The 72,089-nt window shown below is 39.2% G+C and overlaps 2 protein-coding genes across 2 annotated transcripts in view; both read left to right on the top strand.

The window, feature by feature from the left end:
- The window catches only part of LOC134845808 (CCR4-NOT transcription complex subunit 1-like), a 15,619-nt gene extending 5,861 nt beyond the window's left edge, over window positions 1-9,758 (top strand). Inside the window, exons 3-11 of the mRNA XM_063862888.1 lie at window positions 1,941-2,343; window positions 5,228-5,322; window positions 5,403-5,900; window positions 6,000-6,148; window positions 6,242-6,386; window positions 7,552-7,812; window positions 8,072-8,194; window positions 8,541-9,069; window positions 9,349-9,758. Of these exons, the coding sequence (XP_063718958.1) occupies window positions 1,941-2,343; window positions 5,228-5,322; window positions 5,403-5,900; window positions 6,000-6,148; window positions 6,242-6,386; window positions 7,552-7,812; window positions 8,072-8,194; window positions 8,541-9,069; window positions 9,349-9,758 (2,613 nt within the window). The remainder of the gene's footprint in view (window positions 1-1,940; window positions 2,344-5,227; window positions 5,323-5,402; window positions 5,901-5,999; window positions 6,149-6,241; window positions 6,387-7,551; window positions 7,813-8,071; window positions 8,195-8,540; window positions 9,070-9,348) is intronic.
- A 3,091-nt stretch (window positions 9,759-12,849) lies between these two features.
- LOC134846362 (CCR4-NOT transcription complex subunit 1-like) lies at window positions 12,850-66,045 on the top strand. Its single transcript, XM_063863681.1, has 20 exons — window positions 12,850-12,954; window positions 13,234-13,622; window positions 18,085-18,402; window positions 27,812-27,970; window positions 44,919-45,179; window positions 48,794-48,976; window positions 49,140-49,505; window positions 53,524-54,059; window positions 55,577-55,778; window positions 55,861-56,229; window positions 56,692-56,946; window positions 57,031-57,396; window positions 57,460-58,005; window positions 58,118-58,264; window positions 59,877-60,113; window positions 60,316-60,489; window positions 60,708-60,880; window positions 61,896-62,053; window positions 62,138-62,405; window positions 64,613-66,045. Exons 1-20 carry the CDS (start codon window positions 12,897-12,899, stop codon window positions 64,998-65,000), a joined length of 5,553 nt encoding a protein of 1,850 aa, XP_063719751.1. The 5' UTR covers window positions 12,850-12,896; the 3' UTR covers window positions 65,001-66,045.
- Window positions 66,046-72,089: the final 6,044 nt, after the last annotated feature.

Genomic DNA, 72,089 nt, shown 5'->3' with positions numbered 1-72,089 from the left:
TACAACAACTTGCAGGCAAGCAAAGCGTCAGGTACCTCAATTCCGTGCTTCTGCAACTTGCCTATCAGCAACTCAAACTGCGCAATATACTCGTCAATAGTTCTAGAAACTCTCTTGAAGGCCTCAAACATCTCTTACATTTCATATGTTTGATCAGCAGTCTCTTTGCCGAGGGCATCACACAATTTATTCAATAATCATGATTACTCTGTCTGATTTCAAATCCGCAATTGGTATAGAAAGCGCAACGTCGCGCTTAGGACCAAGCAAGAGACAGCAACACTGCCGGACCAAGTTTCCCTTTCTGCAGCTTCGTCACTGCTAACCAGAATTCTACTTGCAGTAGCCAAACCTCGTACGGCTTGTCAGTTTCCCCATGTCGGTGGGGTTTTGTTATTTTCATCCAGAGGCCATAATTGTGCTACCATTTGATACAATTGGTATTAGTAAATACGTTAATTACAACCCCACCTCTCTGAAATACAAAAACATTACAATTATATAAAATAAGTTCAAGATGAAACTGTAACAACAAATAATGATTGGACTGGGTTGAGTGATATGTCATTATAAAGCCATTTCAGTCGTGATCGAATAACATTAGAAAAGTTTGATTTTTTTTCACAGTGTCGAGAATAACCGGTTTGAATTTTTTTTATTTTTGGTCGAATTTCGAGTCAATGCGGCGACAGTATATGCTTTCTTAAATTTAATTTTAGCCGTGAAAACTTAGTTTTTTTTTCTAGTAAAGGTAGTTTCTGGAGTTTTATCGGAATTTTAGGACCCAAAAACATGAAAACTCAACAAAAAATTTGCAAAAACAATTGAAACATATAACATTTTTCTTTCAATTTTTCCAGTCATTTTTTCAAAAACTGTATTTCAATTGACCTATTTTACTATGACTATCAAACATGCCTAAATGTTTTTTTTTTAATTCAGATTTTTTTAACAGCATGCAGAAAAAAAAACAATTTTTCCCTTTATTTAAGACTGGTCGGAACATACTGTGCTGCGTAGTAGATGTTGGAGCTGAGGGGGGGGGGATGTTAAAATACGTTATAGGTTGAGGGTGTGCCATGCTATGTATTAACATTGAGTATAGAGTCTGCAATGTATTAAGATAGGAAATAGAATTGGTAAGGTTTCACAGTTTGTGTAATGGTAAGAGAATGGTAATAATTATTTTATATTTTTTGGTTCATGGTAAGTCAATTTAAGAACCTGAGCATACCAACCATAGGTGAAAACTGCCTCCTACTAAATTGACAATTATGTGAACAAAATTGGTTACGGGAAATGAAGTCTAGTACCCGGTTGCAACACCCTCAAGAGTAATTATTCGACAGTCATAGTTAAGTAGGCAAACCGGGAAACGGTTTATGTTGAAAAGTTACTTGAAAAAAAAAACTAAAACTCGATTCAAAAGTTTCAAAAATTATTAAATATCATTCGACACATCCCGATAATTCTTAATGGTAATTTTTTTTGGTTAAAAAACAAATAAACCTGCTCGTTTACCTTCGCTCAAAGTTAGACCAAAATTCAAGAATTTCAAATAGGGTTTTTCTCGACACTTACCAAAGTTTTCAGTAGCGGAGCAAGCGGTCGCAACTTTCCAATGCCGCCTTCAACTTGATTTCAGTTGCACAAAAAACGCTTTTGATTTAGATGCATAGAAACGATAGTTGCATAAAATAGAAATTAAAGAAGCGTAGCATTAAAATACGTTCTATGAAAATGGAGTGTTTGGAAAATAGAATTGAAGGCACCAAAAACTGTTCACATTAATTAAAGTTTAACTTAAGAGCAATCATTAATATTTTTGGTGTTTTTGAAAAATTAACGGCTTTTCTTGTAAATTCTTGTAACGGGGTCGTTTTGGGCTGCATAACACTTTTCCAGTTTTTCGTTGGCTAAATTTGGTGGTTTTTTGTCAGAACAAGGCGGCGTGTTCAACCCAGACGCTCCTGCTGATCTTCAAGACCCTGCATCTCACCCAACTGCAGGAGATAACTGTCAGCCTTGCCCTTCTAGACCACACCTCTTTCTCTTCCCTCTCTCCTCCCCATACTGCCCCTCCTTCTCAATCAGCACCAGCAGTGACCCAGGTGCAGTTGCGCAGCTGTGCCTTCGAGATCCTCAAGTTGAAGGTGGGCGACTTTGCACGTGCATACAGTGACAGCAGCAGCTACCAATCAGGGCAGCAGCTGCACGAGCACTCGGGGGGTTTCGCCGACACTCCAGTGCGCATTCTCTACCAGCTGTTGCGTCTGGTGGCAGAGGGAAGCATCGAACTGCCAGCAGAATTGCACAAGTCTCTCTTCGACTCACTCGAAAACGGTTAGCACCACCTCCAAAAACATACTTCCTTATCAAATACTTAATGGAGCTGCTCAATTTCAGAGATCATGGCACGGCATTTCAGTTTATGTGAGCAGGATTCATTAACCTGTTCTTTTGGTTGAATCCTTAATCCTAGATTTAAATTTTATTTGTAGAAAAGTGAACATGTTTTAGAAACACAGCCAAATTGTCATAAAATGCTTTTTTCGAAGGCCATAATTTTTACTACAAAGAATTAGGGCGTAGCTACCTATGTAAGATTAAGAGAACCTGGTCGGTTGATTGAACCCCAATCTCAGATTTTGGAGTGTAGTCTTCGAGAAAAGTCGTAAATTTTGTCAATAAAAAGTAGCCGCTTATACTTAGAAACTTATGCCTAGAAACAACCTCTTTTTTCAATCAAAGTTTTGAGCTCCAATTTGGCAGAGTAGTTTCCAAGAAAATGGAAAATTCAAAAATCTGGGTCAAAACTTTCCCATTAGAATGTGAAATAAAGTAAAAAGGCGGTAGAAAGTAAAGTAATTCAAAACAAGTAACTAGTTGAGTTTGCAGGCACGCAGATTTTCCTTGGAAGTTCTCGTGAAAAACCAATTTTTTGCGATAAGTGAAAGTTTTCCGAGATGTCTCAAAAAATCCAAGTCCCGATTATTTTTACTAGTGGCGCAGCTAAAGCCGAGGTACCTGTTTTTTTTCGAGAATATTACTGATGCGGAAGACTTCCCCAAGAAAAGTTGTGTACTGGCACCTGTCCTGTACGTCAAAGAGGGCAAACAGTCATAAAATCAAAAATTTCAGTTTTCCTCAATCAATATCATGATTGGCTCAAAACTCTTTGAAATTTTAAAAGTTGTCCCATATATCCTACCGTCATCGATAACCTTTCGTTGACAGATTTTTGAAGGCCATTCTGAAGTCAGCTGCAAGTTCTCGAATGTGACAAGGTTCGGGGTGTAACCCGTCCCAGCTTGTATGCTTCCCATAGTGAAAATACTTATAGCCGAAACAAGGTATTCTCAGTTCATGTGCTAGGTCACGGTAGTATCCATTCAAGTGGTTGATTTTGTCATACTTTTTCCTTGTGAGAAGCTTGAGGAGCAAAAATTTTTTATCTAAGTGTTTTGAAGATAACTTGAGTTTGTAAGTTGTTATAATAAAACCTTTTTTTCCGGCTCAACCTGTGTCTCCTCAAGAATTGTCGGCTTTTTACCGCTCTATAATTTTTGTTTTGATACTTATTTTATATTCATTTTTTTACTAGACTTATTTTTATGAATGGAGTTTTTCTTTTTTCTTTCGAATTTCTTCTACAGTTATCACCTCGGATATTTTTGTCGGATAATTTGTCCTGCTATGCATGGGTTTTTAGCATGCAGCGCGATCCTTCGCCTTGCCTCTGTCCGTAAAATTTTCAAAGGTGTTTTTTTTTCAGCTCCAGGATTTTAGATGATTTTATAATTTTTGAGAATATTTATTTGGAAGTTTGTTGTTTATTTGTCGGTTCTTCTCCATGTAGTGAGAGTCATTAAATTTTCTGTCACATGTGGTGCGAAGCTCTGCTTCGCCTCTGTTTATAAGCATGCGAGAATGTAATTTTTTTTTCGAAAACAATACTAAATGTAACGGTACGTTTTGTGTGCAAATCGTAAGTGGCTCTCAATTCAGACCATGTTGGTAGTTTGGCTTTGAACTGAGAAAGGATCTATGCTGGGGCTGATGAATATCGATATTAATTTTTTTTCCAATAATCCTTATTGATGAGCATTGGTGTGTAGTGCAATACATGTGTTGTGTGCTTCAGAGTTCCCCAAGAAAAGTTGTGTACTGGCACCTGCCCTGTACGTCAAAGAGGGCAAACAGTCATAAAATCAAAAATTTCAGTTTTCCTCAATCAATATCATGATTGGCTCAAAATTTTTTGAAATTTTAAAAGTTGTCCCATATATCCTACCTTCATCGATGACGTTTCTTTGACAGATTTTTGAAGGCCATTCTGAAGTCAGCTGCAAGCACTCGAATGTGACAAGGTTCGGGGTGTAACCCGTCCCAGCTTGTATGCTTCCCATAGTGAAAATACTTAAAGCCGAAACAAGGTATTCTCAGTTCATGTGCTAGGTCACGGTAGTATCCATTCAAGTGGTTGATCTTGTCATACTTTTTCCTTGTGAGAAGCTTGAGGAGCAAAAAATTTTTATCCAAGTGTTTTGAAGATAACTTGAGTTTGTAAGTTATAATAAAATCTTTTTTCCGGCTCAACCTGTGACTCCTCAAGAATTGTCAGCTATTTACCGCTCTATAATTTTTGTTTTGATAATTATTTAATATTCATTTTTCTACTAGACTTATTTTATGAATGGAGTTTTTCTTTTTTTTTCGAATTTTTTCTACAGTTATCACCTCGGATATTTTTGTCGGATAATTTATCCTGCTATGCATGGGTTTATAGCATGCAGCGCGATCCTTCGCCTTGCTTCTGTCCGTAAAATTTTCAAAGGTGCATTTTTTCAGCTCCAGGGTTTTATATGATTTTATAATTTTTGAGAATATTTATTTGGAAGTTTGTTGTTTATTTGTCGGTTCTTCTCCATGTAGTGAGATTCATTAAATTTTCTGTCACATGTGGTGCGAAGCTCTGCTTCGCCTCTGTTTAAAAGCATGCGAGAATGTGATTTCTAGTTTTATTTTTCGAAAACAATACTAAATGTAACGGTACGTTTTTATGCAAATCGTAAGTGGCTCTCAATTCAGACCATGTTGGTAGTTTGACTTTGAACTGAAAAAGGATCTGTGTTTGGGCTGATGAATATCGATATTAAATTCCTTTCCAATAATTCTTATCGATGAGCATCGGTGTGTAGTGCAATACATGTGTTGTGTGCTTCAGACTTCCCCAAGAAAAGTTGTGTACTGGCACCTGCCCTGTACGACAAAGAGGGCACTTCTCTGGACACTGTGTTGTCTGCCAACACAGCAACTATGGTAAGCTGGCCCCAATCGCGGGTTGCTCTATTGATGTGTGTATTGTCGTGCGTGTGTAAATCGTTGCGTCTCTCGTCTAGGCTGAGATGAGTTTGGCCAGTGTGATCGAGAACTTGGGCCCGACTTCTCTGCACAGTGGCGATGACGTCATCAAGGTGTTGCAGGAGTTCGGAGTGCACAGAGTGTCCGACTACCAGGTGGCTCTGGTCATCACACGCATGACCAACCTCTCCATGGCCATCAATGTGGCCAACGATGTCCAACTGCAGTCGCTGGCCAGCTCTGGCTGGTCCAACTCCAGTTTGGAACAGGGACTGGATGCGTCCAAGGCCACTTGTTCGGCTGCAGGCTGGAATCCACGTGTGTTTGTGGCGGCTGTGAAAGGCGTCGTGAAGACAGTGAACTGGGCTCAGGTGGTCAAACAACTGGATAACGATCAGTTCCTTGTGAGAGGGCCAGAGTCACTGGCTATTGTGATGGGCGCCATGGAGGCTATGAACATGGGCTCTGCGGCTGACAACTGGACTAACTTCCCCATCGACTTCTTGTTGTCTCAATGGTCAAATATTAGGGGACAGGTGAGTCGCAAGGAGAGATGTTCTGTTCTACTACCAGTTTAAAGGAAACATGTAGTGCTGTTAAATGCAGTAAATAATGCAGTCAATGTTCAATTCCAGCTGTCGTGGATCGAGGCCTTAATCCAGAGCTACGATCCCAGGGCCACGGACTCGTTCAGCTTCGGACTATTTCCAGCCAAACTGTTGAGCACCGCGGAGAGCAAGCTGTTCGATGAGAACCAGATTGCTAAGCCACCCATCGCCACCTGGTAATATTAATGCGTGGATTAATCCTGCCCAATTGGAACTGGTTGGTGTTGGTTAACAGGAGTGGCTGACTGAGTAAGTGCGTGTGTGTTTAGGAAGTGTGTGGATCTGCTGGCGTGTCTGTTGCGTGCTGGCTCCCCACTTGCGGCCTCAAACTCCAAACTGTTCGACTCTGTTCGCTCTCTCTTCAACTACCCTGTCAAGAACTGTCCAGACGTACTTTTCTTCACCCTCCTACATGTAAGCAGACGTCGTTCACGACTCATCTGTCCTTTCCCCGTTCACATGTCGCGCTTTTTCCACATTTATGCATGAGGATTGGTTGGAGGGCAATGGGAAATATGCGACACTTCGTAGCGTTAAGCGGTCAAATTCCTAAATGCGAGTTCCTCATCCAGAACAAGATCAGATTCTTTTTTTCCTATTCGTGGGTTAAACATTTTACAAGCAAAGTTTGTGTGATAGTATGACCTCTTTTTTCCAACCTAAGTCGCAAATATTGTTGCGACAAAATGTGTTCATTTTGAGAGGGTCGAATCCCCTCAGGGATTTGGCCCTCTGTCGACCCAAAGGGTCAACCCTTTGTTTTATTTTGAGATATCCATTTTTGGCGGACTGACCCTAAAAATTTTTTAAAGGCGCCTTTGGCACCAATATACATTAGTTTTGATGGGGGGCGTACCGAAAAAGTCGCGATTTTCCGAAAAGTGCCTAAAAAACGCCGTCAAATTAGGGTATTTATAGTGATTTGATCAATCAGAGCTCAAAAATAAATCAATTTGGTCAACCTAAAAAAAGGTCCACAAAAGTTTTTTCTTTTTGAAAATCCCCCCTTCGAGAATCTCCTAGATCCGCGCCTGACACAGACTATTATATTACAAGAAGCTGCAAATCATCGTGGATCTGTAGCGTAGAGCTAGGGAAGAAGACCCGCAACAAAATAAGAGGGTTTGAATGTGGGTAGGGTCGGATGTTTTTAATGAAATTTTTCGTATACTAGTTAAAATGTGTCTGATCTATAAATTGAGGCATGTTACTTGGTAAATTCCTTTTTTTTCAAATTGGTGCTGCTAATGCGTCATAATTGGCTTGCGTCAGTTAGCACTTATATAGACTCGTAATTGGCGTACGTCTCTTAAGAAATTTTGTAGACTCAAAGTCTTACTCATTCAGTTTTACCCAGCAGAGTTACCGGTCATATTTTTGCTTGTGTATGCGAAGTGCAACTTCGCCTCTGTGTTTAATAAATGTTAACTCAATTTGGAAGTCCCGAAAAGATTAACGTAAATTGTCTCATCTCGGTTAATTTGACATAGCGATCAAACATCTTGCATGTTGTCGCTTGCTGAGAATATTCGTCATAATTGAGTATCGGTAGTCGTTTCTTATGTCGAATGTTGATTAGGTTGACGATGCCAGTGTGGGAGTCTCGTCCTCCTCTGCTGGCTCTTCTCCGGTGAAAGACATTCTGTTTTCCACTCTGGTGACTATGTTCCTGGACAGCAGTCCCAGTGCTGGTGCTGTGCTGCACTGGGCATACCACTTCCAGGCACCGGCATTCCAGCAACCCATCCTCGCTCTCTTCTCCTCCTACTACATGGCCAGGCCTCTGGACGCCGCCCGCATCCACAAACTGCTCGAGGGCTTGCACAATCTGGGACACAAGGTAAACACAGGTGTCCAGTTATTGTGTGAGCAAAGATCACAAAATATACCCTTGTTTTTGGAGCCTAATTAAAAAAAGGCAAACGTTTCCATTTACTCGCTTTAGCTAATGAATATTTACTGAAGCCTAGATATTTTCTGGATTCTTCCAGCTTCAGTTCCCTCGGGAAGTATCCTTCGTTGAAATGATGTGCCTTTGATGTAGTTTGAGATATGAGTATTTGGTATCAAGTAACTGTGTATCTGGTCGCTTCTGTTAGGCTGTGCAGGCAGCTGCCAACACTGGTCCAGTGGCATTTGGCCTGGAAGTGGTGATGCACGGAGCTAACAGAGACTACTTCAACCTGGAGAAGTATCTGAGCGACCGCATTGCAACACACAAGGTCAGACCATACCCAAGTGAACCGCCTGTCTCACTAAACTTTTAACTTCATCGCAGATTTTAAACAACGCAGATTGTTCGCGTATTCCTATAGAGTTAGCCTCTTAAGTTACGCGTCTAATCATCTCCATTCTGCAATTGATTCTTATACTGTTCACTGAGACATTTAATTGTAATTGAACTGAAAACGGATGCTGGCGGCGATATAAACTCAGATAGACTTGCTTTGCAGTTTTCTGCCAAGTGTATTCTATGCCGCCTCAGGCACTAAAGGGTCTACTCGTCACTATCTTCCCACTCAGTTAAGCTCTCTGTGTGTGTATGTGTGTGAAAGTGTGTTTGTGCAGGAGCAGTTTGTGATGGAGTTGATTGCGTTCATTGACGAGAGAGTGTCTCTCTACGTGGCAGGGGCTGAACTGCCGAAAGCACACCTGCACAAACTCAAACACATCATCAACGCCACCCGCCTCCTGTTTGAGACTGTGTCCCACTACTCGGCACAGACGCAGAAGGCGGTGGAGGATCTGGCGAAGAGAGTGAAGCCACTGCAGCAGTGGTTCAGCACTGGCAGACTCATTGTCCCCCCTCCCCACCCTCCTCCGCATCCGCCCCTCCACCACCACCATCTCCACCAGCAGCAGCAGCCCAACTTCGCCCCTGCAACAGCCTCTGCAGTGAGCAACAACAGCAGTAACCCACTGGGAACAGGCATGGCCGTGAGGGGCACAGGGAGTCCCATATATGGACAATCCTCCTCCCAATCCATGGGCCCTCTCCACTCCTCCAACCCCCCTCTACAACATCACACTGTGGGGGGTATGGGCAATCAGAAGGATGTGGGTGGATCAGCAGTTGCAGCACTCTCTCATTTACACAGTAAGCTCCGCTCAGATGCTGCGTATTAGATTACGCAAAACAAAACTAAGCGAGTGCATTTATCGGCTCTTACTAGATTTTAAAAAGCTGCCAACCAATGTCACACTATGTGGAAAAAAATGACAGAGCCTAATTTATTGTTATATGCTCGAGTGTCAATCTCAACGAGCAGAGTTTCTGAATTAATTTGAGCTAAGAGTCATTTGAAAATCATATTGGGCCAAGTTTGAAAAAGCTGCCCTTTTCTGTGGCGATAATTGTTTGTTTTGCGTGTCTTAGATTTGAGTGTAGGACCATATGGGTCATCTAAACTTTCATCATCGGCAGCAGCAGTCCATTCCATTAAACCTGGACTGAGTTCATCCGCTTCGGTGGCCTCCGGCGGAGACTTCATGGCATCCCAACAACAGCAACCACCGTTCACATCCGCACTGAGCTTGGGTACAGGCAGTGGACTCACTCTGGCAAATGCACCCTCCCCCACTACATCTGCTGCGGGCGATGTGGGTGGATCTGTGCTGAAGCAGCGCGAGTTCTCTGGGGAAATAGAGACGGAGACTAATAATTACTTCATGCGTATCTACAGCCAGTCCAATCCTCTACCCCACATAAACCAAGTGCTGGAACTACTGAAGAACTACAAGAACTCCTCACTGCCCCGAGACAAGGTGAAGGCGCGATCGAGTTGAGAGAACCAGTCCGCCAGTACTGCAATAGGGGGAGGGGTGGGGGTTACAGTAGGGTGCGGTACCGTGCGTAAACGAAAACTGCACGTACGGTTACGGTCGAAAAGTCAATTGTGGCTCCTGTAAACAATAGTTTTCCTGTAAACAACTATTCTCACAAATCTTACTTTTTTTTCTTAGTTGCTTTATTATTACAAAACCAAAGCTTGTGCGATAGTATGAACGCTCTTTTTTTCCAAACTCAGTAGCAAATATTAGTGTTCATTTTGAAATGTTTTTTATTGCAGTATGTGCATAAGATCAATAACCAGCTATTAAGTACAGCCAATGCTAAGAATATTAACACAGACTATTATTAAGAGTAATGAACGTAGTGAGTACTCTTATATAGGGCTTGCTGATTTTTTTTGTTTTTTTTTCGGGTAAAAGTTTTAATTTGTTCCCGCTCAATTTTGATTTTTCGCGGTTTGACGTGTGATTTTTTTTCAAGTTCAGTGCATTTCCTTTTTTTAAAAAGAAGGTAAACTCCACTACTCAACAGCAAAAGTGTAAAGGTTACGAAAAACGGGATCGACTTCTCATTTCGAAAATGGAAATGAATTATCAGATTTCCCAGCGAAATAAAAGTTTTGCCTATTGATCCAGTTTTCTCAAATTGGGTTAGTTTTATTAAAATGTCTATGACAAATTGTTCTACAAATTCAAAGAGTTTTCAGGCAGTTTACTTTTTTCGAAATTCAATAGTTTTTGAAAAAAAAAACAAGTCAGTTTTTTTTCAGTTTCCTTGCGTTCTTTACTCTTCCAATCTTCGATTGGCTTTGTTATTACAAATAGCACTTTAGCGTCAAGGTATAATGGATCTGTAGCGTAGATGTAGGGAAGGATAGCCGCAACCAAATTAGAGGACTCGAACCTGGGCACGGTCCCATGTTTTAATGAACTTTTTGGTATACTAGTTAAAATGCGTCCGCTCTATAAATTGAGGCATATTATTTGGTAAATTTCTTTTTTCTTCAAATTGACTGGTTTTGCTAACGTGTAATGATGGCGTGCGTCACTTAGCAAGTTGTAGACTCATAATTGGCGGTCTTCATTTTTTAAATTATGTAGACTCAAAGTTTGCTCATTCAGTTTTCCCAGAAGCGTTATCGGTCATTTTTTGCTTGCATCTCCGAAGTGCAACTTTGGCTCTGTTTTGAACCTCAGAAATATCCACGTTCCTTCATAACTCGCCTAGAGGCACGTGGTCGCCATTGCAATTTGGGGTTTGAGTCCCGGCTAGACATTGTTTTTTCTTGTATGTTAGAAATTTAAGTTTGTTTCATAACGTTGGATTTCAGACAGATTATTGTCTTATTTATCATGCTTTTTTAAGACATAATTAGAAGGTACCGTATCAGTTTTTTTCAAAAAATATGAAATTTGTCTTGTCATATTTGCAGTATCCACCAGGTTATTTTTGCTGCTGGCGTTTCACTGCTGACTGGATCCCTCTGAACTCCCCGTTTTTGTTTCCGAATTAGTTGGAGTCTGGGAAGGCATCTTTTATGAGTGCTAAACTCTTGGATGTTTTTGAAATGATGAAAAACTACGATCAATAACAATTTGCTGAACGTTCTGTCCTCTAGTTTTAAGTTTTTTCTTCTAGTTAGTGAAACTCAGCTTTAGTTTTCTGGTTTGATACAACTGCAAAGAATTGATCTTAGAGAGCGGTAGGTCTTGACTTGGCTGGGCTTTCGTTGCTCCTTTTTCAACCAATCGTAAAAAGCGCTGCCTTTCTGTGAAGCTCAACGATCTTTCAAATCACTCTGCGGTAAGTGATAGGAGCAGACTGTCTGGTACTTGCCTTGAATATCTTTTACTCGTGGATACCTTTTTTCATGCGTTTTTTCTAGTTTCCTGTCTAGGAAATCTGTCAAAACTGAAGTATTCGTTCACATGGATGTATGAATATTCGCCATCCTCCCATACAATATCATGCAATTGGTAGTTTCCCAAATGGCATAAATACCATATGGCAAAAAATGAAACTTATCCCAACTGGAATAAATCAAACGTTTTCTATCAATTTCGAATTTAAAATTTTGTCAGGAACGAAAACGTGAGCAAGATTTTGATTTAATTACTTCGAAACAAATGCTAAGTGACAAAGTTGTCGGAAAAATTGACCACAAGAAGCTTATCAATAACCGCAAGCTTATGCTTTTCGCTTTTGATTTAAAATCAGAAAAGATTTTCAAGATAAAATGTCAGTCAACGTTTGAATTGACAAGTTGAATAGTTTTTTCACATTGTTCACGAAAAAGGTTTGGGTCTTATGCACAAAACGACCCAAAAATCAATCTTTCTGCATCTTTCTTGAACTCAAAGTAATACCGTTGAATCTGATTCGCTAATCAGACACTCAAACTCAAACAAAGTTTTTCGGCGTTTCAATTAAAATTTCCAGCAGATAAAATTGTTGGCCGGAATAACCAAAATCAAAAACTTTTTTTTCTGCTGAATCTATTTAAAGAAATTTTTCTCGTCCGGGCTAAATTACCCCAAATACTTGAAGAAAAATTATTTATAGACGAAGCTTCACATATTGGTAATTTCGGCTAATATTTTTATCTGCTCGGAAGTTTTGATTGAATTGCCTGAACAAGTTGCTTGAATTTGAATGGCTAATATTAGCCAATCAGATTTGGCTGCATAAGTTGTAACTCAACATATGAAAACATTGATTTTGGGCCGTTTTGTGCATAAGACCCAAAGTTTTTCGCGATTTTTTCAATGCAACTGTTGTATGAAAACTATACCATTTGGGAAACTTTTCATTTTTATGCCATTTGGGAATTATGCCTTTTGAGACGTAATCATGCAATTGATTGGTTAACCGATTGAAAGATTTCTGTTATAAAGGAAGCCTTCAAAAACAAGTACGAATGGTCATTCACTCAACATTCCAGTAAATGTTACATTTTCTTGCAAGTTTTGATGTAATGAGCAACTGCAGTGAGCAACAACAGCAGTAACCCACTGGGAACAGGCATGGCCGTGAGGGGCACAGGGAGTCCCATATATGGACAATCCTCCTCCCAATCCATGGGCCCTCTCCACTCCTCCAACCCCCCTCTACAACATCACACTGTGGGGGGTATGGGCAATCAGAAGGATGTGGGTGGATCAGCAGTTGCAGCACTCTCTCATTTACACAGTAAGCTCCGCTCAGATGCTGCGTATTAGATTACGCAAAACAAAACTAAGCGAGTGCATTTATCGGCTCTTACTAGATTTTAAAAAGCTGCCAACCAATGTCACACTATGTGGAAAAAAATGACAGAGCCTAATTTATTGTTATATGCTCGAGTGTCAATCTCAACGAGCAGAGTTTCTGAATTAATTTGAGCTAAGAGTCATTTGAAAATCATATTGGGCCAAGTTTGAAAAAGCTGCCCTTTTCTGTGGCGATAATTGTTTGTTTTGCGTGTCTTAGATTTGAGTGTAGGACCATATGGGTCATCTAAACTTTCATCATCGGCAGCAGCAGTCCATTCCATTAAACCTGGACTGAGTTCATCCGCTTCGGTGGCCTCCGGCGGAGACTTCATGGCATCCCAACAACAGCAACCACCGTTCACATCCGCACTGAGCTTGGGTACAGGCAGTGGACTCACTCTGGCAAATGCACCCTCCCCCACTACATCTGCTGCGGGCGATGTGGGTGGATCTGTGCTGAAGCAGCGCGAGTTCTCTGGGGAAATAGAGACGGAGACTAATAATTACTTCATGCGTATCTACAGCCAGTCCAATCCTCTACCCCACATAAACCAAGTGCTGGAACTACTGAAGAACTACAAGAACTCCTCACTGCCCCGAGACAAGGTGAAGGCGCGATCGAGTTGAGAGAACCAGTCCGCCAGTACTGCAATAGGGGGAGGGGTGGGGGTTACAGTAGGGTGCGGTACCGTGCGTAAACGAAAACTGCACGTACGGTTACGGTCGAAAAGTCAATTGTGGCTCCTGTAAACAATAGTTTTCCTGTAAACAACTATTCTCACAAATCTTACTTTTTTTTCTTAGTTGCTTTATTATTACAAAACCAAAGCTTGTGCGATAGTATGAACGCTCTTTTTTTCCAAACTCAGTAGCAAATATTAGTGTTCATTTTGAAATGTTTTTTATTGCAGTATGTGCATAAGATCAATAACCAGCTATTAAGTACAGCCAATGCTAAGAATATTAACACAGACTATTATTAAGAGTAATGAACGTAGTGAGTACTCTTATATAGGGCTTGCTGATTTTTTTTGTTTTTTTTTCGGGTAAAAGTTTTAATTTGTTCCCGCTCAATTTTGATTTTTCGCGGTTTGACGTGTGATTTTTTTTCAAGTTCAGTGCATTTCCTTTTTTTAAAAAGAAGGTAAACTCCACTACTCAACAGCAAAAGTGTAAAGGTTACGAAAAACGGGATCGACTTCTCATTTCGAAAATGGAAATGAATTATCAGATTTCCCAGCGAAATAAAAGTTTTGCCTATTGATCCAGTTTTCTCAAATTGGGTTAGTTTTATTAAAATGTCTATGACAAATTGTTCTACAAATTCAAAGAGTTTTCAGGCAGTTTACTTTTTTCGAAATTCAATAGTTTTTGAAAAAAAAAACAAGTCAGTTTTTTTTCAGTTTCCTTGCGTTCTTTACTCTTCCAATCTTCGATTGGCTTTGTTATTACAAATAGCACTTTAGCGTCAAGGTATAATGGATCTGTAGCGTAGATGTAGGGAAGGATAGCCGCAACCAAATTAGAGGACTCGAACCTGGGCACGGTCCCATGTTTTAATGAACTTTTTGGTATACTAGTTAAAATGCGTCCGCTCTATAAATTGAGGCATATTATTTGGTAAATTTCTTTTTTCTTCAAATTGACTGGTTTTGCTAACGTGTAATGATGGCGTGCGTCACTTAGCAAGTTGTAGACTCATAATTGGCGGTCTTCATTTTTTAAATTATGTAGACTCAAAGTTTGCTCATTCAGTTTTCCCAGAAGCGTTATCGGTCATTTTTTGCTTGCATCTCCGAAGTGCAACTTTGGCTCTGTTTTGAACCTCAGAAATATCCACGTTCCTTCATAACTCGCCTAGAGGCACGTGGTCGCCATTGCAATTTGGGGTTTGAGTCCCGGCTAGACATTGTTTTTTCTTGTATGTTAGAAATTTAAGTTTGTTTCATAACGTTGGATTTCAGACAGATTATTGTCTTATTTATCATGCTTTTTTAAGACATAATTAGAAGGTACCGTATCAGTTTTTTTCAAAAAATATGAAATTTGTCTTGTCATATTTGCAGTATCCACCAGGTTATTTTTGCTGCTGGCGTTTCACTGCTGACTGGATCCCTCTGAACTCCCCGTTTTTGTTTCCGAATTAGTTGGAGTCTGGGAAGGCATCTTTTATGAGTGCTAAACTCTTGGATGTTTTTGAAATGATGAAAAACTACGATCAATAACAATTTGCTGAACGTTCTGTCCTCTAGTTTTAAGTTTTTTCTTCTAGTTAGTGAAACTCAGCTTTAGTTTTCTGGTTTGATACAACTGCAAAGAATTGATCTTAGAGAGCGGTAGGTCTTGACTTGGCTGGGCTTTCGTTGCTCCTTTTTCAACCAATCGTAAAAAGCGCTGCCTTTCTGTGAAGCTCAACGATCTTTCAAATCACTCTGCGGTAAGTGATAGGAGCAGACTGTCTGGTACTTGCCTTGAATATCTTTTACTCGTGGATACCTTTTTTCATGCGTTTTTTCTAGTTTCCTGTCTAGGAAATCTGTCAAAACTGAAGTATTCGTTCACATGGATGTATGAATATTCGCCATCCTCCCATACAATATCATGCAATTGGTAGTTTCCCAAATGGCATAAATACCATATGGCAAAAAATGAAACTTATCCCAACTGGAATAAATCAAACGTTTTCTATCAATTTCGAATTTAAAATTTTGTCAGGAACGAAAACGTGAGCAAGATTTTGATTTAATTACTTCGAAACAAATGCTAAGTGACAAAGTTGTCGGAAAAATTGACCACAAGAAGCTTATCAATAACCGCAAGCTTATGCTTTTCGCTTTTGATTTAAAATCAGAAAAGATTTTCAAGATAAAATGTCAGTCAACGTTTGAATTGACAAGTTGAATAGTTTTTTCACATTGTTCACGAAAAAGGTTTGGGTCTTATGCACAAAACGACCCAAAAATCAATCTTTCTGCATCTTTCTTGAACTCAAAGTAATACCGTTGAATCTGATTCGCTAATCAGACACTCAAACTCAAACAAAGTTTTTCGGCGTTTCAATTAAAATTTCCAGCAGATAAAATTGTTGGCCGGAATAACCAAAATCAAAAACTTTTTTTTCTGCTGAATCTATTTAAAGAAATTTTTCTCGTCCGGGCTAAATTACCCCAAATACTTGAAGAAAAATTATTTATAGACGAAGCTTCACATATTGGTAATTTCGGCTAATATTTTTATCTGCTCGGAAGTTTTGATTGAATTGCCTGAACAAGTTGCTTGAATTTGAATGGCTAATATTAGCCAATCAGATTTGGCTGCATAAGTTGTAACTCAACATATGAAAACATTGATTTTGGGCCGTTTTGTGCATAAGACCCAAAGTTTTTCGCGATTTTTTCAATGCAACTGTTGTATGAAAACTATACCATTTGGGAAACTTTTCATTTTTATGCCATTTGGGAATTATGCCTTTTGAGACGTAATCATGCAATTGATTGGTTAACCGATTGAAAGATTTCTGTTATAAAGGAAGCCTTCAAAAACAAGTACGAATGGTCATTCACTCAACATTCCAGTAAATGTTACATTTTCTTGCAAGTTTTGATGTAATAGCAGATCACTATTTCTGATAAATGTAAAAGCTGCTGTTTTCCAGAGTAACCAGTTTGATTATGGCCGTCTTTCGTGATAAGTTTCTAACTAAAGCAAACCCACTGCGTCGTGTAGAATTGCTCGAAGAGGCCGGATTTTTGAGAGATATTATTCAGCGATGAGTTGTCATTATCTATCAAACCGCCATAGAGTCTGAGGTTCAAAGCAATATCATAGGTAATTTCTTTTCGGTTGTAGAATAGACTACAAGCAGTGAGAAAATAATTATTACGATCAGTGTTTTCAGTGTACGATTTTTTAAAGCCAAGGTTAATTCAATTGATTATCTCCAATTCCGCTTTTGTAGCCATTGGTTTTTGAAATCGTACCATTTTTTTAAACTAAACTGATTTTCAGATACCAATTTCTATAGTAACGCAAATCACACTTTCTTCCGTGGCTAACGAAGTTTTTAAGTTTGTGTTAATTTTTATTTCATTTTTCTTCAATTTTGTTTTCACACCAAATATTCACCACCAAACACATGTTTCGTTGATTCAGATGTACCTCTATTTGACTAGGCAGTTGGAAAGCTCAAGTTTAATTCTTGTTCCAACATACTCATAGGGTTTGGTATTTCCCTACCACTTACTCTTATATAACAATTTTAAAACCACACACACACATGAATCTTTCTTTTCATATGACTAAGGATATCTTTTAAACCGAAAACCCTTTCCAAGCTTATTTCAGTGTTGTTTTTTTTTCCTGTAAAATTTTCGACGGTACCACTAGATGGTTTTGGTTTTTTTTTCATTCAGTACGGTTCCCTGCCCTGCTGTAAAACAACCCCCACCCCCAGGCGCGGATCTAGAAATTTCTCGAGGGGCGAATTTTCAAAAAAAAAAAATTATCAATTTTTTTTTAGGTCGACCAAATTGATTTTCTGAGCTCTCGCAGACCACTATAAAGACGCTAATTTGACCAAAATTTATGCACCGCAGGCAAATTTTCAAAAAAAGGCCAACAAATGCGTTATTAGGCACTTTTTAGAAAATTTCGACCTAAAAACCGCGTTTTTCGGCGCGTGCTCCCCCCTTTTACCTAGTATAAATTGGCGCCGAACGCGCCTTTAGAAAAAAACTTTAGAACGCCTTTAGAAAGTCAGGCAGCCAAAAATGGATATCTCAAAATCGTACAAAGGGGGACTCTTTGGGTCGGCAGGGGGTCAAGTCTCTGAGATGGGGGACGTCCCCCCTAAATCCGCTACTGCCCACACTTGTTCGAGTACCGGCGGATAACTATACTACTATTAGGTAACCAAATCAGGAAAAACGAACAGCAATCAACTGATGTTATAGTGGAAATTGTTTCTTTATCAGCCATTACCCTTTTGATTGTTCAGTTTTGAGTAGGTGTGTTCCCTGTGCCGTTTCTTCTACTGCCCATTCTATCTCCATTTCGCTTGCTTATGTAGGACATCTACCTGTGCATGATGCGCAATCTGCTGGAAGAGTACCAGTTCTTCGAGCAGTATCCGGACAAGGAGTTGCACACCACTGCCCTGCTGTTCGGGGGAGTGATCCAGGAGGGGCTGATGGAGGGGGAGGCACTGCGGGTGGCACTGCAGTACATACTGGACACCCTGAAGGACAAAGCAGACCACAAAAACATGTTCCTGTTCGCCCTCACTTCTCTCGACCGACTCAGCCCCTCTCTTCACCTCCACCCACACTTCTGCGCCCGACTGGCTGCACTGCCCTGCTTCGACAGCTTCTCTCAGCACCTCAAAGACGTCAGTAAAACTTATTCTAACACCCATTTGTCTGTAAACTTGAAGAGAGAGGGCCTGTAATCAGGGAGTAGACGTTTTTCTTCTAACATCCTTCTTTCATTTAACAGTCTTTTCTTGATGAATTCACATGTACAGTGCTGATAAAATATAACTGAGTTTTGAGGTTGTCTAGAGTTCGTATCTTCCCCTCAATAAACAAATTTTTCAAGTACGGTCTAGAGCGTTTTTTTTTAACTTGAAACTGTTTTAAAAAAGTTTTCAAATGTCGGACTATCGTTTGTCTGCGTACTACATAAGACTTATTGCTGAAAACTTCCATTTTCACCTGCTTTAAGCAATTTTTTTTGAAGTGTTCTCATTTTTAAACAAGCAAAGCTTGTGTCATAGTATGAACTCTTTTTTTTTCAACCGAAGTCGCAAATATTGGTGTAGATTAAATCCTGATGCCACTTTTGGGTCACCTTCACAGCTTTTTCATAGCATGTGCTTTGACAAAGCACAATGTAATAATGTTGGATTAAACACAGCATGTTTTAAATGGCAAGATATTTCGTTTGCATATAAACTCAATTGAAAACGGATGTTAATTTTGCCATAATTTATTGATTTAATTTGCCCGCAATTTATAGGAACTAAATCATCCTTAATTCAATTTTATTACCGTACAGTCGCTTTCCAGCTATCGCAAAGTATAAATTCTGGTCCGCCCCATAACCTAAGGAAACTAAGCACACTGGCTGAGCATACTACAGAAAGTCAAACTACATCAGCTATGGAGAAGCCTAAACGAGCTCAAAGAAACTGTCTGCGAGTTTTGCAACGGCAAATTTCTCAAGTTAGCCACATTTGTGCTACCCTCAATTGTAATCACGACGAGTGGAGCGATGAAACAACCGAGTTTGAGCATTGCTCGGCTCAATCCTCAAATGTTGATCACAAGCTGCTTGACGCTATCACCGTCAATACTTGATGCAGAATACGATCAAGTATTCGATCAATGTCAGAACACACAGAAGGCTGCTTGCCAAACTCTACAAGCGTCAAAGAGAATGATAGCTGCATCAATTCAGCCTATCAACCCTGTTGCAACTATACAGATTGAACCTACAACGATCACACCAAGATTGCCGCAGATCAATCTGCCTAGCCGCAGGCGATTTCACGGCCTGTCTAAGCTTCATTGATCAATTTCGATCAACTGTCCATGACAATGACAAGTTGTCACCGGTTCAAAAATTGACGTATCTTGCTTGACGAACCATACTACTAAGCTCATCTTGAGCTTGGAGACGCCAGAAAGCAACTACGAGATAGCAACTCTGCAAATGCTAGAGCAGAGATATAAAAACGATCCAGTCATCCCTCGAAAGCTTTTGTCACGAATTCACGGATTCACTGCAGTCCGAACGGAGAATTTGTCTCAGCTTCGTCGGCTATACTCAGTCTTCAATGAGACTTCGCAGTTCATCAAGGCACTCGGAAGGTCAGTGGAAAACGATTTGTGGCATTTCCTTCTCGTCGAGAATCTCGAATCTTAGAAGGCATGGGAAACTGCACACGATGGGACTGAAGCTCTTGATAGACCATGGCCATACCGAGAAGGTACCTGTGTCAGATCAATTTCTCCCAGTCGGGAAGTACTTCATCATGCCTCATCATGCTGTTTGGAAGTTGGACTCAGAGCTGTTTTCAACGAATCAGTTGAAAGTAGTTTGAAAGTAGTTCATGCAGTTTGAAAGTAGTTAAGACCTTTTCAACCAGCCAGACCTTTTCAACATTCTTTTCCGGTTCTTCACAATTTGTACAGGCAAATAGGACTATACCCTAAAGACAGAAATCAACATCAGCTCTACTGGAGAAGAGAAGGGAAATCAATTGAGAAGTACCTGATGACTCGTGCCATCTATGCTGTAGCTTCAAGTAGCCATACCGCCATACGATTCTTGTCAGATACCGCCGACACAACAAGATGAACAGACAAAGCTAGCAATTCGCGAGTCCATCTACGTGGACTTTTACGTTGGTGGTGAAGATACTGAGGAACAAGCCATCATAATGCACCAGTCTCACGCACACTCTGTACAAAGCCTGCCTGCACAATCGGAAGTGGGCAAGTAACAGCGAGGTTGTCATAAACGATATACCCGACAAATTGCATGAAAACAGAGTTTTTCTTAGCAGAAAATGACAACAGTGTCAAAACTCTTGGGCTCAATTGCTTCCAGTTTCTGATTGATCCAGTAGCAGTGTATGGATAAATTGGACTAAGTTAAGGCTATAGACATGTCTTGAGGTACCGCAAACCTTGTCAAGCCTGCAAACGTCTCGAGCTGATTCAAGCGAAGAGACTTCTACAAGATAGACACAAGATAAACAGCCTCCCTGGTCATGATCGAGACTTAGGTATCAATTGGACTACTATACCTGCAACAGCTCCAAGCTTCGAAGGGCTATGGGAAGCTGCTTTTAAGTCAATGAAAGTACTCTATCACGAGACAGCAGGCAATGGAGTAAAAATTAAAATTGTTATGTACACAGTGCTCTGTCAGATAGATGCTAAACTCAAATCAAGACTGATCACAACGATCTCGGATGATGCCAAAGACCTTGTGCCACTCACTCCATCAATGCTTCAAAATGGCTTCAAGTCAAGTCAGTTGCCCATTGTTGCTGATCCTACTATTGATGAGCATACTGAAGATGAAAAATGTCCGTTAAAACTGATTGCAGATATCTGGGAAATAGACTCTTGAATATTCAAGTCATAAGAACCGTGTACAAAAACGAAACTGAAAAAGGAGATCTTGTATACATAACTGATGATGATAACCCCTTTTTATCATGGCCACTTGGAATCGTGGAAAATGTATATGCAGGAAATGATAGTCCAGTGAGGGTAGTGCAAGTAAAAAAAGGGAATTGGAAGCTTGGTACACGACCGATTTTAAGATTTCAGAAATTACCGTTGAAAGACGATGAGAGATTAAAACAATACATTCTAGAAACAAACAGATCAAAAACAAAGTTCAAAAACAATGGTCAGTCATCCAACTCTTCTTCATCCTTCTTCCTAACGCATCTTTCCGAAATTTTCTATAACGATGTGCTCTACTCCTTTTCTTAACCACAGGATCAGGGTTTGCATCAACCAACTCCAGCTGCTTGAGGACCACCCGACACTCTCAATTCATCTTCGCCACCTTCTTCTCAAGTTCCATTTTCCACGCAATCAATCCCGACAACTTCACAGTAGCCTTCTATTTACTGCTTCCAAATTTCATCTCCCTCTGAAATGTGAAAAATTGATCAAAGATCAAGCAATTAAGAATCCTATTTCCTTAAGTTTGATTAGTTTCAAATCGGCGTCGCGGTCAAGTTCCTTGTTCCAAAAGAACGCCAGCGCAAGCAAGCGTGGTGCCACCTATGTGGCTGGGAAGACTTGAAATATTGCTTCAATTTTCAAGACATTTTTTTGACCTTTTTGTTTTGAGTCAACCAAATTGCTCTAACAAATCACTAAAATACCATTTTTTGACCAAATTTTCTGCGCCGACGTTAAAAAGATTCAGGATCCGTCCGCCCACATTTTAAATCTCCAAATAGTACAAAGAGGGACCCTTTTGGTCGGCAGCAGGTCGAATCCCTGAGGGGGTAGGCGCGTCCGCCCCCGTCTCCGTCTCCCTTAATCCACTGGTGATCCAGAGCTTGACTATCTTGTGCTGAAACTCCCATCCACAGACTGCCCCTAGAGTCACCCCAATTTTCAGCTATCCAACCAACCCATCTGGGCAATTCTTGTTCTCAAACACCAGCCAAAGGCTTTTAAAAGTCTTGAAATTGAATTGTGGCGAAATCTCGGGGAAAGCACGAAAGTTGCAGCTTTTTTTAACGGAAAAAGAAATCCATATGGCAGTCCTCCAGGATTTAAGGCTGTCAACGTCATACAAGTCCATGTCACTTCTTTGCCCAGTAAGTATAATGTAAGAGAGGCTCATCAACCCAATTTCCAGTGAATATCAGTTAATTGCCTAGAAAGAGTTCGCCTCATCTCTTACGCTGACGATTACCATCCATTCTTCCGAATTATTTCAAAGAATCAAGAAAATTATTTCTCAGATGCTCCAAAGAAGAAGCCGCTGATTTTTTATCCACCGCTTGTTGAACGAAAATTCACCCGTGTTTTTCGATAACCGAGTCGAAGGGAGGATCTAGGACTTTCTCGAGGGATTGGATTTTCAAAATGTTTCGAAATTTAATCGATCTTTCTTAAGGTTGACCAAATTGATTATCCTAACTGTCACAATTCACTATAGGACCCTATCTTCGATTGAACAAAATTAATGATGACGATCCTGACCTTTACATCATTGAAATGACCCAAATCTTGATTGATGAATTTTCAAAGTATTGCTTAAAAAAATCCGAAGAAAGAATAAAAACAACCACCCATGGTTTAATCTGAAAATCAAGAAAATGATGAATAACCAAAATGTGTTACACAAAAAGTGGGTTCAGACACCATCCATTGAAAACAGAAATAATTTCACCTCATGTAGGAACAATGTTATTAAGGCTATAAGGGTGAGTAAACGCCGGTACTATGATAACTTGATAACGAGGGAGAAGAACGCGTCAGGAATTTTTGATGCTTCAAAACATTTTTGTGGTAAATAAAATTTGAATACTGCTTCGTTCGATGTTAATTTTTTCAATTAACACGCTACTATTGGAGAAAAACTAACAGAAAACTTCAAACAAAACGTGTATAGATCAAATTTTCCAGTTAAATAACAACACGTTCGTTATATATGATACCGATCGATATGAGATACTGAAGGAAATTAAAAACTTGAACAATAAAAAGTCTACTGGTCATAATGGGATATGTAGTAAAATGGTAAAATTTTCTGCTCCGGTGCTGGCTGACCATTTAGCGCATTTTTTCAATATCTGCTTCCAAAAAGAGTGTTTTCCTAATTTTTTCAAAATTGCAAAAATTTTACCGTTGTATAAAAATGGCGACAAAACTGAACCCGATAACTACCGTCCAATTAGTTTGTTGTCTTGTATAAGTAAACTTTTTGAAAAACTAATTTTCAAGCGCATATATAGTTTTGCCGCTAAAAACAACTTGATTGATAAGCGTCAGTACTCATGCCATTTTGTCCATTAATGACTTTTTTCGTGAATCAATCGATAATAAAAAATTTGGTTACTCCTGCTTTATTGATTTGAAAAAAGCATTTGATACAGTTGATCGGAAAATTTTGCTTGACAAATTTTATCAATATGGGTTCAGATGGAAAATTCACATTCAATTTATTTTACAGGGCGAAAACAATATGTCTATTCGAATCAATCCGTCTCGAATATGCTAGAATGTACAAAAGGTGTTCCTCAAGGTTCAGTTTTGGGGCCATTTCTGTTCCTTTTCTGTTCCTTTTTTACATAAATGATATGCCGTCGGCCAGCAACGTTAAGCTAACATTATTTGCAGATGATACGACGGTAGTTGATGCTCAAAAATTTGCATCCAAAACGAAGTTCCAGACAGAATCAAATAAAATACGTAATTGGTGCAATAATAACAAACTGCTCATAAATCAAATGAAGTGCAAAATAATGAAGTTTGGACGGGATAACTTGAATGAAAAGTTTTCTTTTGGTAATAATGTACTCGCCGAGGTTTCTGATTTTAGGTATTTAGGAATTCAAATGGACAACGGACTCAAATTTGAATGTCATATTAATAATGTTTGTGGTAAATAAGCTAAATTTAACGGTTTACTATTCAAGAGTAGAAACTATTTCTCGAAAAATGTGCTGGTTAAATTTTATATCTGCTATGCAAAGCCACTCATTTCCTACGGTTTAATTGCATTTGGTGCAACATCAAAAAACCTATTAGAAAAAATATTTTTGATGCAAAAACGTCTTTTTAAAACTATTTGTTTCAAGAGAAAATTTGAGCATGCCTCATATATCTTACATTCGTTTGAGATTGACACCGTTTTTGACTTATATTTCGGACAAATATTCAAAGAAACGTTTTGTCAACTTCGTGGTAAAACTCCCCTTGAAACTTTTAATTTGGAATCTCTGAATAATCGTCGGGTTACTCGGGCCTCTGTGGCAAAAATTTTACCAAGCATGAAAACTAGAACACAAATAATGCTACGTTCTTGGAAAAATGTGTCTCTTAAATGTTATAATTTTTTGAAATCAAACGAGCTGATACCAGATAACCTAAACCAATTAACTGAGCATCAACTAAATGAGTATTTCAAAAAATTGTTTTCATTGTTTCTTAAAGATAATGGAGATCTTCTTAGATTTATTTTTTTTGAATCACCAAGTCGGATACTATCTCGCAACTTCTGTCATAGGTTTTTTCAGGGTCATGCCTCGATAAGCTGCATAGCTTTTTGCATGATTCTTGGTGGGTTTGATTTGTACATGCGGTTTATTGTTTACCTGTCTGTATAATATTATTCTCCTAAATAAACTATACCAGACTAATCAAATCTTGACAAATTTTTTGTACGTCGCAGCTAATTTTTTGAACAAGCAGGCCACAAAATGCGTTTTTGGCACTACTGAAAAAGTTGCGTTTTTTTTCGGCGCGCGCTCCCCTCAAAATTTACTATACATTGGCGTCCGGGTTTGTCCGCCAACAACTTCTCCAAATAGTACAAAGGGGGACCCGCTGTGTCTTAGGGGGCCGAATCCTTGCGGGGCAGAGCGTCCCCCCACTTTTTCCGCTGGTGATCCCGAGCTTGACTATCTCAATTTGGTCCCTACCACATGCTGCCTCTCCAGTCACGCACAACTTTCAGCTGATCTTGTTGCCCCGCCAGTTACGCTGCATCCCCTGCCAATGTGCTAGAATCTGGTGACGCATCTGTACTAGGCGATACCAACGAACGCTCAAACTGATAGTACTCCAACATAGAATATAAAAGCGGTCAGATTTTCATAAATGAAATTACCTAATCCACTTTTGCGCCCTTAAATGAAAACCAAAACAGAATGTTTGTTAACGCAGAATTTCTGCGGTCCTCTGTCGACATTTCACTGGCGTCTCAATCATTGTTGCAATTGGCTTCCATCTTGGTCCCGGCTAGAATCCCCAGGATCTGATCACCCCATGTTTCTTCAACTACCCCTGAGTGAACATCTGAGTTTTTTTTTCCAGAATTGATATGCTATTTTTTCTTGTTGCTGACTGGAAAAGCGTCACTGAGGAGATTGCCTCTGGCCTCTTTGAAGCAGGCGCTTCCTCTTACTGTTGCCGCAGACGGGAGATTTCTCCAAAACGTAGTCATCTGGGCAGATTGCCGTCATAGACTCGCTCGCCGTTTCATACACCCCACACCTTCTCTCTGAGGAATCTTCCACTCTCGCGTCAGAAAAAATTTAACCCTTGTTTCAGCGAAACCGTAGATCCCGACGTAGCTCAACTAAACAGAAAATTTTTGAAACAGACAGCAAAAACAAAAGAAATGGAAACCAACCCGCCAAACCTGCGTCTATTGCACTGGGGCCAGAATCTTTTGTTTAGAAAGTGATACACTCCCCAAACGGATCGAGGCCTGTCAAGTACCCATGAAAAATTGACTCAACTTTCATCTACTCCCCACCAGATATAGCCAAAACTTTCAACAAACAGTCCACCAACGCCAGGGCCCACGCTTCAGACAAACTACCTCCCACAACGAGGCGAAAAATTGCCAAACTCCCTCTTTCATAAAACACTACTTTTTCCAACAACAGATAAAACTAGCCATCGTAGATAGCAAACTATCCAAAGTCCGCGGTCCGGATGGCTTGTGCAATTCCCACTAAACAAACATCCCTGATGGCCTATGAAAGTTAGTTCCTCTAATCTTTCACTGCTTAACTTTTCTTTTAAGTTAACTCGCTGTCTGACAATATAATCCCCCAAGAGTGGAAAGGAGTGGGAAAACTTGAAAGTCTTAATTTTGCTAAAACCAGATAAGACTTAAGGCTATCCACATCATACAAGTTCCTTTCACTTCCTGTCCAGTAATTAAAACTTAAGAGAGGCTCATCCATCCAATTTTCAGTGAATACTTACCAAATGCCAAGCATCAACATGATGTTATCTCCAGATTTTTATAAATATTTCCATGACGCCCTCCTCATCAGAACTTTTTCGCCTCGCCTTTTACGCTGACGATTAGCGATTATCCAATTTTTCTGTTGACGAAAAGCCACCCGTAGTTGTCAATAACCGAGACGAAAACTCCTGTTTTGGTTTTTGAGCACTCTAAAATTATTTTAAAACTAAACAAGACAAAGCAAGGAAAGAAGTTCCTTGCCTAATCTCGTCGCTCTAAGGTTATTTGTATTCATTCACCTCAAAGCAATACCTATCGAGAACCACACGATGTTTTATCTCAGTTGCGGTCCTGCTTTAGTTGGCTTTCAATTTTTTTTACTGTCTCATGTATTACTCAATACTCCTCAAATCCGATTAGGGGTGGATCTGGGTTTTTCCCTAGGGGGATTTTCAAAAAGTTTCGAAATTTTATCGATCTTTATTTTAGGTCGACCAAATTGTTTTCCAAACTGTCACAAATCACTATTTGGACCAAATTTTCGGCGTCGCTGCCAAAATTTTTAACAAACAGGCCAAAAAAGGCATTTTTCGGATTTTTTTTGACCAAAAAATTGCGTTTTATCGGCGCGCGATCTCCCCTCAATTAGTATATTATGGCGACCAATGCGCCGTTAGATAAAATTCAGGGTCCGTCCGCCAATAATTTTAATTTCGAAATAGTACAAAGGAGGACTCTTGGGTCGTCAGGGGGTCGAGTTTCACCTTATCCTAAAATGGCTTAATTATCTCACTTTGAGTCATGTGAGGCAAAATAGTATTTTTCTGCTTATCGAGTTTCATGAGGATTCGAGTGTATAAATTGAACATCATTCGAGATAGAGTATAAAGTTTTTGTAGACGATGGTTATGATTTTTAAAATCTCAAATGCGTACATCATATCAAATAAATTTTCAAAAGTTGCTTTCATCCCATTTCTTCGCTTATTTGCATTACTATGTCTGTTTTGTATGACAAGCATTGCGAAGCCGTGCTTCGCCTGTGTATAAACGTTTTATTGGGTCACTTGAGCTCCTCAGCGCGATTTTGGTCCATGATTTAGATTTATATGCGGGAAGGGGTAAGGGTTCCCCGTATTTAAATGTTTTAGTGCAAAAAATTGTTTGGAAAAAAAATTGTATCAAGCTGTTCAAACTGATTGCTGCCAGTCGAGTCACAACTTAAGCCAGACAAAAGATGAAAAACTAAAAAGTTGCTGTTGCGTGTTTTTTAAAAAAGTGTTAGACTATGGCTGCTTTGGTGCGATATATATGGTGTTTGTGTTTCAGTGTATAAGTTTTGGGCAGCAGGAAAAAAGTGTTGCAGCTCCCAGTACAACAGTACCACCCTCTCTCCATGGCTCAAGTGTTGAGGAAGTGGGGGGAGCAAGTGGAATCCAACAGGCCACTGGGACAATGGGACAGAATCAATCCAGCAATCATGTACAGGTGAGACAGGCTGTCCTCATTCAGCGTGTAAACTGGCTGTCCATAATACTCATCAGTCGAATGCTACGTGGCCCAAATTGGCGCAGCCTCTGCACTGAATGTCATCGGATGCTGCGTCAGCTGATGCGCTGTACTCGGGAAAAGAGTCATTAATCACTGGCCAATCGTACTCATCATGGCCGTGAAAAAGCAACATCATTTAATTAATAATTATAATTGTAGTTCCTGCGAATCGCAGAGGAGCTATCAGTAGGCCTTAACAGTCCTGTCGACGATAGTCCATTTGTATTATCTCCCCACATTCCAGACAGTGTTATTTTTTTTGCTGAGCGAAGCTGTTTTTTTTGCGACTCAAGGCCGTTTTTTTTGCGTCTAGAACTTTTACGTGGTACCACTATTGCAGCCAAATTTGGTCAGGTTGTGGTAGACCTGAAGCTAGAGGTCAAGTGGAGCTCGTCCTCACACACTATCATTGCCATGGCATGGGATCGATTACACGACCTGACGATTTCAAAGTGAACGCCTTACCACTGTGCTAAGTGCCTCATTTAATTGTATTGTTACAGTCTAAACGAGGCTGTGCTACTTCTGTAGAATTTAGAGACAATAAGTTTAAAATGAGATGCATGAAACAAGGGGTCCTCAAGGATGAGTGCTGTTGCCTATCTTCTGTATTTATTACATGTCCTCTAGGCATCTCAGTAAATAACATACCGACTTTGCCATTTCTATCACTATGACAGTCCCTAATGTTTCTTATCTTCAAACGATTGTCCAACCATGCCTACACGAGGAAAATCTGAATCTTAAACTCTTATTCCACTGCCATTCTCATCTCGTCAGAAACAAAACAAATGTCATGAAGAATGAAACTGTGTTACCCACATTTTACAAACTCACCTCAATCCTGGAGTCACTTTTGATATCCTCATCTCTTTCATTCTGGTTCAGCTGGTCTGTAACGTGCAAAACCAGATTGAATGATCTCCAAGTTCAATAGAGTAGTGGATTTATAATCGCAACTGGCTGGATAAGAACTCTTACCCTCCCTAAACACTAACTCATTCGTTATGGGCATCGAGGTTGGCACATTTGTGTTGTCCAACTCAGTCATTTTTTGCTGCAAGCTTTCCTTCGCTTACTGATAATGTTTGTCTTGAAATACGCTGCGTGCAATCGCAGTCCTACGCCAAAGCTGTTTGATCCCGTGGACTGCGATAATACGTTCCGTCGTTGAAAAAACTTGCCTGATGAGCTTAATCTGTTCAAAAGACATGCCAAATTCGGATATTGTCTTGAGAACAAGCAATCTGGTTTAAGAGTCGATGAACGTAGTTCAGACTCTTATAAAGGTCTTGGTATTTTTTAAAAACTTTTTTCAGGTTCAAATTTACTTTTTCGCGCTTTGACTTTTGATTTATTTTTAGGTTCAGTTCACTTTATTTGTAAAAGGAAGACACTTTATCCTATAGAAGAGCAAAAAGTTGTAAAGGTTACGAAAAACGTGATCATCCACATCTAGTTCCAAAAATTTCTCAGCGGAATATAACTCTTCCTTTTAATCCAGTTTTCTTAAAATGAGTTAACTATCAAGATAGTGCGAATCATAAATTGTTCTTGAAATTCAAAGAGCTTTAAGACTCGCTATTTCAAGTTTTGCTTTCTCATATTTGCAATTTCTGAGAATGCACTTAATCGAATTTTTAATCAAGTGGTTTTAGAATTTTTAAGTGAATCAAAATCAAGTGGTTTTAGAATTTCCGCTTACTATAAAAAAAGTTTATCAAATCGGAATGTTTTCGGGTTTACAACTTGTTTTACAGAATCACATGAATCACATGCTTCTGTTTTATGCTAAGTTGCCACATCTTTTTGCATGCAATTTTCACTTGTTGCTTTCAGTAATTTTGGTTACTTCTGCAACTTCTAGCTTTACTAGCCGTGACTTCATATATTTTGCTATATTTTTAACAACTTTATTCGGCTTAAATGATTTCGGCTCATTTTTTATCGGGTTAGTGGTCTGAATTGTACTCGTTTAAAAGGAAGCATAATTTTATGTTTGTTCACGCATCGCCCAAAATGCTGAAGTGCTTAGAATAGAATTTATACTTCAAAGTTTTTCATGACAAAAACTATCTATACTAGAAATGGGTAAACTTCATTTCACATACCAAATTATCGATTGTCTTTACACTCTGTACAAAAACAGATTTTATTCGAATGTTATTTCATCAACTGGCGAAGTTTTCAACTAACTTGATCGCGCTGTTCATCCCAATTTGGTTTAGAAAGGAGCAGAAAAATGCAAATTTTTGCAAAGAAAAGACTGTTACGCAAAAAGTTCAGACGTCATTGTTTATGTTCCAACCAGAAACTGGCTTCCACACGAACTATTCGTTCAGCTTTTTTTTGGAAAGAGTTCCTAAAGTACAAAGTTGAAATATGAACCTGATTTGTTCAAATTAATTGACTGTTTTTTTTTGATAGTTATGGATTTGTAAATAATGATCTTGTCAATTTTTCAATGAAAAATTAAAAAACATTCGATAATATATCTGTTTTCTTTCAACTGTCTGCGAAATTATCAAAAAACAAATAATTGGTCAGTTTTTCAGGAATTTGCAAAAAAGCATCTTCAAATTTTTCAACAAGATGTCGTATTTTATTCTGATTTTAGAGACTTTTCTGGTATAACAATATGATAAAGTTCTAATTTAGTGTGAAGTGTTAAGATAAGTTTCTTGAGAACCTAATATTCTAACTCATACTGTTCAACTAGAAAACTAAGTGATGAATGACAAAAACATAGTAAACACATTAAAGTCTCCTAAAAATTTGGGAAAGTTTGAATTCGTTCAAAGTTTAGTTGTCATAGGCAACTTGTTTCATTGCTTCATTCTCTTTTGCAGTGAAGAGTCGAGTCAAAATTTAGGGAGGCATGATCGTGACGCAAACTTGCCTTCTATTGTAAGTTGCAATGTCATACACTTTGTTGGCAAGCTCCTGATCCATAGTTGACTCTTTGTCAGAAGTGAGTTCCAATATAGGGCTGAGTCCAAGGTTTTCAGCATCGTGAATAAAAGTATTTCTAATTGCTGCTTCTTTTTCACCAAGATAGACTCGCTGCCTTTTAAGGAGTTGTCCCAACTCATTTTTCTTGAATAGTTGAAAGCAGGATTCAATTCAATGTTCCCATTGCAGGATTTTTGGGACCAAGCAAGCCAATTCTCGTATGATTTTTGAAAGTTCAAAATAATTGGGACTGGTGTCTTGTGTTGAGTACGTTTTTAAAAAAGAGAACAGACTCATCAGATGAGGAGAATTTAGAGAAGTGATTTTGAAATTAAATGAGATGGAAGTAAACATTGATACAATCAGTCAACCATAAAAGGAAACAGAAAAGCAAATGTATTTTTTTTGCGAAGTTTACAACTATGGAATTGTGTAGTTTTTAGTGCTCAAATATAAATACACAATTCTAAGCAAAAGTCTTCGTTTCAGATGGCTGCTGCTATGTGTGGAGCTCTTAACAGCTTTTTTGAATTTTTTTTGAAAAATTGCTATTTCCGTTTCCGTGACTTTTACGAAAAATATATAGTTACCCAAGTTTATTGTGTCTCTTCCCAAAATTCTTAAGGTTCTGTGGTAATTTTAAGTTCCACATTCTTCTGATTGGTTCACCTTTTGATCAATTTATACTAGAAATGGGTAAACTTCATTTCACACACCAAAATATCGATTGTCTTTACACTCTGTACAAAAACAGATTTGATTCGAATGTTATTTCATCAACTGGCGAAGTTTTCAACTAACTTGATCGCGCTGTTCATCCCAATTTGGTTTAGAAAGGAGCAGAAAAAGTGCAAATTTTTGCAAAGAAAAGACTGTTACGCAAAAAGTCAGAATTTAGGGAGGCATGATCGTGACGCAAACTTGTCTTCTATTGTAAGTTGCAATGTCATACACTTTGTTGGCAAGCTCCTGATCCATAGTTGACTCTTTGTCAGAAGTGAGTTCCAATATAGGGCTGAGTCCAAGGTTTTCAGCATCGTGAATAAAAGTATTTCTAATTGCTGCTTCTTTTTCACCAAGATAGTCTCGCTGCCTTTTAAGGAGTTTTCCCAACTCATTTTTCTTGAATAGTTGAAAGCAGGATTCAATTCAATGTTCCCATTGCAGGATTTTTGGGACCAAGCAAGCCAATTCTCGTATGATTTTTGAAATTTCAAAATAATTGGGACTGGTGTCTTGTGTTGAGTACATTTTTAAAAAAGAGAACAGACTCATCAGATGAGGAGAGTTGAGAGAAGTGATTTTGAAATTAAATGAAATGGAAGTAAACATTGATACAATCAGTCAACCATAAAAGGAAACAGAAAAGCAAATGTATTTTTTTGCGAAGTTTACAACTATGGAATTGTGTAGTTGTTAGTGCTCAAATATAAATACACAATTCTAAGCAAAAGTCTTCGTTCCAGATGGCTGCTGCTATGTGTGGAGCTCTTAACAGCTTTTATTTGAGTTTTTTTTGAAAAATTGCTATTTCCGTTTCCAGTGACTTTTAAGAAAAATATATAGTTACCCAAGTTTATTGTGTCTCTACCCACAATTCTTACTGTTCTGTGGTAATTTTAAGTTCCACATACTTCTGATTGGTTCACCTTTTGATCAATTTATACTAGAAATGGGTAAACTTCATTTCACATACCAAATTATCGATTGTCTTTACACTCTGTACAAAAACAGATTTTATTCGAATGTTATTTCATCAACTGGCGAAGTTTTCAACTAACTTGATCGCGCTGTTCATCCCAATTTGGTTTAGAAAGGAGCACAAAAAGTGCAAATTTTTGCAAAGAAAAGACTGTTACGCAAAAAGTTCAAACGTCATTGTTTATGTTCCAACCAAAAACTGGCTTCCACACGAACTATTGGTTCAGCTTTTTTTTGGAAAGAGTTCCTAAAGTACAAAGTTGAAATATGAACCTGATTTGTTCAAATTAATTGACTGTTTTTTTGATAGTTATGGATTTGTAAATAATGATCTTGTCAATTTTTCAATGAAAAATTAAAAAACATTCGATAATATATCTGTTTTCTTTCAACTGTCTTCGAAATTATCAAAAAACAAAAAATTGGTCAGTTTTTCAGGAATTTGCAAAAAAGTATCTTCAAATTTTTCAACAAGATGTCGTATTTTATTCTGATTTTCAAGAAGCTATTCTGATTTTATTCTGATTTATTCTGAATAATTCACTTTTTTCTATAAAACGTGAAAATTGTTTCTATCTTTTAAAAAGCGCTAAAAGTGTTTCATTTTTCAAGATGCTAAAAGTGTTTCATTTAATTGCTTCTTTTAAATGTTTTACTTGTTTGCAAATTGTCTAGTATTTTTTTGAATGTGTGCCAAAGTTGATCGAGTTTCTTAACATACGTGCAAATATTTAGCGCTAGTTCAAGTTGTATTCCAATGTTTTTTAATCATTTCTGTTTTGCCCTGAAGTTTTCATCTATTCTCATAGTTAAAATAAAATTAAAGAAACGAATTAAATATCAAACAACAAATGTTTACAAAAACAAAAAATAAACTACAGTTCTTTTTACAGAAAAGTGTAATCGAAAAGCTGTCGAGCAGCCGAAGAGTTCTGAAGTTTCTATACTACGCAAAGGTGGTCGAGTGTTCATCGCTGGTGGTTGTGGTGTAACTGGTGTTGGGTTTTTTTGAGGCGTCATTGTTACTGAGAAGCCCTCATCTTCATCTATTGTGATGGGATTTTCGGTTGATGCCATCTCCTCCTCCCAAGGAATGAGAGAATCATTGGCTGGTTGAGCCACATATCTAGAGTCAGGAATCTGGGAGTAGTTCATTCCCAAATGCTCAGACACTTGGCATCACTTCCACCTTGTGCCAGACTTAGATTGGTATTACAGAATACATCAGGTTGCTGTTTTGCATTGACAAGATCATTTCCAGTTATTAGTTGAGTAAAAGATACAGTAGAAAAACAAGAATTATGACTGATTTAGAGCTGAGAAAGGAGGGTGTTGACAGTAGTTAAGTTGAAAATAAAAAGATTTTTAGTTGAAAGTGAGGGTTACCTTCAACTCGAACATATAATTTTAACCAATCAAAAATAGATTTTCCTTATTTGATTTGTTGTCGTGTCCAATCAGATTTCAGCTTCTTTTTATGGAACTTTTACTTGGTAGTCGCGTCCAATCAGAAGCATAGTTCCATTTTAGGAATTTTTCACTTATTGTCGTTTCGAATGACAAAAATTTTTCTTTTTTGTTATGGTGGTGGATCCAATCAGAGAAAAGTTTATCTTGTAAGGACTCAAATCTTACAAATAAGTATAATTTTACACAAAAGAAATCGCAAAAATTAATGACCTGATTTTTTTTGCTGTAAAAAGAAGAAACATTGCCGATATTAGTAACAAAAAAAAGAAAATTGATACAAGTAGCGCTTCTGCCAATTTTTTCTCAAATTAATCGAGTTTTTTTTGTATGTAGTGAGTTAGAAATTGCTAGTTTTTGAGTAGATAGTCAAATTCTCTGATTTTGATATAAATTTGAGAGGATGGCTCAAAGGTGATAATTTTTTCAAGGCAAATCTCTAGAATTCTGATTCCAGACCTGATCTAACAGGATTTTGAACTTGGAAAGTCTTAAAAGAAAGAAAAAAAAAGAGTTTTTACGAGTTTGCGAGTTTTTACAGTTTTGGGTATCGGGTAGAGGGTAAAAAGATTCATTGATATATTATCGTGCGATTTTTTGAAAATTTTCAAATTTTTTAGAATCATTAAAAATTTTCCTAGTCAGGTGTAAATCAGCCATAAGTTGGCAGCTTTGATACGCAATATAAAGATCAAAAGTAAACTCTTTGATTGAGTAAGTTTCCCTAAATAGTTCTTAACTTAGTCTGAGAACTCTATTTTGGACAACTTGAACGAAAATAAGTAAGAGTCAACGTCTGTTTCATCAGTTAGAAAATCTATTGGGCTTTTTTCTTTTTTTCTTGTGCAGTAACTCGAGGAAATTCAGGTGTGTTTTGATACATTTTTACCTCTTGTTGAAGATTTACCTCTTGTTGAAATAATGATCGGATGCAACATCTTTCTATACGATTTTGACTTACAAGAGGGAGATTGCGTGGGAGAATCGGCTCGTCGGAGTATTGGAAAATTTGACAAAACAGCCAAACTAATGCTATTCAACAATCATCTCATTTATACAAATGATATTGACAATTTGTTCAAGTGTTTTCGATGCCCTAGCTGTGATGGCCTTTTCAACAGGTCAGACAATTTCAACAGACATCTTATGACTTGTAAAGATCGAGTGCGACAGTTATCCAAAGAATGTATATACACGATTTTTGAAAAGTTATTTGAAGGTTTCAATATCCCACTTTCGAAAAATATCTCAATACTCAACAATCTAGCCATTTTTGATTTTGTTTCGATATGTTCCAACAAACGAACTGAAAGCTACCTAAAAAACAACCTGGATTGGAAAACAAGTTCCAATTTCTGTATCAATATCCTCGAAACTGATAGATGAACCGATTTTCCTTCATAACAATGATCCGCAAAGACAATCAAGTTTTTAATCAATCTTGAACTTTTGGTTGAGAAAAATAAGCTCGAAATGACTGCTAAATTTCAGGATGTTGAAAAAGTAGTAAATGAGTGGATGTCGAAAACTTTCTAGCAGTTGAATGAAAGATTTCGAAATCATCCAACTGAAAATTTTGAATATGAAGACGAGCGTATAGAGAACACACAGGAAACTGATATGCCGACTCAGTTATTGAGAATGCAAAAAAATCAGTTGATTGATTTGAAACAAAATTTGGAGAGTTATGTTAACTTGTTACATGTATTTGGGTTTAACAGTGGAAAATTTGATTTGAACTTGACCATGAGCTATTTGATTTCCCACTTAATCAATGATATAGAAGCTGAACCATTGGTTATAAAAAGGCTAACGGTTTGTATCCTTCAAATTTGGAGACCTACACTTTCATTCAGGTTCTGGGTGGAGCAACATCTTCAGACAACTTTCTTAAAGCCTATAGATCAAGTGAGACAAAAGAGTTTCCTTACGAGTGGTTTGACAGTGCGGAAGAGCTCGAGAATTAAGAATTACCTCCATACGTAGGTTTTTTCAGTAAACTGAGATACAATAATCCTCTTGATAAAGGCTTTAAATATTATCTTATCAGAACTTGATCAAGCGGAGTTGACGAGCAACAAGCAGTACCAGCACATGGATGGGATAGTTACAAATTTTTACGTGAGATTTAGTAGAAAAAGAATGATTACAATTCAAGATTTTTTTTGCCGTGGTACAAGAACAGAATTGTTAATTAAACCCTTGAAGCAATACAAAAATGGTTCAGTTTAAGCATCAGAAAGAAATGGGTAGGTTGAAACTTAATGTACTCTTCCAATTTTGGCAATCATTTGTCAGCTCAAATCAACCAATGAAAAGTTCCACCCATTGTGTTTACGTTTAAAGCTGTTGTGGATGGAACCTTTATCAGGGATTCATCAAATGTCTGCAAATCAATCGTTGGAAATGATGGGAGCCAGCTTGACCCATATTCAATGTGTTAAGATATGCCAACAGGATTGTACACAAGATGGGAGTTTGATTCCGATATGCAAAAATTCAAAGCTAGACAGCCAATCTCGCGTTTTTGAGAACATGGTCACTAGCAAAAACCAGACCGGAATGCAGAATTGAGAGCTTCCACGCATCTAGAAATCAATAGAAAATTGACTGTTTCATTGTAGATGGATATTGCGATCAATGCAAAAGTGTTTGAATCTACCTGCAAAACTGTTGCTACCAGGAGGCTCGTCCCTCATTGAACGATGATGATAATGAGCGGGGAAACAAAATGCGATAGATGGATGACTTGAGACGAGATTGTATTCGCGAAAAAGGATATAAAATCGAAAAGATGTGAGTGGTGGCAAACTGTAAAACGAACGAAAAATTTAGGAATCCCATCCGATCCATGTTTTCCTACAAAAGATATCTCTCTAGTGAATCTTTACTGGAAAAATTAAGAGATGGATCCATTTATGGCTATATTCAGTGTGACTTAGTTGTTCCAGATGAACTGAAAACAAAATTTGCTAATTTTCCTCCAATTTTCAAAAGACTGAAGTGGGACGAAATGATATCGGGGAGTATATGCCAAATTATGCCATTGAAAATGATCTTCTTAAACATTCCCAGCGAATGCTAATATCTAGTTCTAAACTAGAAGATGGTTATATTTTACTCATCTCTTCATTATATATATGGAACTCGGCTTACATTGTACAAAAGTTTACCGCTTTGTACAGTATTCCTCTCGAAAACGCGAGTTGTTGCAGAGACATGAAACTTATAGGTAATTCATCCTACGGCTACCAGATAATATATAGATCGAGACATACGATCACAAAGTATTCAAATGATGAGAAAACACACAAAGCACTTGATGAACAACTCTTCAAACAACTGAACAATAAGGTTTCAGTATAGCTTTAGATGATTTTTCATAGTTTCAAACATATTAAACATTAATCAAAAGATTTAAATAGTAGAAGTTGCCTAAGAAACATATGCATTGGCAAATTCGAACGCCAAAAAATGTGGGCGCCAATTTTTTTGAAATTTACCATCTTACCATCGCAAACCTGGTATCTGACTACATGGCAAAACCTATCCATATACATTAAATTCTATTCCCTATCTGAATACACAAGTGGGTGACGGGATGCTCTTTCCTAGCTTAAAACACGGGGGTCACCCACCACCACCTCATCTCTCCTGACTATTCTAATATTTATGTAGCTGCGTTATTGGTGGCTTGTTTTTAGCTTCGCCTCTGGTTAAATTTTAGGCTAGTTTGTTTCTGTCTGAATGCACACCCAATTACAGCGATTATCGCATGCTAATAGGCACCTAATACAACTCGCTACGCCCCCTCTTTGGTCAAGCTGGGGTGTGGTGATTATCATGTGTGCCTAATAACGTGCGATAATTGCATCAGCTAGGTCAGCTTTCAGTCGAAAAACGAATAAGCCTAAAATTTCTTACTTCAATCCCGTCCTTCGCAAATACTGCCATTTCGAATATTGCTGTCCATTTCGACCACTCCAGTGGTGGTTTGGCTGAGGTTTCCTCCCAAAATGGGCTGATGTTCAGCTTATTTTTCGAAAATCCGGCTGACTGCGCCATGTCATACCTGTAGGTATGGACGTGAGTATATCGAATCCGAACCGATTGATAAACGTAATCATTGATGCGAGTTCCATAAAAACAACTGTTTATACGAAACATAAATTAGTGTCTCAGCTATTGCTCATATTGTCACATCGGCGTACAGCCGTACAACGTCAACTGACCAAACATTATATAAATATGTTAAACAAACAAATATGCATCAATGATGCTGAGTTTATCTGTCCGTACCGGTGGACACTTCATAATCAACCTTGTAAAAGCACTCGTTAGACCAAAAAACTGATCTTTGACTTTTTTTAGCAAGTAGTTTAAATTTGATTTTTATGGAGGCACAAGTACCTTGGGGACTTGTGCCTCCATTCTTTCTTTTCAGGTATCATGTTATTTCTCCTTCTCTTTTGTTTCTTCATTGTTGTTGTGGTCTTCCAGTTTCTCATGTTCCTCCTGTGTTGTTTCATTAATTATGTTGCTCGCTTCTGTTCTTCCTTTCTTTGGTTCCAAATAAAGTATTTCCATCTTGTTTCGACTACTGTCTGGTGAGGTAAGATGTTTTCCTCCTTTTTGTTGTCGGTGTTTTTAGGGCTAATTGGCTCAAGAAATTTCATGCAGGCCAAGTTTTCGGGTGTTTCATCCGTGAAACCCATTTCCTGTATTAGCGATTTTAGGCTCGGTTTTGAGGGTGATGTTTGTTGCTATGGCGGCGAGTCAATGTTAAATTTTATCGGCTTCTCGTTCTTAGGTTCTTCGATTGTGTTGATCGAGACGGGGTCGCCCAAAGCTTTCGCCAATGTTGATTGACGTTGGCGAACTCATCGTCTTGTTGGTACTGTAATTGCTGATGTCGAAGTTGTCGCTGGCGGAGTTTTCTTTCGGCTCACCCTTTTTGGTGATGGCTCGGATGCTTCTGAAGATGTTGATGACTTTTCGCTTTCAGTATCACTGGATATGATTATGTTCTTTGATTTAGTTGCACTGGTTTTCTTCATTGAGGTTAAACTCATTCCTCGTGGCTCATTGCATGGGCGTCCGCCCGTTCTCCGCCCAGTTGGTTTGTTTCGTCGTTTGGTTGGGCTGATTTGTCCATTGTTCTGCTCTTGATTCTCCGCTTGTTCTTTCCTTGTCAATTTCTTTGTCAGTCCCGTTCCCAAATCCTCCTTGAACATTTTGTGTTGAGGCGCCTTTGGGGCTTCGATGTCTAAAAAACGAAGACAAGGTCCTGATCTCCTTGTGGATTTGTACGCTACATAATTGCTTTACCGTGATAGTCGACACTGTCCGTCGACACTGTATATTTTTAGGATCTTTCATATTAGTAGCCATTCGGATTGTTTTTCTTGCCACTTGTTTTTCCTGCTCACGTCTGCCGTAGTATTTGAAACGACTTTTGACGCTGGGAGTTTCGACCATTTGTCTATTGCAACTAAATTGTAAGAGTCCTTATTTAGCTCATCTGGAAGGGGTCCGGCAAAATCTAATTGTATCTCTTCATTTGGTTCTGAAACAGATTCCATTTGGATTGAGTGTTTTCCCTAATATCGATTTGAGAATCTTACCTTGCTCTGTGCAATGCTTGCAGCTTTTGCCATCTGGACGATCGACTGATGTATGTTTGGGAACCACACATGTTGACATAAGTGCAGCATGGCGGCCGATCCTGGATGTGTCCGGTGTAAGCTATCCAGTACTGTTTGACGCAGCTGTGTCGGAATGACGATACGTTCGTCGATGAGCAGACAGTCCTCGCGCAGATGTAGTCGGTTTCGTACATTGTACCAGTACTGGTCATATGATGACATGATTGAGTGCCAGTCCCGCGTTTTGACAAAATTGATGAGTGGTCTTAGATTTCAAGTTTTCTGGTAGCTGCGGCGATGAGTTTTATTCCCAGGATCTTCTAGTTTTTTTACGAAACAGCGGTGTGTCTTCCTCTGCTTCTGTCATCGTTGCTTGTTACTGTGGCCACTATCCCCTCAGTTATGATATGATGGCTTGTCTCTTCTAGTTGCGTGTTGGTCATTGTGGGCGGTTCCTCGTTTGGGGCACATTCCTCATGGCTGGCAATGTTGTGATTGATCCTGCTCACGCATTGTTCCGATATCTCTGTCTGATGTTGTGTCCCTGTCTTATCAGTTTGTGTTTCTGCAAACGCTTTGTAGTCCTCGGACTGCACTGCTAGTGTCGTTCTTACTTTTCTATTTTTGTCGTTTCTTCGTTGAATATTATCTTTGGAAAATTCTTTACTGGTGGCTCTCTTGCGTCCTTGACAGTATTTTTCGGTGATGAAGTAGTCGTGGTGGCTGTTTGTTTTGTTTCCTGGCGGTAGATGGTCGTTTGTGCCACCGAGGGTCCGACAAACTCTCCTCTCTGTCAGAAGTCCCCTGCCAGCTTGACGATTTTTCCTCCTTTCTTCGACGCGGTTTAAATGTTTTGACTTCGTCTGGAATAGATCCGCCTTTAAAATGGTTTACGTCGTGTCTTGGACTCATTTTCTGTGTTGCGTTTATTTGATTGAAAAAGTAGTTTTAATTTTCCGACGTTAAAACTTTTTACTGAAAGTGTGTTTTTAATGCTGATTGTTTTACGAGTTTCAGATTGATTCGAGCAGAACTGATTTTGTTTCAGTGTTTGCGATTGACCGCTTCCCGAATTTTTGAAATGTTGTTCTCTCAATTGAGGGTTTGAAGTACTAATTGCTATCTTTTTATTTTCCGCGCGCTTTTTGATCAGCTGACACGGTGCCGTTTTCCCATTGGCTAAACTATTGAAGCTGACGTTGTCGATCATTTGTAGATTGTTTATAAATGCATTAATTGATGCTACAGCAAATTTCTCATGGTACTCGCTTGTGAGTATTGCCAATCTAACTGGATTTCGTGACATATATTCTATTAGCCCCATTTTGTTACCCGCCAAATGTTTGATATCAAAATGGATTGGGATTAATCGGTCAATCCACCGAGTTAGTCTGCTTTGGCTGGTTTTTGATCTTTCACTTGCGTTTAAAGCGTTGATCAAAGCTTGATGATCTGTGATGACGGTGAATTGTTTCCATAAAGATAAAATTTGAAATGTAATGGCCCAAACTACCCCGAGTAATTCTAGCTCATTAACTGAATGTTTTTCCTCAAGGGAATTTAGAAACCGTGATGCATAAGCTATCGCCACCCAGCCTTCTTGTGAATGTTGTTCGAGTGACGCCCCTAAATCTGAAGTGGAAGAAGCATCACATACTATACGTGTTTCTAGGCTTTGGTCAAATTTTTTGTTGTGTTATTTCAGAGACGAACTTTATGACGTTTTTAAATGTTGTATTGTGTTCTGGTTTCCCATTAATTGGCTAATTTGTTTTCTGTATTTTTTAAAAGTGGACGTAATGCTGCTGCTATTTGCTAAATTCGGAGTGTACCTGGTGAGGTGGTGTATGGAGCCCATAAAGCTTTTTAATTGTTTAAAAGTTTTTGGTGGTTATTATTTTCAATCGCATCTGTTTTTCTTATTAATGTTTTAGTGCCGTCGCTGTTTGTGGTGTACCCCAACCACTCAACTTGTCTACACGCAAACCTACATTTGTCCAGTGATATGGCAAGATTTTCCGCATCTAGTTTTCCCAGAATTGTTTGAAGTTTTTGTTTGTGTATATCGATTGATCCTTTCGTTACGATCAGTATGTCATCTAAGTATGCAGAGGTGTTTGAGCAATTGGTAAGGGTTAGGTCGATAGTTTTTAAAGTTCAGTAGGCCGTAAAATTCTGTTGGAAATTGGTAAGTCCCGGTGGCATTGCCACCAATTAAATTGAAATTACCTTGTTCTCGTTGACTTGTCCAACGGGATTTGTAAATATGCGTATCGCAGATCTAGTGTTGAGAATAGGTTCTACTGTTTGTTGTTCGATTTCAACACTTAAGTTTTGTGTCTAACAGCAAATCAATATTGGCCATTTGATATTTATTTTTGTGAATAAATTTGTTTATCTTTTTCTGTCTAATGTCAATTTGACCGTCTGTCCTTTTTTTACGATAATCACGATTGGACTGATAAATTGTCGATCCGAGCATTTGTCCGATTTTATTATGTGTTTTTGGTCGATGAGTTTGTTGAGTTCCTTCTCAACCCGTTCTTGTAGATGAACCGTGACACGGCGTCCTTTTTGCTGAATCGGTCTAATGTCTTTGCTAAATTGCGTCCGCGTCACTTGTTTTTTTGACTTTCCAATACGAACGAATAACTGTGGAAAGTTGTCTTTAACCCATTTTTTGATTTCAGGGTTTGATTCTTGTTCGCTTATATTCAGCACATCCCCTCGTTTTCGTTTTTCTTGGACTATTTTTGTTCCAATCTGTGGTAAAAATATTCCTGCCTATGATGTTTGCTTTTTGGTCATCATCAATGATGAACGGGGCGGCTTGTATTTTCCAGCCTCCTGATTTGGTCGTTAGAATTAATCTTCCTTTGGGAATTTTTGTTTCGCCGTTGTAACATGCCCAATTCCGAGCAGTGTCTCCCGGTGGGATTTATTTAAATAATGTTGACTTGTCCTTTTCCTGTAGTCGCCGAGCAGTTTTTTCGTTTGGGAACGACATTGTGCTACCGAAGTCGGCGGTTGCGAATTTCCAGTTATCTCGATTTCATAGATAGGTTCTGTGGGCTTGACTTACGGTGGTTTGTTTCTTAGTAGATTTCTTACTTCAATCCTGTCCTTCGCAAATACTGCCATTTCGAATATTGCTGATCATTTCGACCACTCCAGTGGTTGTTCGGCTGAGGCTTTCTCGCAAAATCGGCTGATATTGCGCGGGTTTTTTGAAAATCCTGCTGACTGCGCCATGTCATTCTTCTAGGTATGGACGTGAGTATATCAAATCCGAACGGATTGGTAAACGTTATCTTTGATGCGAGCTCGATAAAACAATTGTTTATACGAAACATAAATTAGTGTCTGAGCTATTGCTCATTTTCTCACTTCGGCGTACAGCCGTACAAGGTCAACTGACCAAACAATATATAATTACGTTAACCAAACAAACATGCATCAGTGATGCTGAGTTTATATATCCGTACCGGATGACCCTTCATAATCAACCTTCTAAAACCACTCGTTAGACCAATAAACTGACCTTTGTGAGGTGTCGGGGGGGGGGGGGGGGGGTTGGGTAGAAGAGCCAAAACTGAACTTCAGAAATATAAGTCGGCAAAAAAAACGAGCACAAAAACATTCGTGTGGCATGTTCGCAGCGGAGCAAGCGGTCACGAATCGCCAATGCCGTGTTTGAAATTAGCGTTCTGACTTGCTAATTGTTCTGAGTCTGCTAAAAGATTGGCATGCTAGAAAACCGGGTTCTTTTTCCTTTTACCCCCCACCTCACACGAGGTTCAAAATATTAGTGTAACGAGTGGTTTTACGAGGTTGAGTATGAAAACCAAATATGTTTGTCGTGGCCTTGTCAGTCTGTATGAATGTTTTCACAACAATCGGACAATGTGGTCAACAAATTTACGTGTAAAAATTTGCAGGTGGGGGGAAAAGGAAAAAGAGCCGAAAACCGGTCTGCTAAAATTCCGGTTCACTGTCTAGGTTAGACCCATCTCATTGCAATGTCATTCACCTTGTAAACAAATTTGGGCTCTTTTTCCTCCCCCCCCCCTTACCTCACACAAACATGAAATTTATGGTCTAACGAGTGGTTTTACAAAGTTAATTATGAAGACCAAATATTTTTGTTATGGCCTAATCAGCCTGCATGTCAATTTTCATGACAATCGGACAAAGTGAACAGTAATTTCAATTTGAAAAATTTGCGGGCGGGGGAAAAAGGAAAAAGAGCCCAAATTTGTTCGCCATTCTTTACTTCGTAACATCATGCGTTTAGCTACAGGAACACGTAAAGCAACTAAGAAAGTAGGATTTTTGAAATGTGGGCGGGAGGGGTTTAGAAAAGAGCCAAATTTGCAGCTTTGTGAGGGGAAGGGCAATAGTCTAACCCCGCAATAAGTGTTGCTTTTGACGCCCATTTTTCTAGTAACTGTGTTTGTTAACTCTACTTGGAATTGGAAAAACTAATGTTCCTAGTCGGTGAGTGTAAAATAGCACGTGGTTGTGATTTTTCCACTCTCACTGTTGAAGACTTGGAAGTCACCTGACTAAGCTGAAGTCATCTGCAGAAGTGATCAACAGTCAAACTAAACAGTTGTTTATTGGACAGTTACAGTCAAGCTTGTTCAAATTCAGAGAATAGTTTTGTCAATTTCTCATTTTATTCTAATTACATCAGACTGGCTATAGCATCCAGTTACTTGCTACTCCTTATTATTTTGCCGGTACCCTGCTACTTATAATTGGGTATTGGCAGAGTTTTGAGACCGGGCTTCACTCATCTGTAATTTGGAGGTTTGGGTTTGGCGGGCAGTTTTTGTGAGGAAGTGGTTGAGATAAAAGGGGAGCAAGATAGCGCACGCTGCTTCGGGTGCGGCAGTGGGGGGCGTGAGGCGATGTGAGAAATGCAGTCTATACAAACTAGCCTGGCCCAAACTGCAGCTGTGCGTTCGCCGGGCGCTGGAACAGCAGCTCGCCCATCGTTCTCACCACCCTGTCGTAAGTCAACGCTCTCGCCCACATCCTTAGCAGCCATCCTCTTTCGCACTCATATCGAACGTGTTTTTGAAAAGTATCATCAGTTTATTTTGTGTTTGTATTAGATGGCGGCGGCGGCGGCGGCTGTTGCTGTACACCCGGAGGGAAGTATTGTCTCCAGTAGATCTGCATCTGGCACCGGCACTGGTTCGGTGGCTGTGTCCGGTGGGGGTTCTGCTGGGCCCTCTCTGGCGTCCTCTGCAGCGAACATTGACATTCTGGTGGCTAATGCAGACAGTGTGGAGATGGAGGAGCCGAGCAAACAGCTGCAGGAGAAGGTGGCCTTCGTCTTCAACAACATCTCACAGAGCAACGTGCCAGCTAAGGCTAGTCAAACTAACATTTATCATACATGTCTCTGTGAATAGTCGTCTAGAATACAAACACGTGTTTTGTCTCTCTCAAAGTGCGAGAGGCTCGTTTCCACTTCCTAATCGCTACAATGTTACAATTTGAAGCATTAAAATCAAATCTGTTCACAAAAATCAGTTTGTTTGCCTCCATTTCTTTTTATTAAATCATGACAACGTTAAAATAAATTATAACGCTAATTTAAATTATTCGGACAAAACGGACTTTTTTTGAATTATGGCATTGTTAAACAACAGTGCTGAATTAAATTATCCGGACAAAATGAATTGAACTTAGAATTCATTTTCTCAATTTGAACTGACCAAAAACAAAAAATGACAGCTATTTTATTTTTTTACCCACATTTTAGTTTTTCCAAATTTTAGTTGTCATTGTTATATCATGGCTGGGCTCTTTTCCAGTCCCCCCTTTCAAAATACCGAGTTTTATGTTTGTTTTACGTGTTATTACGGCTAATTGCGTGATGTTACGCTGTAAAGAACAAATCTGTTCAGAATTGTCGATTTGTTCACCACGCCAAATTTCATTGCATTATGACAACGTTAAATAGACTTTTCAGTTTTGAATTTGAAAGGGGGGGGGGACTGGAAAAGAGCCCATGGCTGAATGCTCGATTTTATGGTGTGATATATAAAGAACAACTGTATTCAAAATAGTTTGTTAGTTCACTATGCAAATTACACATGACTGAAGTTTGAATGTGGAGAGGAAAGCAATCAAACGAGGAAGACAAAAATTGCCGGCTCTTTTTCCCTCCAACCCCCCACCTCACATAAGTATCGACTTCATGGTGTAACGAGTGGTTTTACAAGGTTGAATATGAAGACCGAATGTTTATCATAACCTAATTAGTCCGTATGCCGAATTTGATAACAATCTGACAATGTGAACAGAAAAATTAATCTAAAAAATTTGCAGGTGGGGGAAAAGGAAAGAGAGCCAAATTGCTTACCCTTGCGATAAACAAGGGTATTACTATCGGTTACTAGAATTTTTCCCGTAAACAACTCTATCCACAAAATTTTCACTTCTTCAGGATCCTTCATCTTTCAAATTAATTTAAAAGTGCTATCATTTAAGTAGTAATTAGTTAAATCCTGTTTCAGTTGTAATTATCTTGGTATCTTGGCAAACAATTTCTTAATTTTTTTCCGGGTTTGTGGTTTTCGTCCTAGTTTCTTTCGGTTCATTTTCCGTTCTTTTAAACTCATTTTCCGTTTGAATTTCACAAAATTTTAAATTTACCATGTCTGATATTTGAGTTTTTTTGTTCTGTTTTAAATATTCAAACAGTTTCAGTTTATGTTATATCGACGTGGATATTTTTGCGTTTTCTCGAGGGCAAAAAATATCCGTTTGGGATTATGCTTTCAATTGGATGGGTCGCAAACACTAAATTTTTTGAATTTCTTATGACAACAGTTTTGTTTGATAATTTTCGTTGCGGTAAATTTTCAACTTTCATCTATTTATTTTTTCAATTAATTTTTTCCAACAGTTTTCAGAATTCTGTTTTTACTTGTCTTTTTTTTCATTCGCTTTATTGTACCGCAATGTGTGATTTGCAGTACAGAGTCTGAGCAGTGTTTATGGTGCAGTTTTTTTATGATGCAAAGTGTTTATGGTACAAGGAAGTATAGCCCCAGTAAGTAGTTTAGATAGAGCAGTCAAGCATGCGCAGTGAAATAGCATTTGCTTTGTTTATTTGTGTATAGTTTTCTCGTAAATCTTATGCTGCGTTTTTGTATGAATGCACTTGTGTATGAAATCACTTCGATTGTTTGGCTCTTCCTACTTCCACCCCCCCCCCCCCCCGCGTCACATAGAGCCAATTATATAGTGTAACGAGGGCCTTTAAGAGGTTACATATGACGACCAAACATGCTTGTAAATGTGCTGTTTTATGAACGAACCAAGAAGTGATTTTGATTTTTTGTATTCAACCAAAGTTTCGCTAAAATTATCCAGCCAAATGCTGATCAAATCTTTGCATAAATAAATGTACTTTCTTTTGATCATTAAAAAAGTCTTTTTACTAAATACCATTCAATTTTTTAGAGTATTGAACAAAGTGAAGACACTTATATGGTTCTTGCTGTTTTTTTTTCAGGAAAAAATCTTAAAGTGCTCTTATAATTAGATGTGCATTCATACTATTCCATTAATCTTTTCCAATATTCGATTGGCTATATATTTTAGATTTCCAATGGAAAAAAAAACTTACCTATTGATCCAGTTGGGTTAATTTTATCAAAAAAGGGCCAATCATAAATTGTTCTAGAAATTCAAAGAGCTTAAAGGGCATTTACTTTTCCTTTGAAATTTGAAATGTGAAATTTTTTCAAGAAAGTCAGTGATTTTTTTTTATTTGCATTCATTAGTCTTTTCCAATCTTCGATTGGCTGAGTTTTTTATTTAAAAACTATTTTCAAATATTTTGCAGTTTTACTTCATGAAAATGGTTTTGTAAATGAAATGACCATGTTAAAATTTTTATCCTGATGTAACTAGGAAATAAATACGTAAGAATTTGGTTTGCTCAATCACTATCCAGGCAGGAGACGTGAGCCGGTGCCATTATTTTGGCGGATTTTAGAATTTGGAAATAGTTAGTTTCTAAAATCTCCAGCTTTTTTGGGTTGCAGTTATGTGTCATCGGCATACTGGTATACATGAATTATGTAAAGTTTTTGGCATATAGATAAGATTAATATTTCAGTTAAAGGCCCTACAACGGTGACCTGAGGAAAACTTTGCTCCAGATTTAGGTTATCAAATTTTCAGGAGATCTGCAGTTGACTTAGTTTTGGTGTTCTTAGTTTTTGACAATAGAGTTACTTCAAAAAACCGAAAAGGACTTGTTTTTGGGCTCAAATTAGGCATAAACATTGTTTTGTATTCGTTTCGTTTAAATTCGAAAAATTCTTTTCTTCGTCATTTGTTGTTCAAATACAAGCTAACTTGATAAAAACGCGTTAAAAATTTTCATCGTTTTGTCCGGATTTTTACACTCGCGAAGCAAAGTGTATTAGTACGAACCTTCTTTTGTTTTTCCTACCGAAGTCGCAAATAAAAGTTCTCATTTTTGCATTTTTGTGACACTTTTGAATCTGTTGTTGATGTAGCAGTATAATGAAATATGTGCTTTGACACTTGATTAATAAAAAGTTAAAACAGTTGATGCATTTTTAATTCATAAATGAGCCGAATAGCAGTACAATGATAAAAAGCTCGATTTCGGAAATTTTACTATTCGATGTATCAAGTAATGTATGCTTCCATAGCTGAGTGGTTAGTGCGTGATACTCGAATTTGCTTGGTCGCAGATTCGAATCCTACACAGCCGAGTTTTTGCTAATTGGAGACTTATTTCAAATTTTTATTATTTCACTTGATAGAGCTGCTTTTTGGTCGTTTGTGGCAAATGTTTGCAAAGCTCAGCTTCACCTCTGTGTTTTAAAGTAGCGTTTAAGGTTTCAAAACCAAAATTCAAGTCTGGGAGAGTTAAAAAGCTGTGTAAGAGCACGATTGTAAGTGTCTATGTCAGTAATGGAGTGATGTGTATTAGGTTGAAGAGCTGCGTGGAGTTGTGACGAATGACAAATTCTACCCGTGGCTGTCGCGCTACCTCGTGGTCAGCAGGATAACGATGGAGACCAACTTCCACGCCCTCTACGCCTCCTTCCTTGACTGCTTCGACGTCAAATCTTTCTCCCAAATGGTCCTCACAGAGACCATCCGAAACATCAAGGTACAATTAACCTGTCCGTCAATTCACCTTATTCTCCTCTGAATTTCTACTGAAGGTAATTATTGGCCCACACACCAGAGAGAGTTTCAGAGCAAGTGAACACAGTGAGCAAATGTTAAACTAGAAAAGAGGAGACGATTGACTGTAGTTGAGGTTTCTTTAGGTGCTACTGACTTCGGAAAAGGTGGTCATGCACAATTTCTCTGACCGGGCGCTACTAAAGAACTTGGGCAAGTGGCTCGGAATTATCACCCTCGCTAAGGACAAACCCATTCTGCAGAGGAGTCTGGACCTGCGCAGTCTACTGCTGGAAGCGTTTGTCAGGGCCGGCAACGAGATGACGATTGTGATTCCATTTGTGGCTAAGGTGATGGAGAGTGCCGCCAAGAGTGTAGTGTTCCAGCCACCCAACCCATGGACCATGGCTATACTCAGCATCCTCTGTGAGATCCACAAGGACCCTTCTCTCAAACTTAACCTCAAATTCGAAGTCGAAATGCTCGGCAAGCTGCTCAACATCGATATAGCTGTAAGTTCTTTTTAAATTTAACTCATTTCTTTACCATGCAGTGTACAAATTTTTTCTGGCTAAGCGAACTACTATATTGATTCTACGATGATACCTGTAAGTGTCGGTTTTAAGAGTAACGAACATAGTGAATACTCTTATATAGGTCTTGGCGATTTTTTTTCAGGAAAAATTACTAAGATTTGTTTACGCTCAATTTTGATGTTTCGCGGTTTGACTTGTGATTTCTTTTCAAGGACAGTGCATTTGTATTCTTAAAGGAGGGCAAACTCCACTATCGAACAGCAAATTTGTAAAAGTCACGAAAAACGTGATCGACTTCTAGTTTCGAAATTTAAAATTTTTATCTTTTGATCGAGTTTTCTCAATTTGGGTTGATTTTATCAGAAAAACAAAAGTGTTTATCATAAATCTTATTGTAAATCAAAGGGATTTAGAGGCATATATTTTTTCTTTGAAATTCGAAACTATATTAAAAAAAAACTAGTCTGTTTTTTTTCTATTTCCTTGTGTTCCTTGGCAATGTTTGGTCTCAAATCGACTTAAACTGCACTCCTCATCGATCTTGTTTCTGCGTCTTGAGTTCTTGAAACCTTTCGGGCTGCCGTTTGGGTATGGTTTGTTGTTTTCTGTTATTTTTTAAAGAGTAATGAACGCAGTGAAGACTCTTGTATAGGTCTTGGTGATTTTGTTGTTTTTTTTTCAGGAAAAAGTCTAAAAATTGTTCTCGCTTAGTTTTGATTTTTTTGCGGCTTGATTTCTGATTTGATTTTAAGCTCAGTGCTTTTCCATTGTTAAAGTTAAGTCAAACTCCACTATCGAAAAGCTGAAGTGTAAAGGTCACGAAAAACGAGATCGACTTTCAGTTTCGAAAGTGGAATTTAATTATCAGATTTCCCAGTGAAATAAAATGTCTACGTTTTGATGCAGTTTGAAATTGGGTTAATTTCATGAAAAAAAATGTCAATAAATTATTCTAGAAATTCAATGAAGTTTAAAGTCGTCTATTTTATTCTTCAAATTTCGATGCTTTTTTTCACCTTATAGATCTGCCTGTTTGTGTTCTCGCTAGAGTTTGCTTCGCTTCTGTGACGATTTTTGTGAAGTTAACAGCAATCCTTCCAAGTATATATTTACTAAGTATTGCTGTTAACTAACTATTCAGGCAAAGGGCACTAGTTTTCGTTGGCGTTTTTCAAAATAGAGGTCGTGATGATTCTTTTCAAGTCTTACATTTTTTTTGCTCAAAATTGATTTTCGCGGTTTGACTTTAAAAAATGTCAACCATAAATTGTTCTTGAAGAGCTTTAAGGCCAAATATTTCTTAGTAAGATTCTCGAACAAATTTGTTCTGTTTCAATGCGCTTTTTGACTCCTTTCCAACTGCCCGTCGGTGATATTGTTAATGCTTTTTTTTCACGAAAAAGAAGGTAAACAAATAAATATCAGTATGACCGATTGGCATTTAGTTTTTGTCACAGCTCAAAAGTACTTTTTTTGTCATCAAACAGCTGAAATGTTAAGATCATGGATTTTTTATTTCAGACTTTCCAGCAGAATAATTACCTATCGGTCCTGTTTTCCTAAAGCGTATTAGTTTTATCAAAAAATTTTCAATCATGAATTTTTCTTCAAGAGCTTTAACCTCCAAATATTTCGTACTATGATTTTCGAAAAAGAAGTTTTTTTCAGAAACAGCCACTTTTTTCTTCTGTTTCTTTTTACTGATTAAGTCCTTACCAAATGCGCATCGGCTATAATAATTATTTTCTTTTCAAAAATTATCGGGTAACACAAAAATATCAGAATGGTTGATTGGTGTATCAAATGAAAATCTTTTCCTTCCTAGATCGGTCGGCATTATAATTCTTGTGAAAAATTTGTTCTGTGTTGAATAAATCGGGTTTGAATTCAATGCTTCTAGTCTAATTTTTAAGCCGTAAATACGTCTTTTGAAGCTGCATTTTGCTTTTCTTTGACTATAGAATTTTTTTTCAACATCGATTTTTTTGAGCTTTTTTCATTTCTCGAAGAAAATCATAGTAGAATATGACTTATTTAACTATAATGAATGCTTCTCTTTTGTTCCTTTCATCACACCACTCACAAATAAGACAACCGCTAAGATAAAAAATCACAGTAGTTTTTATTTTATGTGGTTGGAATTTTCTGTGGTACTTGCTTAGCAAACATCCACTCTTAGCATATCAATTTTGTCCGTTTGGCGCAGATTCATCTGCTTGGACGAAAGAGGTCCGTGGCGTTTTTGATAGTTTAGTTGAACTCCAGTTTGCTAAGAACAGGTATAATGAAAATGTTTTGGATTCGGTTTCTTGATTTTTATATTCGACGATTTGCACAAAAAGTTATGGCCCTCGGAAATATCAATTTTTTTTTACTTTGGTCTTTTATCGAAAATCACACTGTCAATTTCAGATTTTGAATCCAATCGAAAGAACAGGTTGAAGTTGAAGGAGGATTCTATGCATTAGCGGCTACGCCTAAATTTTCTTTGAGCATAAAGTTATGGCCCCCCTTAATTTCATTTTTTTTTTGTTTTCTGGGATTTTTTACACTTGCTAGCGTAGTGTTTTAGTACGAATTTTCTTTTCTCCAAACCAGTTGCAAATAAAAATGATTCTTTTGGTGGCTTTTTTGAATCAGTAGGCTGCTGTAGCAAAACACAAAACATTTTTTGTTATTTTGTCAGTTTTTGTAACTTTTTTGACTTGTCTTAAAAACTTATCTCCAAAACTGAGATTTTGGATTAAATACAAGTCCAGCTGTGGGAAGCTCCTCTGCATTAGCAATTTTATCAAGTTTTTCTCCACAAAAGTTATGGCCCTCATTCGAAAAAGTCTTGATTTCGATTTTTTCGAAAACTATTCTCCCAAATCTGAGAAATCATATTCATTCGAAAGAACGGGTTGTGGAAAGCTCTCCTGCTTGAGCGTCTACGTCCAAAAAATTTTACACAAAATAAAGGCCTTCGGAAAAGTCATTTTAAAAATTATTTGACCGTATTTTGAAAATTACTTTTCTCGAAAACTATCCTCCCAAATCAGATTTTGAGTTCAATCGTTTGAAGGGGTTGAGGGAATTTATCTTTCAAAAGCGGTTCAACTCAATTGTTTTAAACAAAATCTTATTGCTCTCGGAAAAGTTCGCTTACAATTTTTTGACCGCTATTTGATTCTTTTTGATTATCGAGGATGATGGGTTCAATCGAAGAAACGGGTTGCGAAATGTTCTCCAACATAAGCGGCTACCCACTGAGTTTTTGACATAAAAGTTATGGCCTGGAGAAAAGTTACATTTTGAACTGATCGTTTTCTGGAAAGTTTTGACAATTCTCTAAACTTACCATGCCAGTTCTCAAATTAATGGTTCAATCGAAAAAAAAAACAGATTATGGGAATCTTTGCGGCAAAAGTGGATTCGCGGTCATGGGTTAGATCACTTGAGATCTTTTTGGGAAATGTCCACTGTCTACTACACTGCCAAGTTTCATATTGAAGTCTATTGTAAGAACGGGTGATTGATATCTCACCTACATAAGCGGCTAAACTGAAATTTTAGTTGAGAAACAACAATGTTTTGGGAAGAGTCCAATTTTTGAAAATTTGAAAGTTACGTTTTTCATCCCGCTTCGATAAGAATTATTCTAATAATAAGAAACGACTGATTCTGTTTATTTGGTACAATAGCGATATCCAAGGTTGGGCTGAAAATGATCAGATCATTTGCACTTCAGATCTGTACACCGTTTGTGAAATTTAAAGATTTTAAAGGGCAGATGTTTTTTTTCTTTAAAACTCGGCTATTTCTAAAAACTAATAATGAATATGATGAATATGAAATAATAAGAATTTTTGCGGAGCTTTAAAAGGTTTCTTTTAATTTTTTTTTGTTCGATGATTCTTATTGGATCGCAACGAAATGAGTTTTAAACTTTTAGTTATCCAATTGTATCAATTTCTAAGGCTGCAAATTACTGGATTGTGTGCTTCAAAAACAGGAAGTGCAGAAAAACCGGCCATGTCATCTGAACAAGACAGAGACGATGGTCAAGATTGTTCCGCAGCTGGCACCCCGAATGCCATGTGGTGCTCTGTCGGCCGAGTCGGCGGGGGTTTCTGGCTCATCAGAGGTGGTGCAGTTGGGTGGCAGCAGTGAATTACAGCTGAACTCCAGAGCCATCGCACACTTCACTGCTCTGCAGCAGCAGCAACAACAGCAGCAACATAGACATCATCAACAGCAACACAGTGCCGCACTAGCAGCAGCCGCCGCAGTCCAGAGTGCCTCCGGGTCTGCAGCACAACTGGGTGCACAACAACAACAACATCAGCAGCAGCAACAGGTGTTGGTGATGAAGCAGCCACAGTACGCGTACCAGGAGATCAACCACCAGAGTGTCCAGTCTGGGCTGACTGGGAAGATCCGGGACAACTACTCCAACTCCCTCTTCCACCAACACCCCACCCTCAGACACCTCATCAAGCCCAACATAGAGAAGACGGTGCAGGAGCTACTCACCCCACTCATCGACAGGTGCACTAACACCCACCTCACCCTCTCCCTCAGTTTTTTTTTCAGGAATTTGATTTTTCGCGGTTTGATTCGTAAGTTCAGTTCATTTCATTTTTTCAAAAGAAGGCAAACTCCACTATCGGACAGCTAAAGTTTAAAGGTCACAAAAAACGTAATCTACTTCTAATTTCGAAAGCCCTTAGAAGTCATGAAAAACAGGTATAATGGAAACGTACGGAATTGGATTTTATTGTCCAGACTTGACGGTGGAATTTAAAATTTACCTTTTGATCCAGTTTCCTCAAATTTGGTTATTTTTTATCACCAATCATAAGTTGTTCTTGAATGTCAAAGAGCTTTAAGGGCATTTAATTTTCAATGTAATTTTCGAAGTTGAAGTTTTTCAACTAACAACAGTTTTTTTTCTGAATCTTTGCGTTCATTAATCTTTTCCAACCGTGTGTTGACAAAAACAATCGTGGTCATTACACGAGCGTAGCATAGTGTGATAGCACGATGCAACTTAATTTTTTTTACCCGAAGTCGCAAATAATAGTGCAACTTTTGGTGGCACTTTTGAATCGGTAGACCGTGTTAGCAGTTTATTTCTCAGAAGTGCTTTGACTTCTGATTAGTAATAAGCTAACTCAGTTAATGCTTTTTTAATTCATCAATTGAACCGAAAAAAAGCTGTTTGTTTCTTACAACAGTACAATAGTTCAAATCCCATTTCAGAAAGTTTTCAACGTTAATGTGGTTGCCTTTATTTTATTACATTCCAAATTATTAAATGCAAAATTTGAGTTTTGTGGGTTTTAAAGCTCCTTAATTTTGACGCTTTCTCGCATGTGTCTGCAAAACTGCAGCTTCACCTCTGTGTTAATTTTTGTTTCGCAAGTGATGCGAACCTTAGTTTCAAGCAACCATCCAGCACCAGGGCTTTTGTTTCGAATCCGGCCGGGACTTGATTTTAGCCAGCTTGAAACTTTATACTTTCCGGACTATCGTTCGTCTGTTCATTTTTTTCTGCCCAGTTCCCGTTGCTCGGAATTTTTGCGAATTTTTAGTTTCCTTTTTTCTGTTGTGTTTTAATGCAAACTTCAGTTTCAATGATCTTCTTTGGGCTGCATTTTTTTTTAAATAAGAGCTTTATTCAAGACAAAGTGACACCAAGCTATGAAAATTTTGATAGCTTTAGGAAAGCAAGCTCTATCAAAATTTTCAGGTTGTTTAAAACTTAGTAGCTTCCTTCTCAATTTCGGGCTGTCAATTTCGGAATGCTATGTTTGTGTTGTATCATATGTCTAGTCTTTTTGTACAAATTCCCTTGACGTTTTTTCCGCTGGCTTACATACTCTGCTCATCGAATGGATTATACTTTGATCGGTATATAGACACCCAAATATTTCAAGTGGAACAAATTTATCATAAGCCCTGTTGTCAGCCATGTTCCTATCAAATCAGATTCAAAGTGAGCAGCGAGCAGAGTGATATGTCAGATTGGGGTTGTAATTGAGTGTATGGTTGTGTTGATGTAGGAGTGTGCGGATTGCGGTGATCACGTGTGAGCAGATGATTAAGAAGGACTTCGCTCTGGACCCGGAGGAGATGCGGATGAAGACGAGTGCATTCAATATCACCCGACACCTCACAGCCACCATGACCCTGATCACGTGCAAAGAGCCCCTGCTGATCGCATGCACGAACAGCCTCAAGAACGCATTCCTCCAACAGCTCAGGGTAGGCTACGCCACACATTCATCCAAACAGTTGAGCCAGTTGATATGTAATTTTTAATTATGTCTTTGTTTCCTCTTGGTAGAATGCGAGCATTGCAGCGGAGTTGGTGCAGAGCATTGCACATGGGATAGCGAATGACAATCTGGAGTTGTGTGTGGCTTTCACGCAGAAGAGTGCGATTGAGAAGGCACTGGTGGAGATAGAGAAGAAGCTGTCCACTGAGTTCGATCTGCGCAGACACGCGAGGAACGAGAACAGACGCTACTGTGACCCCAAAGTGCTCACCTACCAGGCAGAGCGCATGCCAGAGCAGCTGAGGATGAAGGTGGGCACAGTCACGCCCAAGCAGCTGGTCGTGTACGAGGAGTTTGGAAGAGAGATTCCCGGATTCGCCAACAGACCACCAGTCCACACTGGAACAGCACCCACTGAAGACCCACGGGCATCCCAGGTAGAAAATATTAGACAGGCACATCAGTCACATGCGAGTGTTACGCAAGCGACCTTGCAACCACTGTGTTATACTGTTAGTCCAGTTTTTTGAAAACAACTCGCTAAAAATAGTGCACATTTCGGTTTCCTTTTTGCAGCCAGTATTTTCAGTTTAGTAGCCTGCCTTCTCCGATTTATCAGTCACTAGTGTATGGGTTCCTTAATATTCAGCAGCACTGCTGTGTAGGGCAGTCGAATTGGTTGCTCCAGCCCCCCTTTTTTGGTTCGATTCCCCCTTTTTTTCAAGACTCATTAATATTTTTATTTTCATGCCCTTTCTCTCTTTTTTAACATCTTAAAGGCTACTTCTTTGTGTTTTGACGCTAGTATTTGCTAAGTACAGCTTCGCGTCTGTGTTAGAAATAGTACTGAGCAAATAATTTTCAAGGCAGATAGTATTACCTCTTAATTTTCTGCTTAGCTGGGTGCAATTAGTCACCACGCGACAGCTGCATTGGGTGCAGTTGGAGGAGCAGGAGCAGGAGGGGGAGCAGCCTCAAGCGATGATTTGGGCTACATGTATAGCAAAATGGTGAGCGAACTGGAGCAGCATTTGAAGGCGTGCCAGCAACACTCTGCATCCAGACTGTTTGGCGCCATGCAGACTCTACTGGAAAACGTGGCAGTGGCCAGAAACTCGCGTGAAATATTGGCCGCCATCTCTCTTCTTTCGAAGGCTAGACACCATCTTCATGCAGATCACTATGTACACACCATCAACATGTTCATGTTTTATAAGTGTTGAGTGTATTGTGTTTAGACTGTGGACAGTCTGCTGCAAGGACTGTTGAACCCGCCCGACCCCCAGGAGATGGTGATGCGGTTCCGAGACTGTCATCTGCTCGTGTTGAAGGCACTACAGGACCCCAGGGCGTACGGGGCCATGTGGACTAACAAGAATGTGACAAAGGCTCTGATTGAGAGCAGGGAGCCAAACAAGTACTGTGTGGACGGCATCGACTGTTTGATCAAGACGAGACTGGTCAACATGCAGCAGTTCGACATGTACCTCACGGCCGCCATGGAGAACGGCTTCAACTACACCGTGGTCTCATTCGCCATGAAACTAGTGTACAAATATCTGTTCGATGAGGCCACCACCAACGCACTCCTCGAGGCCAAATATGTAAGAGAGGGAAAAGACGCCCTTTAGTATTTTTTCCAATGGTTGGACTTATGTGTGTTCTAGGCTGACCTTTACGGCACGATAGAGATGTTGATCCGGATCGGAAAGGGATCCCGCAGTCCCCCCGAAGAGCTGAGTCGGCTGATCGAGATGATTGGGGCGAGTGTGGACAACAGTGTGATCGACAGACAGCCCGGAGGACCCATCGGGATGATGCACTCTGGCATCTCTCAGGCCAGGGAGTTCGACGACCCACCTGGGCTGAAGGAGAAGACTGATCAGTTGCTGAGGGAATGGGTGACCATGTACCACTCGCAGAACAGTGGCAAGGACAGCACGAAAGCATTCTCCACATTTGTGACTCAGATGCACACGCAGGGCATCCTGAAGACAGACGACCTCATCACTCGCTTCTTCCGCATCTGCACCGAAGTGTGTGTGGATGTGTGCTACCGGGCTCTGAATGACTCCACCAACAGTCCCAACCACTCTCTCACCAGGGCCAGATGCTACCACACGCTGGACGCATTCGTCCGCCTCATCGCCCTCCTCGTCAGACACTCTGGCGACGCCGCAAACACACTCACCAAAATAAACCTGCTCAACAAGGCAAGTTCATATTACAATCAACCCCCACACACACACACAAACACACCCACACCAACCCACTGGAAAGATTCAGCACGTGTCGTGTTTTTTTCTAGTGTTGTCTTGTGTTCAGGTGCTGGGTCTGTTGACTGGCGTACTGCTGCAGGACCATGAGTTGAAGAACACTAGCTTCCAGCAGCTGCCCTACCACCGAATTTTTATCATGCTCTTCATGGAGCTTTGTGCGCCGGATGAAGTTCTCGACGGAATTAGCTTCCAGGTAATCATGATTCAGTGTTGATGAACGTAGTTCAGACTCTTATATGGGTCGTGAATTTTCCAACCCAATTTATATGCCATTTTTTTGGATATGCATCACTTACTTATAATTTGTACTCATGCTTTCCAATTTATACATTAATCCTTCCTGCAAATTTTTACAAGTAAATTGTTTGCTAACATTATCCGATTATTATGAAAATTGACATAAATACTAATTAGGCCATGGCAGGCATATTTGAACAACATGCTGAACCTTGTAAAACCACTTGTTACACCATAAACATTACGCTCTTGTGAAGTGGGTGGGAAGGAAAAAAATGAGTAACGAACGTAGTGGTGCTCTATTACGTCTTGATGATTTTTTTTGTTTTTTTTTCAGGATAGTCTTTAAGTTTAGTATGCTTAATTTCGACTTTTCGCGGTTTGAATTCTGATTTTTTTTTTGAGTTCAGTGTGTCACAAGAAACGAGAATTCCTCTGTCGAATAGCAAAAGTGTAAAGCACAGGAAAAACGTGATCGACGTCTTATTTTGATTTTTGAGTTTTCCCAGCGAATGTTATAAAAAAAGCAGTAGGCATTTCTTCTAATTAATTGCAAATTCCTGATTTGAGTAGATAAATCTCATGGTTTTCGGTAAAGACGGCTTCAAGATTTTGAAAATTATGCGTTTCGTTCCTTATCAGTAAGAATTTTCCTAAAGTTTCAACAGTTATCTCCCGTTTCAGCTGTGCCACTAGTGTTGGACTATCTGCAAGAGCACATGGCGCAGCTTGGAGGAAGTAAATTTCGCAATTTCTATAACTGTGTTTCGAATACGGCGCATAAAAGTTTTTGTAGTATTTCAAGAATTCTGTTTACTTTCCATTTTTTCTTTGCCCGTTTTGAGTCGCTTTTGCCGTATTTTTGCTTGTGTACTCGAATTGATTGAAGCTTCTTCTCTGTTTTTTTTTCAATAAAATGAAGGTAAACTCAGCTAAAGAAGGCAAATGTCTAAATAATAAATAATAAAATGTAGTTTGGATTAGGTTCCAAATTGAATCTTTTCTAACTACCTGTTGGCTATTTTTTAACTTTACCAAGTGACATTTTGATTCAAATGAGTTACTCTCATCAAAAAAGTGTCAATTATAATGAACGTATTGAGTATTCTTAAATGGGTCTGGGAGTTTTTTTTTCTGGAAAGTCTTTAAAATTTGTTTACGCTCAAGTTTGATTTTTCGCAATTGGACTTTCGTTTTTTTTTCAAGCTCCCTTCATTTCCCTTGTTAAAATGGAGGTAAACTCCACTACCGAACAGAAAAATGTAAAGGTCACGAAAAACGTGATCGACTTCTAAAGATCATGTAGTGTACATTAAGCAGCTCAAGCTTGTTTTTCAAATGCGTGGACCTTCTTTGCGTAGAATGCGTAGAAATGTTGTTTCGTGATCCAAAACTGAAAAGGGAAAAATGGGCTGCGTAGACTACTGATATTTTGGATTTCAAACTTTTCTGAAAAAAAAAATGGTGAACTCGGAATATTCTTTATATGGTTTGATATATTATCAAGAGCATGTGTTTAGCCTTGAAGTTTTAACAGGTGTTTTTAGAGTTATTGGTTTGTTTTGTAGGTGCTGACTGCGTTCAGCTATGCCCTGCATGTGTTGCGACCCAGTAAGGCGCCTGGCTTTGCCTATGCTTGGCTGGAACTGATCAGCAACAGAATCTTCATCGCCAGGATGTTGCACCTCACTCCCCAGCAGAAGGCGTGGGCCATGTATGCTCAGCTGCTCATAGACCAGTTCCGCTTCCTCGCTCCCTTCCTGCGCAATGCTGAGCTAACTAAGCCAGTGCAGCTGCTCTACAAGGTATTCGTAACCAGATTTCTTTCTTCTGTTAAACTGAAGATCTCAGGACATGCTTTAGTCGGACAAGAAAGTCCAAGTACGTGCTTAGATTGGTTTTGATTAAAAAGAAAGGCCGATATTGTGTTTTTTTTTACTCCAATAGGAGTCAAACGAGTGAAAGTCTCCAATGAGTGTTCCTATGTTTGGCCTTGTTGCACAACAGGGGACACTTCGGGTGCTGCTGGTGCTGCTGCATGACTTCCCAGAGTTCCTCTGTGACCATCACTACGTCTTTGCTGACGTCATCCCACCCAACTGCATCCAGATGCGCAACCTCATCCTGTCCGCATTCCCCAGACACATGCGGCTCCCCGACCCATTCACGCCAGACCTCAAGGCTAGTCAACACTTCACTACTCTGTAAAAGTACAAACTGAACACTCGACACTTGATGTATCATTTTTAGTTATCTGTTAGCACAGTTAAAACAAGTTTGAGCCTTAAAAGGTTGACCTTTGTGTAATCTACCGATGCAAACATAGACCTAGTATAAAGTATCTATATTTTGTATTGATGGTTGATTAACTGACTGCCTTGTGTTGTCGTGTTTTGCAGGTGGATCAACTGTCGGACATCAAATATGCGCCGCGCATCCTGCACAACTTCGCCGCCGGCATCCCCAGTGCACTGCGGAAAGACCTTGACCTCTACCTGAAGAGTCGTTCTCCCGTAGAGTTCCTGAGCAAACTGAGGAATGACCTGCAGGTGTCCTCTGAACCAGGCATGCGGTATGTCAAGAGACAGAAAACTGATGTCATTGATAAATTGCTCTAATTTCGTAAATTGATCGAGAGTCGATGAACGTAGTGAAGACTCTTTATTTGAGTCGTGATGATTTTTTTCAGGAAATGTTTTAAAATGTGCTCACGCTCTATTTTTTTTTGCTGTTCGATTTAGATTTTTTTTAAATTTCAATTGATTATTTTGTTAAACGGAAGGCAAACTCAATTGTTGAATATTAAAAGTGTAAAGATCACGCAAGACATGATGGTCTTCTGGTTTCGAAAGTGTAATATAATTTTCAGATTTCCCAGCGAAATCAAAAAAATTACTTGTATTAGTATGACTCTACTTTTTCCAATCTAACCTCCCAAATAAAAGCTTTCATTTAGTGACACTTTTGCTATAATCAGAATCGGTAGCATTGGAAGTTCCTCTACTTTATTCGTGGCTAGTGTTTGACTCCTAATCTACTGGTCGGAGGTTCAACACCGGACGTAGCAGTAGTTTTTTTTTCATATTTCGTGGCATTTTTGCTGCTTAGCATCGGCAATTTATTATCTATAGCTGAATCATTGGCGGCTTGTGTTAGCAATATTTCAAGGGCACGTTGAGTAGAGGCGAGAACGTGAGACTCTAAGTTGCTCAGAAAAAAGCGTTGAATGCTTTAATAACTTCAGATATGCATTCATACATATTAAAGCATTTTTAATGCTTTAGTATATCTGCTCTTGAGTTCAATTCAAATTCATCTGCTGAAAGTTACGAAAATAGCGCTCTCGAAATACCTACGTGGAAATGGTGAGAAAAAAGTCTTGAACGATTTCTAGTTTCGAGAGTAGGATTCAGTTTCGAGATTTTCCAGAGGAATAAAAAAAGTTACCTAGCGGAATAAGCGAACTTGTATCTAGCTAGAGATAAAATGAATGATTTGGTCGGGCAAAGAGTTAAAAATAATTTAAAGTTTGAGTTCATTTGTGTTGTGTATTGATGTGTGATGTTGCAATGTGCTGTGTTGTGCAGGTACAATGTGCAGCTGATGAATGCAGTGGTGTTGTACGTGGGCGTGTCTGCCATCACTGTGATCCAGTCTGCGGGCAAGATGCCACAGATCAACGCCATCCAGTACTCCCCACACATGGATGTGTACCAACACCTGGCAGTATCTCTGGACACCGAAGGTACTCTCTCACCTCTATTTCTTTCTTGGGTATGAGTGACTGAGAGTATGAGAGTAACTCAGTTGTGTGTGTGTGTGTTTTAAGGTCGCTACCTGTTTCTCAATGCGATTGCCAACCATCTGCGCTACCCGAACAACCACACCCACTACTTCAGCTGTGTGCTGCTCTACCTTTTCGCAGAGGCCCACTCGGAACACATTCAGGAGCAGATCACGCGTGTTCTGCTGGAGAGAGTGATCGTGAACAGACCACACCCCTGGGGTCTCCTCATCACATTCATAGAACTCATCAACAACCCCAACTTCAAGTTCTGGCAGCACGAGTTCGTTCGCTGCGCCCCCGAAATTGAAAAGTGAGTCAGCACTGGATTGAAATAAGATGAATAAATCAAGTGCTCAGGAAGTTGAAGAGTCTTAAATGATTAATTGTAAACTAACGAAGTGATTTTATTTTCACTTATAGGTCGTGATGATTGTTTTTTTTTCACAAAGTCTCCAAATGCTCTTATAACTACAGAAGGCAGTATTAAAACATTTATTTACCATTGCGATTAAGGGTGTTGCAACCGGGTACTGGACATTTGTCCCGTTAACAACTTTTTCCCAACTTGCTTCATGATAAATTCAAATTCAATCAACCATACAACACATCTGGCGTAGAGGTAACTGTTACTTGAGACGATGAATCCGAGTTCTGGTTTGAATCCGGCCAGGACCTGTTTTTTGTGGAACTACGTTTACTGTTTTTTAGGAGTCAATAAAAGCAGTTCTTACTCTTATATATGTCGCGATGAATTTTTTTTTTTCAGGCTCAAATTTACTTTTCCGCGGTTTGACTTCTGATTTCTTTGTAAATTCAGTTCATTTTTTTGTTATAAGGAAGGCAAATTCCGCTATCAAAAAGCATAAGTGTCAAGGTCACGAAAAACGTGATCGACTTCCAGTTTCGAAAGTGGAATTTGATTGCCAGATTTCCCAGTGATATAAGATGGTTACCTATTGATCCAGTTTGCTCAAATTGATTTATTTTTATGAAAAATTGTTAATTGTTCTAAGAAATTCGAAGAGGTTTAGGGACGTCTATTTTTTTCTCCGATATTCGAAGCTAGGGATTTTTTCAAAAAAAAATCAGTTTTTTTTGAGTTCATCACTCTTTTCCAACGTTATCACTCCGGATTATATATTTTTTCCTGTAATTAACTTGTCCAACTGAATCATATTCTCGAAGTAGCACTTTCGTCAACCAATAAATATATTTTTACAAGCAAGCCTATTTACCTAAGTCGCGAATATTGTTGCGACTAAATGTGATCATTTCGTAAGTACAGCCAATGCTAAAGATAATAACACAGACTATTATATTACTTATAGCACTTCAGCTTCAAGGCATGATGGATCTGTAGCGTAGAGGTAGATAAGGAGACCAGCAGCAAAACAAGAGGTTTCGAACCTGGTCAGGGTCGGATGTTTCATTGAACTTTTTCGTATTCTAGTTAAAATGCGTCTGATCTATAAATTGAGGCATGTTACTTGGTAAATTTCTTTTTTTTTTAAATTTACTGGTACTGCTAATGCGTCATAATTTGCTTGCGTCACTTAGCAATTATGTTGACTCATAATTAGCATGCGTCTCTCAAGAAATTTTGTAGTCTCAAAGTCTTACTCATTCAGTTTTCCCCAGTAGAGTTACTGGTCATATTTTTGCTTGTGTATGCGAAGTACAACTTCGCCTCTGTGTTTAACCATGTCTGCTTATCAGATACTCGTCAAATTTACACTATAGAACTTGCGAGAATAGTGTAACAGTACGAAAATTGTTCTTTCCACCCAACTCGCAAATTAAAACGCTCGTTTGGTGGCAATTTTGCTATAGTCACGATCTGTACCGTTGGATATTTGATAGCATCTGTTTTTTGTGGCTAGTGTATGCGATTTGTTAATCTTCCCGTGTCTGAGTGGCTAGTGCTTGCAACTCATAATCTCTAGGTCGCAGGATCGAATGCGAGACGTAGCGGAGCTCTTGCTTTTTTTTGTTAATTGGTTTTAAAAGTTTTCAACGAAAGTCGATGAACGTAGTTCAAACTCTTAATATAGGTCGTGATGATTTTTTTTCAGGAAAAAGCCGCGAAGCTTGTTCATGCTGAAATCAGCTTTTTCGGATTTGACTTTTGATTTAATCTCAAGTTCAGCTCATTTCCTCTGTTAAAATGAAGGCAAACTCGGCTATCGTACAGCAAAAGTAAAAAGATCACGAAAAACCTGATCGACTTCTAGTTTCTTTTCGAAAGTGGAAATTGATTTTCAGATTTCCCAGCGGAGTAAAAAGTTTATCCATAAATCCAGTGTTATCAAGTTGAGTTATTTTTAAAAAAAGTGTGAATAATTAATTATTCTAGAAATTCAAAGAGCTTTAAGGACAGTCAATGTTTTCTTTGAATTTCAAAAGTTAATGTTTTTTGGAAAACAAGTCAGTATTTTTTTCTTTTTACTTGCGTTCAATGACTTTTTTCCGACTGTCTGTTGACTATCGTTTAAATGCGTAGTTTTCGTTTGCTTTCAGACTGTTTGACTCGGTGGCCAAGAGTTGCATGCAGAGGAAGGAGGGGGGTGGTGGGGGACCAGCAGTCGTCCCGTCTCAGGGGGGATCTGGGATTCCCTCCGGCGGTGCCCTTAGTCTCCCGCCCTCTGCAGCTTCCGCATCTGCTGTGAACGTCAGTAGTACAGCGAGTGCCAGTGGTGTGGGTCCGGCCGGCAACACTGGTGGAGGATCGGGGACAAATGCAGCTGGGGGAGCAGTGCAGTCTACTAATGTGACTCTGGCCTGTCCCCCCGCCGCCGCCTCCTCCACACAACAGGTGCGCAATGACCAAGTGGTGTCGCCCTCATCAGCCAACATCATACAGGCTGTTACAGTGAACAACAGTGAAGGCCACACAAACAGTGGCTAGGAAATCACGAAAGTGGCTGAACATAAAATATAGACTGAACTGAAATTGAACTCTTCAAAAATGAAGCTGAAACTCATGAAACTTCTTTCGATTGAAAAGGATGCGGCCATGTTGCAGTGTAGTGTTTTAAGTCTCCGTGTTTTTACTGTTGATGAGTGTTGGAGTAATTCCTTTTAAATTCGTTTCGAGAGGAAAATTGTTAATTCCTATCTACACTCTAGTTTCTCAATATATTTTGCGCTATCTCTAGACAATCCTTGTCTGGACAATTTTGCCTTTGCGTGTGGGTAAAAGTTTTAATCTAACATTCAATTATGTGATGTTGTCAATATCTCATGCGCAATGACGCTTCATTTCAGTGAGAACAAACTTAATTTGACCTCTTAACGAACTTACGTCAATTTGTAAGTTCAATATTTCGCACGTGTTCATGAACTACATAAAGTTTTTACAGGGGGGCCATGGTATCAGTGCGGTCAGTGCCATATCAGTGCCAGCAAATTATTATCAGTGCCAAAAATTCTTAGTCGCATTTGTTCACAAAATTATCAAAAGCTTCGAACGATATAAATTTTGAATCTAAGTTATGCTGATATGATTTGTAAAACATTCTTCTGAGAAATTTATTTCTGAAACGTTCTCACAAAATAATTTTCGACATGTTAACTGGTTTTATTTGTGCTAAAAGTTGTGTCAAAAGGAGGGAAAAAGCGAAAAATATTTGTGCCAGGCGTTTATTTTTATCAGTGCCAGCGATTTTTGGATACCGTGGCCACCCTGATTTATGAATAATCTTGTCCCTGTTAATTTCTTTGCTCTCATAATTTAAGTGTTTTCAAACAACCTACTTGTGCTTATTTTTGTGGGCAAGTATATGGAAAATGGCAGTTGGAAATGCAGATGATGTTGCTAATTTAATTTGATCAAACTCCTTATTTTTGAAGAAATACTGTTGATTTGTTATAATAACTGAGTCTGTACGCTTTAGTTATGCTGTTCATTTTTTCTTTAACTGCGATTGATGCAAGAGAACACGTTCTTTTTACTGCTTTTTTGTCAAGCTATTTGAGCTGGATTCTGAATATAACGAGTAGTCTACTGCAAAACTGTTCTTAACGACCAACAAACATTTAACCAAAATTCATACGAGTAGCTGTTTCAAAGTTATTTACGCACTGTATTTTTTGAAGCTTTTGCATAGATTAAAAATTCAGCGTTAATCTTTACTCAAACATGGGCGAGCGCAGTTCGGCAGAGTGTTCGAAGACTCTGCGGAAGAACATCGACAACTTCTCTCTTGAGGATTCGCTGAAGAGAGTGGAGAGGGATAGCCAGTCGACTGCTCAGCTGCAGAACACTTCCAACACTCTCTCTCAGGAGGAGCAGGAGCTGTACCAGCAGACAGTGCAGGACAGGTTCAAGAGCTACCCCATGTACGAGAAGGGACAGCACAGACCCCCCGGCAGTCCCCCCGAGAGACTGAATCTGCACCCGAACTACCCGCGCACAGAGAGAAACTGGCGCGACACACATGACAGACGCTCTTTGGAGACAGAGGCCAACAGACCCTTCTACCCCACCTTTGGAACATCGGGTGGGGGCGCTCCTCTGAGGGACGAGGAGGGAAACAAGATCACGAATCTCAAGTCGGACCCAGAGACCAGATTCCAGCCACACAAGGATGGAAACTTCATTAACGAGAAGGCATTCAGGTACATAGCAGACATTTCACACACGAACGAATACATCAGAGAACTGGACGAGGCGGTAAAGGAGAAGCAGCGTCAAAAACAGTTGGAAAAGGAGCGTGAGGAGGTGATGAATGCAATGCACAAGAGGGTGGACTACTTCGGACATACTGGGTCTGGAGCTCCGCCCTCCATGCGAGGACTGGACACGTACACTGGAGTGGACCTGCACCAGGGATACCGGAAGACAGACCCAGTGTACACGGACAGATCAGTGGTGAGACACTATGACTTGCAGTCCTACACGAGGCCAGGGGACAAGTGGCGCATTCCGGAGGGCACAGAGAAGCACCGCCAGTATGGCACCGAAGATCCACGACTGGGCTTGCTGCCAATCGGGGCAGAAGTGAAGGACGAAATGAGAGACAGGAAAGAAGAAAACCAGTTTCTACAGGACACTAAACGAACTCCGAGACAGCGCCAGACCAGTGAATTGTTCAGTCCATGGGGAAGGCCAGGAGCAGGAGCGCCTTTGTACCAGGGAACAGGGGAAGTGAATGCCAAAGTAGCCGGCAAATTCAAGACTGATTTCTACAATCTGGACTGGGAGGAGAACAGAGACAGTCGACTTGAGGCGAACAAGAGAAACTACTTGCAAGATTTAAAAGCTAATATGGTAGCTCACGAGAGACAGAAGCAGCAGATACAGCAGCAACAGAAACGAGAGTCAGCTCTGGACTTGGCCGAAAAAATAAGACAACTGGACGCATTCGGCTACCCGAAGAGAAGCGCCAGCGGAGAAGTGATTGCGGATCCTAGGAATCTGTCGGACATTTCACGACACAAGCTGGATGTGAGACACCCGAACCCACTGGAGGCCAAAAGATACCATGACTATTTGACCAGTCAGGTGGAGGAGAGAGACTCGATCGATTACCGGCAGAGAGAGCGAGACATGCAGGAGAAGAGACAGCACTCGATCACCATGAGCTCCTACTTCTGGAAGCCAGAGGGCCATGGGGCACCCTACCCAGACAGACCATTTGGACACAGACGGGCAAAACTGGGCAGTCAGTTGCTACAGGGCTTTCAGCAGGAGAAGTCGCCTCTCATTTCTCAGTTACCCTGCGCCACTTCGATATCTCAGCCACAATTACATGCACGGAACGAGCCGGCCTTATCTCTCTTGTCGATGGCAACTCAGACAGAGAAACAATATGAACTGAAAGCTCCATTTGCAACATCAGTTTTTAGCTAATTTCGCCGAGGATTTCAAGATCTTCCGAGGTTGTTTTTTATGCCAGTTAACAGCAAATATATGGACAATCATCACTTAATTTGAAGTGTTATGCTATGCATTATGTGCAAAACAAGGTGCAAAGCGTAGTTTTTTGCCAGCCTATTTAGCAAGAGACCATGCTTATGATCATTAAACAATTCAATCAAATCGAAAGATAGATGATGAATTTTGTGACGAGCTACCCAGTTTAAAGGTTCGAACAATCCAAAAATTTTACACGCAGCAGCAAAATTTTATCATAAAGAAGCCCTGATCTGCTGATTTTGGGTTTATGAGAAATTTCAGCAAAATGTACATCCTCAAAATTGTTGTTGTGTTACTTGAAATGATTTTGAAGTTTTTCGAGAGATTCTTCTTTGTTGAAAAAAATCTACTGTTAATTCGCTTTTCCGAGGTTAAATTTGAAGCGGGTATTTCCTTTTTTTGCAAAAAAGTAAAAAGTTACCGCTTTCATTCTTGTTAATCATTAAGAACACTTCATTAAAACTCTAAAAAGCAAAGATGATAAGAGCTTGGGTTATGCAGATAGCCCTTGCAGTTTTTACAATATCCGAGGAAGATGGAAATGTGGATTCACCAATTGTAAAAGGGGAAAGTAAGCTTGCAATTTCATATTTTTCGTCCTTTAAAACTCTTAATTTGATTGAAAGGAACGGATCAATAAACTCAAACACCATTATGATTGTTTGTTAATTTGACATGTTTATATATTGTTTGGTCAGTTGACCTTGATACGGCGGCATGTCGAGTTAAGTCCTTGAGCAAGATTCAGACACTAATTTATATTTGTAAACAACAGTTGGTTTCTCAATCGCGCATCGAGATTATGTTTATCAATCGGATTCAGTATAGTCACGCTCATACACCGAGGTATCACATGGCGCAGCAAGCAGGGTATTCGAAAAACCCATTAAACATCAACCCGTTCTGGGAGAAAGCCTCAGCCGAGCCACCACTGGAATGGTCAAAGTGGGCAGCGATTTTTGAGATAGCGGTATTTGCTAAAGACGGGATTGAGGTAAGAAACCTTCAAGGAAATAAACCCGCGCTCGTTGAACCCACAGAACCAATTTACGAGATTGAAATAACTGGAGAGACAGAAGCTCAAAAGAAAAACCGGGAGGTGCGCAACCAAAAAAAGAGAACCGGTTGGGAGAACCACGGGATGAAAGCCAGAGAGAAGGTAGTTCTTTTTAACTCGTTCCGATGGGATGAAGCAGACGCGAAACTAAGAAGTTACATCTTTCTTTGTCTGGGAGCCGAGGGACAAAGTCAAATACAGCAAAAACGACCAGGCCTAGTCCTACACACAGTAAAAACAAGCGAGATAATCCCCACTCTTAAGGACATATTCGTAACAACCAGGATTGTCGCGTTTGAACGATACAATTTTATTTGCAGAAAAAAGGAAAAGATTGAAAGCCTCGAACAATTCCAGGCTGATCTAGTCGAGTTGGCGTCAAGAGCCGATTTCGGGGACAGAGATGATGAGTGGGTGCGAGATATGTTTACGGCTCATATGCTAAATGAAAAGATAGCCAAAGAAATACTTGCACAAACAAGAAGCCCACAAGATGCGTACGAGTATGCCATACGTAGAGAAAAGGGAACCGAACATAGCAGCACTATGAAAATAAATCCGTTCGGAAAGCAAGTATCAACACCAAGACAGGAACCAGTGCACTATATCAACCAACGAGGACGAGGTAATTTCGCAAACAATCAGACAATTCAAAGAGGCCGTGGAAACTTACGGGGACGCGGATATCCTCGAGGTACACAAAATGGAGGAGGCCAATCTCGTCAACAAAGAAGTCAATTTTTTCACGCATTAAAGCAATGTTACAAATATGGTAACCAATTTGGACAAAACTACCTAGAATCACGTCCCGCAAAAGAAAAAACTTGTTCTAAATGCGCCAAACGGGGCCATTTTGCTAAATTTGTCAATCAAGAAATGTTAACTATCTAGGAGATGGCGACGACGACGACGTTGAACAAAAAGAAAACGAATCAAAAAGTCAGGAAACAGAACTCGACCCAGTCGCGTTTGCTGAGTTAACGTCAAAATTGGTTGGGATGAGTACAAAGTAGATAGTTATTCAGTGATGGCAATATCAGAAGCATTCTAAATAAAAATGCAACAAATTTTTCCGATGATGATTTAAACGGACACATCATAAAACTAAAGACAAAAACAGTAAAATTTATTTGCAATCGAAGACTTCCGGAGCCCAATGTCGTTTCTAAACAAAAAACCGCTCGGCGGTTACAAGAAAAGGACAAATCCGCAATAATGAAACAAATTCCGCCGGAGGAAACTGCTCGGAAATTAGCCAGCTATAATGTTGAATCAATTGTTCCAAAGGGAACGCCGATTGTAAGAATTCAATCAGGAGGATGGAAAATCAGAGCCGCTCCATTCATCATTGTTGATAATCAAAAGGCAAACATCATAGGCAGCAACATCCTTCCACAGATTGGAATAAAACTGGTACAATAAAACCGAGACAAAGAGACGTGCTGAATATGCGAGAACCCAGTCGAACCCGGAAATCAAATAATGGGTAAAAGATAACTTTCCGTTATTATGCACTCGAATTGGAAAGTCAAAAAACCACGTAATGCGAACACAATTCAATAAAGAATGCACTCCGATACAGCAAAAGGGATGTCGTGTCCCAGTTCATCTACAAGAACGAGTAGAAAAAGAACTAAACAAACTCATGGATCAAAAACAAATAGTAAAGCTGATAAAATTTTCAGATATACAATTCATTAGTCCAATCGTAATTACGGTAAAAAAGGACCAGACGATGAAGTTGGCATTAGACTCGAAAAAGATAAAAAATTTTGTTCACAAGAACAAATATCAAATGCTTAACATCGAACTACTACTGGACAACATAACACAGGTGTAAAATCAAACAACAGTCAACAAACATTATTTTAAACATTAGATTTGCGCTAAGCGTACTCACAAATCCCGTTGGACAAATCAAATCGGGAGCAATGCAAGTTCAGTTTGATCGGTGACAATGCCTCAAGAACCTATCAATTCCAAACTAGATTTTACGGCCTCACGGATATGCCAGCTGAATTCCAAAAGACCATCGATCTCACACTTACAAATCGCTCAAACACCCATACATATCTAGACGACATCTTGATTGTGACCAAGGGATAAACAAAAACTACAAACAATCCTGGAACGATTAGAAGGTGAAAACCTTGCCATATCATTAGACAAATGTAGGTTTGCTTGTAAACAGGTTGAGTGGCTAGGTTACACAATAAATAGCGAGGGTACTACACAGTTAATAAGAAAAAAAAACAGAATTATTTGAAAAAATCTCGCCCCAAAAGCATTTAAAAAACTAAAAAGTTTCATGGGCTCTATACATCATCTCACTAGGTATATCCCAAACTTTGCACAAACAACTGCAGCACTAAGGCAACTATTGAAAAACCCAGTAAAAAATAAACAATTGAATGGAAACCAGAACACCATACATCATTTGAAAACATTAAAAAACTAGTCGCTAAGTTAACACAAAACAGACATTTTGATCAACACCTGGAGACGCGTATAGTAACTGATGCCTCTACATAAGGATTATGGGCTTCACTTAAACAATATTCACCAGAAGGGTGGGTGGCAATAGCCTATGCATCAAGAGTCCTGAATTCTTTTCAAGAAAAGTATTCAGTTAATGAGCTAGAAAAACTCGGAGTAGTGTGGGCAATCAAACACTACAAATACTATCTATATGGGAAACACTTCACCGTCATCACAGACCATCAAGCTTCAATCAGCGCTTTCAACGCAAAAGAAGGATCAAAAACCAGTCAGAGTAGATTAAACAGATGGATTGATCGACTAATCCCATTTCACTTCGATATCAAACATTTGGCAGGCAATAAAATGGGATTAATAGACTAAATGTCACAAAATCCAGTTGGATTGGCAATACCCCCAAGCGAGTACGATAATGAATTTGTTGTTGCATCAAATAGTACATTCATAAATAACTTGAAAATGATTGACAACGTCATTCTCAATGAGTTAGCCAATCAGAATCTGGCACCGCGTCAGCTGAT

The sequence above is a fragment of the Symsagittifera roscoffensis genome, chromosome 5 (genome assembly GCF_963678635.1).
Source record: "Symsagittifera roscoffensis chromosome 5, txSymRosc1.1, whole genome shotgun sequence".
Lineage (NCBI taxonomy): Eukaryota > Metazoa > Xenacoelomorpha > Acoela > Convolutidae > Symsagittifera > Symsagittifera roscoffensis.
This window is presented reverse-complemented; position numbering and strand designations above follow the sequence as displayed.

Excerpts from the sequence above, each read along its gene's own strand:
- LOC134846362 (XM_063863681.1), top strand. The coding sequence starts at position 12,897 with ATGGGCAATCAGAAGGATGTGGGTGGATCAGCAGTTGCAGCACTCTCT. Across the intron at positions 58,006-58,117 it reads AAATAAACCTGCTCAACAAG|GTGCTGGGTCTGTTGACTGG; the intron begins GCAAGTTCATAT and ends TCTTGTGTTCAG. Across the intron at positions 60,114-60,315 it reads CAGTGCAGCTGCTCTACAAG|GGGACACTTCGGGTGCTGCT; the intron begins GTATTCGTAACC and ends GTTGCACAACAG.